The sequence below is a fragment of the Salmo trutta genome, chromosome 3 (assembly GCF_901001165.1).
Source record: "Salmo trutta chromosome 3, fSalTru1.1, whole genome shotgun sequence".
Classification (NCBI taxonomy): Eukaryota; Metazoa; Chordata; class Actinopteri; order Salmoniformes; family Salmonidae; genus Salmo; species Salmo trutta.
In genome coordinates this window covers 65,907,740-65,972,377 of record NC_042959.1, presented here as the reverse complement: position 1 = coordinate 65,972,377, position 64,638 = coordinate 65,907,740, and the positions used below count along the sequence as shown (strand labels likewise).

Below are 64,638 nucleotides of genomic sequence, written 5' to 3'. Positions count from 1 at the left end.
TCTGTAACTAACAGCTGTAACTGTTGATTTACAGTGTGTGTATTTGAATCTGTAACTAACAGCTGTAACTGTTAATATACAGTGTGTGTGTGTGTGTGTGTGTGTTGTGTGTGTGTGTGTGTGTGTGTGTGTGTGTGTGTGTGAATCTGTAACTAACTTCTGTAACTGTTAATATACAGTGTGTGTGTGTGTGTGTGTGTGTGTGAGAATCTGTAACTAACTGTTGTAACTGTTAATATACAGTGTGTGTGTGTGTGTGTGAATCTGTAACTAAGAGCTGTAACTTTTAATATACAGTGTGTGTGTGTGTGTGTGAATCTGTAACTAACAGCTGTAACTGTTAATATACAGTGTGTGTGTGTGTGTATTTGAATCTGTAACTAACAGCTGTAACCAGTAATATACAGTGTGTGTGTGTGTGTGAATCTGTAACTAACAGCTGTAACTGTTAATATACAGTGTGTGTGTGTGTGTATTTGAATCTGTAACTAACAGCTGTAACTGTTAATATACAGTGTGGTGTGTGTGTGTGTGAATCTGTAACTAACAGCTGTAACTGTTAATATACAGTGTGTGTGTGTGTGTGTGTGTGTGAATCTGTAACTAACTGCTGTAACTGTTAATATACAGTGTGTGTGTGTGTGTGTGGTGTGTGTGTGTGTGTGTGTGTGTGTGTGTGTGAATCTGTAACTAACAGCTGTAACTGTTATTATACAGTGTGTGTGTGAATCTGTAACTAACAGCTGTAACTGTTAATATACATTGTGTGTGTGTGTGTGTGTGTGTGTGAATCTGTAACTAACAGCTGCAACTGTTAATATACAGTGTGTGTGTGTGTGTGTGTGTGTGTGTGTGTGTGTGTGTGTGTGTGTGTGTGTGTGTGTGTGTGTGTGTGTTAGAGAGAGAGAGAATCTGTAACTAACTGCTGTAACTGTTAATATACAGTGTTTGTGTGTGTGTTTGTGTGAATCTCTAACTAACAGCTGTAACTGTTAATTTACAGTGTGTGTATTTGAATCTGTAACTAACAGCTGTAACTGTTAATATACAGTGTGTGTGTGTGTGTGTGTGTGTGTGTGTGTGTGTGTGTGTGTGTGTGTGTGTGTGTGTGTGTGTGTGTGTGAATCTGTAACTAACTTCTGTAACTGTTAATATACAGTGTGTGTGTGTGTGTGTGTGAGAATCTGTAACTAACTGTTGTAACTGTTAATATACAGTGTGTGTGTGTGTGTGAATCTGTAACTAACAGCTGTAACTTTTAATATACAGTGTGTGTGTGTGTGTGAATCTGTAACTAACAGCTGTAACTGTTAATATACAGTGTGTGTGTGTGTGTATTTGAATCTGTAACTAACAGCTGTAACCAGTAATATACAGTGTGTGTGTGTGTGTGAATCTGTAACTAACAGCTGTAACTGTTAATATACAGTGTGTGTGTGTGTGTGTATTTGAATCTGTAACTAACAGCTGTAACTGTTAATATACAGTGTGTGTGTGTGTGTGTGTGTGTGAGAATCTGTAACTAACAGCTGTAACTGTTAATATACAGTGTGTGTGTGTGTGTGTGTGTGTGTGAATCTGTAACTAACAGCTGTAACTGTTAATATACAGTGTGTGTGTGTGTGTGTGTGTGGTGTGTGTGTGTGTTGTGTGTGTGTGTGTGTGTGTGTGGTGTGTGTGTGTGTGTGTGTGAATCTGTAACTATCAGCTGTAACTGTTAATATACAGTGTGTGAGTGTATGAATAAGTCAACATATGCAGTATGCACTAATAATTCATATATGTAGTAGTGGTGCCACCATCAGATTTACTGCAGCTGTGAAAGTTCAAACACACACACACACACACACACACACACACACACACACACACACACTGAATCGGTGTGTTTACTGCTCAATGGGTTGAACACAAGGGCCTCCATTGGCAGTGCTAACTACCTGGATAAATATATCCCTTCATTTCACCCAGTGTGTCACTGTTCTATTTATATCCTCATTCAGTATACATGAGCTTGACTGGGTGAATGAGTTGGACATGTAAAACCTGTGTCATATTTCATAGTCTACTACCCTAATGAATGAAGGGGTGAATGAGTTGGACATATATGTTGCATGTCATGGTCAATTACCTGTATCTATTAGTGATGGGGGGAAATCAGTTACATATTGGGATATTATTTTTGACTATATATTGTATAGCATCGTTTTGACAATATTGCAATATTATTTTCCCATGACTGATCAAAACTCGCTTTCTCATGGTCTGTTGTCTGAGCAATATTTTTGGAACATCAAATCGCAATAAAACAACAATGTCGATGCGCAAAACATCGAATTGTGAGAATCACAATACATATCGTATCAGCACATAAGTATCGTGATAATATCGTATCGTGATAATATCGTATCGTGATAATATTGTAAAGTGAGGTCCCTGGTAATCCTCAGCCCTAGAATCTATGAATGAATGAATTATCAGACTGTTAACCCCGGGCAGGTTTGGGTCTGGGGCTGGGCTCTTTATAACCCCGTGCAGGTTTGGGTCTGGGGCTGGGCTCTTTATAACCCCGTGCAGGTTTGGGTCTGGGGCTGGGCTCTTTTTAACCCCGTGCAGGTTTGGGTCTGGGGCTGGGCTCTTTATAACCCCGTGCAGGTTTGGGTCTGGGGCTGGGCTCTTTTTAACCCTGTGCAGGTTTGGGTCTGGGGCTGGGCTCTTTTTAACCCCGTGCAGGTTTGGGTCTGGGGCTGGGCTCTTTTTAACCCTGTGCAGGTTTGGGTCTGCGGCTGGGCTCTTTATAACCCCGTGCAGGTTTGGGTCTGGGGCTGGGCTCTTTATAACCCCGTGCAGGTTTGGGTCTGGGGCTGGGCTCTTTATAACCTCGTGCAGGTTTGGGTCTGGGGCTGGGCTCTTTTTAACCCCGTGCAGGTTTGGGGCTGGGGCTGGGCTTTTTTTAACCCTGTGCAGGTTTGGGTCTGGGGCTGGGCTCTTTATAACCCCGTGCAGGTTTGGGTCTGGGGCTGGGCTCTTTATAACCCCGTGCAGGTTTGGGTCTGGGGCTGGGCTCTTTATAACCCCGTGCAGGTTTGGGTCTGGGGCTGGGCTCTTTATAACCCCGTGCAGGTTTGGGTCTGGGGCTGGGCTCTTTATAACCCCGTGCAGGTTTGGGTCTGGGGCTGGGCTCTTTTTAACCCCGTGCAGGTTTGGGTCTGGGGCTGGGCTCTTTATAACCCCGTGCAGGTTTGGGTCTGGGGCTGGGCTCTTTTTAACCCTTTGCAGGTTTGGGTCTGGGGCTGGGCTCTTTTTAACCCCGTGCAGGTTTGGGTCTGGGCTCTTTTTAACCCCGTGCAGGTTTGGGTGTGGGGCTGGGCTCTTTTTAACCCCGTGCAGGTTTAGGTCTGGGGCTGGGCTCTTTTTAACCCCGTGCAGGTTTGGGTCTGGGGCTGGGCTCTTTGTAACCCCGTGCAGGTTTGGGTCTGGGGCTGGGCTCTTTATAACCCCGTGCAGGTTTGGGTCTGGGGCTGGGCTCTTTTTAACTCCGTGCAGGTTTGGGTCTGGGTCTGGGCTCTTTATAACCCCGTGCAGGTTTGGGTCTGGGGCTGGGCTCTTTTTAACTCCGTGCAGGTTTGGGTCTGGGTCTGGGCTCTTTATAACCCCGTGCAGGTTTGGGTCTGGGGCTGGGCTCTTTTTAACCCCGTGCAGGTTTGGGTCTGGGGCTGGGCTCTTTATAACCCCGTGCAGGTTTGGGTCTGGGGCTGGGCTCTTTTTAACCCCGTGCAGGTTTGGGTCTGGGGCTGGGCTCTTTATAACCCCGTGCAGGTTTGGGTCTGGGGCTGGGCTCTTTTTAACCCTTTGCAGGTTTGGGTCTGGGGCTGGGCTCTTTTTAACCCCGTGCAGGTTTGGGTCTGGGCTCTTTTTAACCCCGTGCAGGTTTGGGTGTGGGGCTGGGCTCTTTTTAACCCCGTGCAGGTTTAGGTCTGGGGCTGGGCTCTTTTTAACCCCGTGCAGGTTTGGGTCTGGGGCTGGGCTCTTTGTAACCCCGTGCAGGTTTGGGTCTGGGGCTGGGCTCTTTATAACCCCGTGCAGGTTTGGGTCTGGGGCTGGGCTCTTTTTAACTCCGTGCAGGTTTGGGTCTGGGTCTGGGCTCTTTATAACCCCGTGCAGGTTTGGGTCTGGGGCTGGGCTCTTTTTAACTCCGTGCAGGTTTGGGTCTGGGTCTGGGCTCTTTATAACCCCGTGCAGGTTTGGGTCTGGGGCTGGGCTCTTTTTAACCCCGTGCAGGTTTGGGTCTGGGGCTGGGCTCTTTATAACCCCGTGCAGGTTTGGGTCTGGGGCTGCGCTGTTTATAACCCCGTGCAGGTTTGGGTCTGGGGCTGGGCTCCTGTAGGGTAGGTAAGGAGCTAATGTTGTTCTGGTATAGCCCCTCTGGTTACCTGAGGCTCAGTATTGAATAGAGATGGCTATAACAGCTTAAACTCTTTCTGACCTAGGCTTAAACAACACCTTAGTGGATTCTGAACTCAAACACACATCCAATTGCTTTGGGAAGGTGCTGTACAGTATCCAAATACGAATGTTCATCAGCATAAGGGAATAATCTGTGCACACAATATTTTCATCCAAATGTGTTTATTGTGATACACGACAGTATCTATACATCTGTGTACAGATTCCATGTCCTTAAAGGAAAACCACCCAAAACTATATTTCGGTATTTTTTTCATTTAGTCCATTGTTGATATAGGCAGTATGAATGAAAATGCATCATGCCGGCTGTATCTCTGGTTTTTAAAGTTATATATCTTGAAAACTTGATTTCTGACGTGCAAAACATTTTGGGACTATATCAACAATGGACTAATGAAACAAATACCAACATGTTGTTTTTGAGTGGAGTTTTCCTTTAATCGTGATTCTTCTGAATGAACTGAACTGCGGTGTATTACTCATCAACGCATCCATTCAGTATTGAAGTGTGATATGAGTCAGATATCGGTTTTCCTGTAGCATCGCTGTGTTGAGGATCCTCGACTTGTACCTGCACTCAAAGCCATGCCTAGTTAATCAGTCCACCATTGCAATGAATTCCCTAGAACTGTAGTTGTAATGTTGATGTTATTGTTCGATATTGATTGTTCAATATTTATCCTTCGATATGTGTACAGCATTTGTTATTATGATTGATGGTGCACTGTAATGTGTCCTGTAAAGTAATGTGTTGTTTTATGGTTGTTGTATCGTTGTATTTTATTTGTATGGGGTTTTCTGATGCTACCTAATTCAATGGGACTGGCCTGGTTAGGTAGAGAATTCATCATTGTGGTGTTTCTTCCAGGTTGTAGAAGCTCAGATGGTGGTGAGGTGATTTTCAGTCCTACGGAGAAAGACAAGGACACCACTTCATTCACCGCTATGGCCTGTGGGGAGGGGTGGACATCATAAAGGAGTAACGATGAAAACTCGAACTCACAAAGAATCGGTATGAAGTGTTTCAATGGCTTCCTTCATCTCAACCTTGTTCAGCTGTGTAGCTGAGTGTGCATGTGTGGGTCAGATTGCAGATGTGTTTATTGTTAATATGTGGTATTATATTGCACAGAGATGGATTGGGATGTTATATTTGACATCATTTAACATGAATAAGACTTTTGGAGTTAAGATATTCTGTGTGTATATTCTTGTGTATATTCTGTGTGTTTCTGTGTATATTTGGTGTGTATATTCTGTGTGTTTCTGTGTGTATATTCAGTGTGTTTCTGTGTGTATATTCGGTGTGTATATTCTGTGTGTATATTCTGTGTGGACATTGATGTCATAATTATTCCTCTCTCTGTTCTCTTCTCTCCTCCTCGTTCTTGCTGCCTTCTACCCTCCCAATTCCTCTTCTCCTCTCTCCTTTTCCTCCTCATGCTCTTACCTCCCCCACCCATTACTGATCCTCTCTCCTTTCTCCCTCATTCCTGCCCCCTCCATATTTCATCATCCTTCGTTCCCCCTTACCCTTCCCTGATCCCCTCTCCCCTCCTTTCTGCCCCCTCTATCCCTCACTTTTTTCTTTCCCCCTCTCCCCTCCTCCTCCTTGGTTTTGTCCTCTACTGTTCTCTTATTGTTTTGACACCCTTACCTCCCTCTACCCCCCTCGACCCCCCTTTACCTCTCTCTACCCCCCTTTACCCACCTCCACCCCCCTTTACCCCTCATGTTCCTCCTCTCACCTCTCCTCCTCCTTCTTGCCCCTTCCACCCCTGGCGGTTCAGATGCCAATGCGCAGTGGGCGGAGGCGGGGGGGAAGCAACGAGGAGAGGAGGGGTAGACGCCCGCATCCCAGCCCTTCTCGTGCAGAACGAAACGACAGGCAGACGGTGAGAGCCTATCATGTTTTATGTCTGTTCTTTCCCGTGTTCTCCCTAAGTAACTCTTGTTATGTTGACCCTGTCCGTCTCTAGTAATGGCAGTCTCTGTCTCCTTATGGCTTTGTTTGTCATGTAGTCTTTCCATCTATATTTGTCTATAGGAAAGTGTGTGTGTGTGTGTGTGTGTGTGTGTGTGTGTGTGTGTGTGTGTGTGTGTGTGTGTGTGTGTGTGTGTGTGTGTGTGTGTGTGTGTGTGTGTGTGTGTGTGTGTGTGTGTGTGTGAGAGAGAGAGAGAAGAGACTGATATTGATCTACATGTAAGCCTTAATGAAGCCATGTGTCTTGTGTACCTGTATGAGTCATCACCACCATGGTTGCCTTATACGTCCAATTGTAGTGCCAATCTGGTGTGTTTTATACTGCTTTACCTGCAGTGTCATCTCTCTGTGTGTTTGTCTTTCTTACTTTCAAAAATGATATACATACATATTCTGTATCGTAGCAAAGAGCTGCTGGCGAGGAATTGGCTGTCAGTCGCTTCAATCACAGATCGCAAGGCCATGATTCGTCAGAGAGTGAAGGGGAGGAACTTGTGCCTCCACCAAAGAGGCAGAAAGTCCAGGTTAGTGTAACGTGATGTTGAACTGCACCACTAGGTTGAATTAGGATGTTAAAATGTCAACATTTAATTAATATATACTTTCCTCATATTCACCTTATGTCATCAGGATTCTTCCTCTGCCACCAACCCACCGACTTCAACTCATTCAACTGACAGTACTCCCCCCACTATACCGCCCCCACCCTCGGCTCCCAGACAGTCACGTGACAGTGACAACGAGGATGGCCAATCCCAGGGCAGCAGGAGCTCAGTTGTAGGGAGCTTGGCCAATAGCCTGAGCAGTGGGCGGGACATCGACCAGGACAATCGATCTTCCTCCCCGAGTCTCTCTGCCTCCCCTCCAGCCAGTTTAGACTCTGACTCTGATGGTCCAGACTCACCAAAGCAAGGAGAGGGGGAACGGGAGAAAAGGAAAGAGGGAGGAGTGGGGAAGACAGGAGGAGAGGAAAGGAGAGCAGCCAGAGAGGGGAGAGGGGATGAGTCTTGCGGAGATGGAGAAAGGAAGGATGGAGGAATGGAGGACAGCCCTTCTCTGAAGCTGCCATCCTCCTCCATCTCTTCCTCTGTTCCTGTTCCCTCTCTCTGCGGAGCAGGGGATTCAGCCAATGACAGCAATAGTGGCAGGAAGTCCTATTTCTCACAGGACTCCAAGCTGGTGAGCAAGATGGAGTATGGACCGGCCAGCGCTGACACTGTGCACAGTGGCAATCGAATGAACTCCAAAGCTAAAGCGCAGTGTGTGACCAAGGCAACTGTCGCCGGGGGAGACTATCCCCACGGCAACCCCAACATTCCACACCCCCCTCCACCACCCCTTCCTCCTCCACCAGCGCTGAAACCCTTAGAACTAGGGGGGCAGAACCTACCCTCAGAAGTCAAGGTAGAGAGAGAGAAAATGGAGAAAGGTGAGAAACTGATGGACAACAAGACGGCTCCTCCCTCTCTGTTACCCCAAACCAGCCCCTTACCCCCCTCCCAGCCCCCGCCCCACCCCCACCACTACAGCCCCACCGGATGGCAGGGAGGCACGGCAACCAGTTGCCAGGGGAGCTGGGGCTACACCCGTTACTCTGGTAACCACCACGCTCACCAGCCGCAGCACCAACCCCCAGTGCAGCAGCAGCAACTGCCATCCGTCTACAACCCCCCTTCCTCCCGTCATTCATCCTCCTCCCACCCCCCTTACCTCCCCCACCCCCACAAGGAGTACCTCCCCAGGTACGCTTCCGGGGGAGGGGAAAGGGAGAGGGGGGCGGCCGGCGAGAGGGAGAGGGGGGGAGTGAGGGTGGAGTATGGGGGGAGAGAGATAGGTAGAGATTTCTCAGCTAGTAGTGGTGGTAGTAACAGCAGCACTTCTGGTGGGATGGGTGGTCCTAATGGGGTCCAAGGGAGGGAGTTTGGGGGTCAGAACCGGGAGTACCAAGGCCTGGGACCTCAGAGCTCTGGGAGAGACCCCCCCATGGGTCCTGGGGGAAGAGAATTTGGACCAGGGGGGTTCAGAGAAAGAGAGAGGGATAGAGAGAGGGACAGGGAGGGAGAGAGGGATGTAGGAGGAAGGGAGTTCCCTTTACAGAATCGTAATGAGAATCAGAACAGAGAGTTTGGACCCACCGGTGCTGGGGGAGGAAGGGGGCACCCCAGAGACAAAGAGGGGGGGCGGTGGGGTGAGTTTGGGGGCCAGATGAGAGAGGCGGGGGGCAATGTTAACCCCAATAATAACCCCCTCCCCCTAGGAAACCCCCCAAGCTCGACCAGTGGGTTACCTGCAGCCCCCATGCTAAACCGCGACCCCCCTTCCTCACCCCAAAACAACCCCAGCCACCCTACCCTACCCCCCCACCCACATCCTCAAAGCGCCTCCAAACGAGACTACCCCCCATCGATGGACCAGGGACAGACAAGGCACAATTCCCCCTCTGGACCAGAACACTTCCACAGAGAGTACCCTCCTGGGGCCAAGGACTATCCCCCTGGTGGCCCACCCTCCACCGGCCCAGCCCATGAGTACCCCAGCCCTCCCGGAATGACTCCAAACCTGGGCCGAGACTACCCAGGTGGACCTCAGATCCCCCACCTGCCCCACCCCCACTTTCCAGCCCAGCAGCCCAGAGACAGGGACCGAGAGAGGGACACCAACCAGCGAGAGTCGTCTCTCTACCAAAACCGTGGCGGTCCCCCCCAACCCCCGTCCCTTTCTCCCTCCTCTTCCTCCTCTACTCCTCATGGACACCCTCCGAATGCTCCTTACCCTCCTCCGCCACCTCCTCCCCCTCTCCCCACTCCCCAAACCTCCCTCGCTCAGCCCCAACCCCCCTCCGGCCTGGGACCCAATCACGTTCGTCCGGCAAATTACCCTTCCTCTAATCAGACTCCTGCAACACCCCTCTCTCCTTTGCTAAACCCCTCGACCAATCAGATGGGAGGGTTTCCTTCCTACCCTCCAGGCTCCTCCTCTGGGGCCAACATGTCACTTCCTGGTTCAGGTGTGTCACCTGGCTGTCGGCCCTCACCTTTTCACAGCACTTTGAACAGCCACGCCCCCTTCAGCGGCCCCTACCACCCCAATGGGAACAGTGGGAACAACCTGGTCCCGACTAACAGCAATAGTAACAGTAGCAGTGGCAGCAGCCATACCAACTCTCTCTCTCAGTCCCTCTCACCTCAAAACGCCTCAAAAGGACCCCCACCTCTTAGTAACCCCGGCAACAACAATGGCACTTCGGCCCCTGGCTGTAGCTCCTCGCTTCCTAGAGATGGGCATTCTGATTCGTCCACAGGTCCACCTCCCCCACCTGTCATCAAGGAGGAACCAATAGAGGAGAGGGAGGAGAGTGAAAGCCCACCTCCTGTTTTGAGAAGTCCCTCCCCTGAGCCCAAGCCGGTGGACATTCCGATCCACGCCAGCCAATCAGCACGGTGAGATGGGATAGGCGTCATAGCAACAGAAGGGCTCCATCATATGTCACTCTAACAACAAGTCCTAACAACTGATTTATGTGGTTTTATCTCTGTTTTTGTCACTGGCACTTATCATAATATGTCAGCTATTATTTCTAGATAAAGGGGCTGAGAAATGTATTCCTGTCACAGAAGATGTTTTGTAGATAGGCCTAAAGTATATCAAAGACAACAACACCTATCACAGAAGATGTTTTGTAGATAGGCCTAAAGTATATCAAAGACAACAACACCTATCACAGAAGATGTTTTGTAGATCGGTAAAGGGGGATACCTAGTCACCTGTACAATTGAAATGTGTCTTCTGCATTTAACCCAACCTCGTTGAATCAGAGAGGTGCAGGGGTCTGCCATAATCAACATCCACGCCTTGAGCGTCCGGGGAACAGTGGGTTAACTGCATTGTTCAGGGGCAGAACAACAGATTTTTACCTTGTCAGCTTGGGGATTCTATCCCACAACCTTTTGGTTACTAGCCCAACACTCTAACCACTAGGCTACCTGCCGCCAGTATATCAAAGACAACAACACCTATCACAGAAGACATTGCCAGATAATAAAGATAGTATCATCATATGGGAACAAAATCCGATGCATAAATTGGTTATATTTTGCTGATGTGGTTCTAGGTTCCACAGGGTTCTAGATCGGGGCAGTGGAAACTCCTGCGCCCGCAGCGACGTTCTCTTCGTCCCCCTGGACGGCTCCAAACTGTGGAAGAAGAGGAACGAGGTGATCGAGAGAGCCCGGAGAGAGGTGGAGCAGAGGGCCAGAGACCTGAGGGAGAAGGAGCGGGAACGAGAGAGGGAGAGAGAGAGGGAGCGGGACCTGGAGAGGCATCTACAAGTGAGTATAATGAGGCAGTGAGGGGGAGGTGATGAGCGAGGGAGAGGGAGGCGATGAGGGAGGGAGTGGGACACAATGCTCAATTTCCTTCTCCTTTTTGTCTCTTTAAATGCTCCCTCTCTCCCTGCAGCAACAGAAGGACAATAACAATGCAAATATACAACGCCAGGGATCCTCTCTCTTCTTCCCCTCCTCCTCCTCCATCCTCCTCGACCCTAACTCCTCTTCTAACCCTGGGTCTCACCCTCAACCTCACCCCCAGCAGCACCACTCCCACCCACACCCCCACGCTCACCTCCACCCCTCCCACCTCCACCCCTCCCTCTCTCAACACATCCCACACTCCCTCCTCATGCAATCAATGGGGGGTTCAACGGTGGTTGGCCCACAGGGGGCTCTGGGGATTGGGTTAGGAGGGCCGTACCTGGGCCCTGACACCCCCGCACTGCGGACCCTGAGCGAGTATGCCCGGCCCCACGCCATGTCCCCCCTCGGGGCTAGTCGCCAACACCAACACCCGCATGTCCACCATCATGGCCACCCTCATGGCCACCCCCATGTCCACCCCTCCTTCTTCCTCCCCCAGTTCCAGAACCATGCTCTGGCCCACCCACATCACATGCCTGCTGATGCAGCCACAGCGGCAGCCATCTTGGGTTTCCTCTATGGGGGCAGTATGGAGGGAGGGCCAGGGGGGCATGGAGGAGGACATGGGGGGATGGGGGGTGCAGGGTTAGGGGGGATGGGGTTTCCCCATGCAGTGGCAGCCCACCGTGAGCGCATGAAGCCGGGGTTTGAGTTTAAGAGTGAGGACAGGGTGTACCAGCCGGGCTCCTTGGGAGATCCTACGGCTCTCGCCCTCGCCCACTCCCACTCGCATGCCCACGCACACGCTCATGCACATGCTCACTCCCTACTGCTGGGGGGAGGGGGTGGAGGTGAGGTGTCCATTTACGGCACCCCCCCTCCCCAGGCTCCTCCACCCCCACCACCGCCCCTCCAGAACCCAGCGTTAGCCCCAGTGAGTCGCCTCCCTAACCCTCCTCCCGCCCCTCAGTCCCTCTCCAACCCTCCCCCCTTCTCCCTGCTTCCTCCCTCGCTCCCCTCTCACCCTGCACCTGCACCAGCCCCTCCACCCCCGGCCCCCGCAGCTGCACCTCTGCCCGCTCCTCCTCCACCCTCCTCCAACCCTGTTTCATCCCTCCATCACCCCGCACCGCACTCCTTTCCCAGCTCCCTCCCCCCATCTCACCCCCCACCTGCCCCCGCCCCGGTGACCGCCCCTCCTGAGACCTACCCCCCTGCCACTCGCTCCCCCACCACCTCTGAGAGAGAAAGGAGTGGAGAGAGGGAGAGAGAAAGAGAGCGAGACAGAGCGGGGCTGCCAGCCGGTGGAGAGAGGGGACGAGAGAGGGAGCGAGAGAGAGAAAGAGAAAGAGGGGGAAGCAATGGAAGTGGAGGAAGTGGTGGAAGTGGCGGAGGAGGAACAGGAGGAGGAGAGATTCCAGGGCGTCTTCAGATGTTGAACGTCACGCCTCATCATCACCAGCACTCACACATCCACTCCCACCTGCACCTGCACCAGCAAGACACAGGTACCCACTGCTGCTAACACTACCACAGTTGTGATCTTGTACTATGATCTACACACTACTATTTAGTGCTCTTTTGAGCTGGGCCTGAGAAAGCTCATCCTGTCTGTTACAGATGTTGATGTTAACGTGGTTGTTGATGCTGTGATTCTTATTAAATATCTCCTTGTGTTTCCTGTTACATCATTGGCCCCTAGCGGCGGGCGGGGTGCACCCCCTGATGGACCCGTTGGCGTCGGGGTCTCCCCTGGCCCGCCTGCCCTACCCAGGGGCAACGCTGGGCACCCCCATCCTGGCACACCCCCTCACTGAAAGCGAGGTGCTACGACAACAGCTCTTCGGTGAGGAAAGGCTTGTTTTTTCAGTCGGTTTGTTTATTTTTCTGTCTGCCTGCCTGTCTGTCTGTCTGTGTTCTATCATGAATATGATACCTAACTATCTTCCTGTCACTGTCTACCTCACCTGTCTCAACCTTCTCCACTCCTCCTCTCACCTGTCTCTCCACTCCTCCTCTCACCTGTCTCTCCACTCCTCCTCTCACCTGTCTCTCCTCTTCTCCACTTCTCCTCTCACCTGTCTCTCCACTCCTCCTCTCACCTGTCTCTCCTCTTCTCCACTTCTCCTCTCACCTGTCTCTTCTCCACTCCTCCTCTCACCTGTCTATCTCCTTCTCCACTCCTTATCTCACCTGTCTCTCCTCTTCTCCTCTCCTCCTCTCACCTGTCTCTCCTCTTCTCCTCTCCTCCGTCTCTCCTCTTCTCCTCTCCTCCTTTCACCTGTCTCTCTCTTCTCCACTGCTCCTCTCACCTGTCTCTCCACTCCTCCTCTCACCTGTCTCTCCCTTCTCCTCTCACCTGTCTATCTCCTTCTCCACTCATCCTCTCACCTGTCTCTCCTCTTCTCCACTCCTCTCACCTGTCTCTTCTCTTCTCCTCCTCTCATCTGTCTCTCCCCTTCTGCACTCCTCTCACCTGTCTCTCCTCTTCTCCTCCTCTCACCTGTCTCTCCCCTTCTCCACTCCTCACCTGTCTCTCCCTTCTCCACTCCTCCTCTCACCTGTCTCTCCTCTTCTCTACTCCTCCTCTCACCTGTCTCTCCTCTTCTCTACTCCTCCTCTCACCTGTCTTTCCTCTTCTCTACTCCTCCTCTCACCTGTCTCTCCTCTTCTCCACTCCTCACCTGTCTCTCCCTTCTCCACTCCTCCTCTCACCTGTCTCTCCTCTTCTCCACTCCTCCTCTCACCTGTCTCTCCTCTTCTCCACTCCTCACCTGTCTCTCCCTTCTCTACTCCTCCTCTCACCTGTCTCTCCTCTTCTCCACTCCTCACCTGTCTCTCCCTTCTCCACTCCTCCTCTCACCTGTCTCTCCTCTTCTCCACTCCTCCTCTCACCTGTCTCTCCTCTTCTCCACTCCTCACCTGTCTCTCCTCTTCTCTACTCCTCCTCTCACCTGTCTCTCCCTTCTCCACTCCTCCTCTCACCTGTCTCTCCTCTTCTCCACTTCTCCTCTCACCTGTCTCTCCTCTTCTCCACTTCTCCTCTCACCTGTCTCTCCTCTTCTCCACTTCTCCTCTCACCTGTCTCTCCTCTTCTCCACTCCTCCTCTCACCTGTCTCTCATCTTCTCTACTCCTCCTCTCACCTGTCTCTCCTCTTCTCCACTCCTCCTCTCACCTGTCTTTCCTCTTCTCCACTCCTCCTCTCACCTGTCACTCCTCTTCTCCACTCCTCCTCTCACCTGTCTCTCCTCTTCTCCACTCCTCCTCTCACCTGTCTCTCCTCTTCTCCACTTCTCCTCTCACCTGTCTCTCCTCTTCTCCACTCCTCCTCTCACCTGTCTCTCCTCTTCTCTACTCCTCCTCTCACCTGTCTCTCCTCTTCTCTACTCCTCCTCTCACCTGTCTCTCCACTCCTCCTCTCACCTGTCTCTCCTCTTCTCCACTTCTCCTCTCACCTGTCTCTCCTCTTCTCCACTTCTCCTCTCACCTGTCTCTCCTCTTCTCTACTCCTCCTCTCACCTGTCTCTCCTCTTCTCTACTCCTCCTCTCACCGGTCTCTCCCCTTCTCCACTCCTCCTCTCACCTGTCTCTCCTCTTCTCCACTCCTCCTCTCACCTGTCTCTCCTCTTCTCCACTTCTCCTCTCACCGGTCTCTCCTCTTCTCCACTTCTCCTCTCACCTGTCTCTCCTCTTCTCCACTTCTCCTCTCACCTGTCTCTCCTCTTCTCTACTCCTCCTCTCACCTGTCTCTCCTCTTCTCTACTCCTCCTCTCACCGGTCTCTCCCCTTCTCCACTCCTCCTCTCACCTGTCTCTCCTCTTCTCCACTTCTCCTCTACCGGTCTCTCCTCTTCTCTACTCCTCCTCTCACCGGTCTCTCCTCTTCTCCACTTCTCCTCTCACCTGTCTCTCCTCTTCTCCACTTCTCCTCTACCGGTCTCTCCTCTTCTCTACTCCTCCTCTCACCGGTCTCTCCTCTTCTCCACTTCTCCTCTCACCTGTCTCTCCTCTTCTCCACTTCTCCTCTCACCTGTCTCTCCTCTTCTCCACTTCTCCTCTCACCTGTTTCTCCTCTTCTCCCTTTCCTCTCACCTGTCTCTCCTCTTCTCCACTTCTCCTCTCACCTGTCTCTCCTCTTCTCCACTTCTCCTCTCACCTGTCTCTCCTCTTCTCCCTTTCCTCTCACCTGTCTCTCCTCTTCTCCACTTCTCCTCTCACCTGTCTCTCCTCTTCTCCACTTCTCCTCTCACCTGTCTCTCCTCTTCTCCCTTTCCTCTCACCTGTCTCTCCTCTTCTCCACTTCTCCTCTCACCTGTCTCTCCTCTTCTCCACTCCTCCTCTCACCTGTCTCTCCTCTTCTCCACTTCTCCTCTCACCGGTCTCTCCCCTTCTCCACTTCTCCTCTCACCTGTCTCTCCTCTTCTCCACTTCTCCTCTACCGGTCTCTCCTCTTCTCTACTCCTCCTCTCACCGGTCTCTCCTCTTCTCCACTTCTCCTCTCACCTGTCTCTCCTCTTCTCCACTTCTCCTCTCACCTGTCTCTCCTCTTCTCCACTCCTCCTCTCACCTGTCTCTCCTCTTCTCCACTTCTCCTCTTACCGGTCTCTCCTCTTCTCCACTTCTCCTCTCACCTGTTTCTCCTCTTCTCCCTTTCCTCTCACCTGTCTCTCCTCTTCTCCACTTCTCCTCTCACCTGTCTCTCCTCTTCTCCACTTCTCCTCTCACCTGTTTCTCCTCTTCTCCCTTTCCTCTCACCTGTCTCTCCTCTTCTCCACTTCTCCTCTCACCTGTCTCTCCTCTTCTCCACTTCTCCTCTCACCTGTCTCTCCTCTTCTCCACTTCTCCTCTCACCTGTTTCTCCTCTTCTCCCTTTCCTCTCACCTGTCTCTCCTCTTCTCCACTTCTCCTCTCACCTGTCTCTCCTCTTCTCCACTTCTCCTCTCACCTGTCTCTCCTCTCTCCACTTCTCCTCTCACCTGTTTCTCCTCTTCTCCCTTTCCTCTCACCTGTCTCTCCTCTTCTCCACTTCTCCTCTCACCTGTCTCTCCTCTTCTCCACTTCTCCTCTCACCTGTCTCTCCTCTTCTCCACTTCTCCTCTCACCTGTCTCTCCTCTTCTCCACTTCTCCTCTCACCTGTTTCTCCTCTTCTCCCTTTCCTCTCACCGGTCTCTCCTCTTCTCCACTTCTCCTCTCACCTGTCTCTCCTCTTCTCCCTTTCCTCTTCCCTTTTCCTTCCCCCTCCAGGCGCTCCGTTCCGTGAGCTGCCCCAGCCCTCCTCTCTGACAGGTTCCATGTCAGCGGCCCACCAGCTCCAGGCCATGCAGCAGGCCCAGAGCGCAGAGCTGCAGATCCAGAGACTGGCCCTGGAACAGCAGTGGATCCACCACCACCACTCCCTCACCCAGGACGAGTACTACAGGTAGCCTACTAATGGGACCAGGGGAGTTGGGTGGGGTGTGGGGAGACTGTGTCAGCTGGAGGTGTGTGTGTGTGTGTGTGTGTGTGTGTGTGTGTGTGTGTGTGTGTGTGTGTGTGTGTGTGTGTGTGTGTGTGTGTGTGTGTGTGTGTGTGTGTGTGTGTGTGTGTGTGTGTGTGTGTGTGTGCATCATCCCTGACCCTGTCTCTCTTCTCTCTTCCTCAGCCACTTAAAGAAGGAAAGCGACAAGACCCTGTAAGGGAGGAAAAGAGAGGGGGAACAAGCCCACGGATGACAATCCCAAAGGAGGAAGAAAGGAGAGAAATATCTGCAAAGGAAGAAGAAAACAACAAAACAGAAGCACTAAAACAATGAAGGAAGCATCATACTGTAGGAACCTGAAGAGAAATGAACGGATTGAGAAACCAGATGAAAGAAGGGAGAGAGAAGTGAAAACGTTGCTCACAGTCTGTGTTGTCTGTACTATACCATAGCCCCAGACTCTGTGACAGTCTGTGTTGTCTGTACTATACCATAGCCCCAGACTCTGGGCGCATCACAGCGTATGTTGTTCGACTCCAGTCAGTTTTGTATTGTGCCCTGTACAGTATACTAGGTGGGAGCAGCAATATAATACAGTACAGTCTGGTGTAAATAACCTTATGCCAGGAAGAATGTGTACATGAGGCTCTCTTTTATGTCATTGCATGTAGCTAGGCGCTTATTGTGAACTGGTTGAACTCCTGGTTCTATTTTTAGTAATCGCCCTCTCTTTCCTAACGGATGGGTGGTGTGTGAGTATGCATGAGATCAGCGATTAAGAAGTGTCATATTATGTTAACGATTAATAGTATTGTTATTATTATTCATGTCTGTTTGTTGATAATTCTATATACATATTATTTGTATTGTTATTTTATTACATTTTCATGGTATGGCGGTTTCTTTAGTTTTTTATTGTGAAACGAGATGCAAATGAAGGAAAAAGATAAACTGCATAATTTTTGGGGAGAAAATATATGGGTCTCTGATGTGGTTGTGTACAGTATGTTCTCTCCTCTCTCTCTCTACACAGACACGTGCATTTCTGTCTTGGTTTTTATATAAAACACACATAAAGCATACAGTGACAGTCAAAAGTTTGGACACACCTACTCATTCAAGGGTTTTTCTTTATTTGTACTATTTTCTACATTGTAGAATAATAGTGAAGACATCAAAACTATGAAATAACACATGGAATCATGTAGTAACCAAAAAAGTGTTAAACAAATCAAATATATATTTTATATTTGAGATTCTTCAAAGTAGCCACTCTTTGCCTTGATGACACACTCATGACATTCTCTCAACCAGCTTTATGAGGTAGTCAACTGGAATGCATTTCAATTAACAGATGTGCCTTATTAAAAGTTCATTTGTTTGAGCCAATAAGTTGTGTTGTGACAAGGTAGGGGTGGTATACAGAACATAGTCCTATTTGGTAAAAGAACAAGTCCATATTATGGCAATAACAGCTCAAATAAGCAAAGAGAAATGACGATCCATCATTACTTTAAGACATGAAGGTCAGTCAATACGGAAAATTTCAAGAACTTTGAAAGTTTCTTCAAGTTCAGTTGTAAAAACCATCAAGTGCTATGATGAAACTGGCTCTCCTGAGGACCATCACAGGGAAGGAAGATCCAGAGATATCTGCTGCAGAGGATAAGTTCATTAGAGTTAACTGCATCTCAGATTGCAGCCCAAATAAATGCTTCACAGAGTTCAAGTAAAAGACGCATCACAACATCAACTGTTCAGAGGAGACTGAATGAATCAGGCCTTCATGGTCGAATTGCTGCCAAGAAATCACTACTAAAGGACACCAATAAGAAGAAGAGAATTGCTTGGGCCAAGAAACACAAGCAATTGACATTAGACCAATGGAAATCTGTCCTTTGGTCTGATGAGTCCATATTTGAGATTTTTGGTTCCAACCGATGTGTCTTTGTGAGACGCAGAGTAGGTGAATGGATGATCTCATGTGTGGTTTCCACCATGAAGCATGGAGGAGGAGGTGTGATGGTGCTTTTCTGGTGACACTGTCTGTGATTTATTTACAATTCAAGGCACACTTAACCAGCATGGCTACCACAGCATTCTGCAGCGATACACCATCCCATCTGGTTTGCGCTTAGTGGGACTATCATTTGTTTTTCAACAGGATAATGACCCAAAACACACCTCCAGGCTGTGTAAGAGCTATTTGACCAAGGAGAGTGACGGAGTACAGCATCAGATGACCTGGCTTCCACAATCACCCGAACTCAACCCAATTAAGATGGTTTGGGATGAGTTGGACCGCAGAGTGAAGGAAAAGCAGCCAACAAGTGCTCAGCATATGTGGTTAACTCCTTCAAGACTGTTGGCAAAGCATTCCAGATGAAGCTGGTTGAGAGAATGCCAAGAGTGTGCAAAGCTGTCATCAAGGCAAAGGGTGGCTGCTTTGTAGAAATCTAAAATATATTTTGATTTGTTTAACAGTTTTTTTGTTACTACGTGATTCCATGTGTTATTTCATAGTTTTTGTGTCTTCACTATTATTCTACAATGTAGAAAATATAAAAAATAAAGAAAAACCCTTGAATGAGTAGGTGTCCAAACTTTTGACTGGTACTGTATATCGAATTCCTTTCTTCTCCCTCACCGAACTGTCTCACTCCCTTTCTCTCCCTTCTCCTCTCTCCCTCCCTCTCCATTCCCCCTCTCTCCCTCCCTCTTGCTCTCTCCTTGCCCTCTCTCCCTCTCCTCTCTCCTTCCCCCTTCCCCTCTCATCTCTCATCTCTCCCTCGCCCCCTCTCCTCTCTCTCTCTCTCCCCTCTCCTCTCCCTATTTCCTCTCTCCTTCCCCTCTCTCTCCCTCCCTCTCTTCTTCCCCCCTCTCTCCTTCCCCTCCCTCTCTCTGCTTGAGTGCAGCTAATAGGAAAAATATGTATGGGATGAGTGTGAGACAAGAACGTTGTGTTGCACCAGTGAGCACCAGCCCTGTACAGCCAACATTCCAGACCACACTGTAAAAGAAAGAAGGAAACTGATAGGAGGAGCTGGAAGCATGTGATTTACCGATGCTGTTAGAAGCTCAGGGCTGACTGTGTTCTAGGCTAAATGTGACAAATGCCTCTGTGCTGTTTAGAATAAATGCTCCTATAGTTTGTATTAATAATGTTTCAACCACAAAGAGGCAACTTCATCCTCTTCATACAGTACATGTGATGGTGTGACTTAAGATTCCCTCTTTATACCAAGTGAAGTTAAAACCATACAGTATTTCATGGTAATTGCATATGCAGCTGGACCGTACTATGTTAGCATGCTACAGTCTGACTATTCACATAAAACTGTTTTACTTTGATCTCTATTTACAGATAGGAACTGACAGGGTGGGTCTTTGCCTTATATTCTGTTTATAGTGCTGTATAGTCAGCCATGCTACCATTCAGAAAAGCTACTGTACTCTGTATTAACCATAGGAATAACATGCATTCAACAAGAGTTCATTAGTAGTAAAGAAGTAAACAGAGGTATATTAGTGTCACACAGTGTTTAACTGGCAAGTGCTATTAGCCTTCTCCTGCCCTCATGTTGAGCTGAGATATTCCATGGTAAGTTGGTTGTGTGGCGTTTAAAGTCACCTTAGATAAGTATGTCGGCAGCATTCCGTATTGTAGCATCTACAGGACGATCCTGACATTCCATTCTGATGACATCAGGGAGATATTCTTAGAGCCATCCTTCACCAGGGCGTGTGAGAAGGACAATGTCAAAGACATAGAAATAGGTTGCATAGAATAAATAGATGTCATTTTACATGGCCTGTCCATCATTGCAGCTTGGGTAACACACAGAAGTTCTGCCAAACAAATTGTTACAGTGTAATTACCATTTTATCATGTAATTTCTAAGTAAATGGACATTTCTGTGCCAGGCTTACCTCGGCTTTCAATCAGGCAAGACTTTTTGTCAATGGTGCTGTCTGTTCTACCGGTAAGTGAACTACTTCTGTGATCACAGAGCCATGGACTGACTGACAGGCTGCCTTGATTATATACTAATTGGAGTCACAGGCGTTTCAATGTTTCTTGTTTTTGCCAATCTGGTGAAGTATTCTCAGTGTCAGTCAAAGGGGGAGGGCTCAGGCTGCACGACACTGAAATCTAATAACTACTCCCTTAGTCGTATGAAAACACACATATAAACCCTCACTCATTAACTCACTCATCCACTCACAAGCTGAGAAATATGCTGTCATGTTGCTCCATGTGATTAAGAACAGACTCACTTGCACGTGCGCACACACAAAAACACACACACAGAGAACTTTGTGTCTGAGAGAACCCTGAAGGCGACCAGCACTACCTCCCAGACTCGCGACAGACACACATACCAGCGAAAGACAGACAAACCAGTGAGCTGTGTTGACAGAGAAACCGCCTCACAGATACCAGTGTTTGCATCACGTTGACATTGAGCTGTGCCGGCAGTGTGGAGAAACCTCAGCTGGACCGGAGTCAGACAAAACACACACAGAGGTCATCTCTGAACAGTCCACCACCTAAAGGACATCCAGCCAACTTGACACAACTGTTGGACACATTGGAGTCAACATGGGCCAGCACCCCTGTGAAACGCTTTGACACCTTGTAGAGTCCATGCCTGACGAATTGAGGCTGTTCTGAGCGCAAAAGGGGGTGCAACTCAATATTGTACACTCAGTGTATATTCAGTGTGTTGGAACAGTTAAGACATAGTCCTGTGTCTTGGTGAGCATTTAGAATTCACATAGAAGGCCAGGATCACGCAACACTGCCAGAGAAGATAGACAATAGCAGGTAAAGACAATAGCAGGTAAAGACGCTTTAATAAACATTTTATCAACATTTATTTTTATGACAGTTGGAATGTCTGCAAAGGTGAAATCTTCTAGAATACATTTGGGGGTTTTCTGCAGCTGTATAAAAAGGTAGAGAACTGGGTCACAGATCTACTGTATGTGGCAAGTTAATGTGTTGACTGACCTGTGTCTTCTTTGCACATAAAAGGGTTATAAGTGAATTGAAATACAATATCAAATCCATTACCTTTACAAAAATATAAAAAGCAAACCAAACAAAAATAACCATTGTTTTCAAACCATTCACTCGGCATATAGGAGGTCACTGAAAGTAAAATTCCATCTCATCACTACAGATTTAGGCCAACAATTCATTTTTCAGCGCTAGCAGCTTGGGCTTCAGCTTTCCATCGTCGAGGTTCAGGAAGACTTTCTGCATGAACTCAGAGGTGCTGCCCAGGGCTTTGGGGTAGTTCAGATGGAGGGAGTAGAGTAACCCAAAAACAACCCCGAGAGCGTCTGGCCAGGAGCGGGAGTTAGTCATGACAATCTTATCCTCAAGGACAACGGATACATGGGCCGGTCTGATGGGTATACCACCCACCACCTCATGGTGCTGGCCCACCACTGAGAGAATGGAAACTCGGGTTTACCACCCACCACCTCATGGTGCTGGCCCACCACTGAGAGAATGGAAACTCCATCCAGAATACGAGGGTTGCTGAGTTCTCCCACCTTAATGACAGAAGAAAAAACTAAGTTTAAAAAACACAATATGAAAGTATGCATTGATAATGGTACAGGCTGTAAAACCAGGTGAGTACCTCACAGATTCTGAAGACATCAGAACTATCCTCTCGTAACAACAAAGGGAGACCAGACAGGACTGCAGAACGGGCCACGGTGATGCTCTTTTCTCCCTGTGAAGTGAACTAAAGAGAGCACATTTCTCAATGTCATTTAAATAATCCAGCAAGTTGATCTCGTCAACCCCAACATAGGAGTAATCTAATCTGGTTCCAGTCACAGCTAATAGTTGAAGCACATGTCCATATAGGGCATGGGTGGCCAATCTTATGCACAAAAAGCAGGTGTGGCTGCAGGCTTTTGTTCCAACCAAGCAGTAAACAAAGTATTGGTTGAAGATTAGTTGATCAAGTTGAATCAGGTGCGTCACTGCTTGGTTGAAACAAGAGTCTGCAGCCACACCAATATTGTCCATCCCTGATCAACTGAATCCCACTGACCTGCTCGTTGTACACTCTCAGGATGCTTGAGAAATTCCTACATGGGTGGTGGACTTCCCCTCCTTCTCCCTGAACAGGGTCAGCAGGCGGGGTGTGTGGTGGTCCAAGGCAGTGTAGAACGTCTGCTGCAGGCTCTGGTTGGTGATTCTCTGAAACTCAGCATGTAACTAAAGCAAAAGACAAAGCACACAGAACATCCCAATTTATGGCAGTCAGGCAAGTTGAGTCTGCCCTGAGAATTTTGTTACTGATAACCATGATTTGTGAGTACAACCAGAAGCCCATGCGACATATATCAAAAAGGTCTGAACTGCAATGGAAATGTAGATTGTTATGAGCACATGAATGGACAAAGAAAACGTTTCTTAGTCTGCTTAACCTGGACTTCGAGGAAGAGTGCTGGCCAGCGTGTTCTGAGATGCTCTACCGAGGGACTGGATTTAACTATTTCTTTGCGTCGGAGAGCAAATGTCTTCTGCGTGTGTTGATTGATAAGTGGCAGGTCTCGGTTTTCTTTCATCATCTCGTGGACCATCTCCAGCCTCTGTTTCTCTGTCACTTGGGTATGCTATTAAATTGAAGATTGTCCAAGCCATCCTACCAAGAATGTTGTGTTTTTGATCCCTTGTTATTTTCAGCACCGTTTCATGTCTCAGATATGCACAATTGCCCTCTCTCAGAGCAAACTCAACCTCCATCGATAAAGTGGGTATGACAAATACTTCAGGCCACCTGCCTAACCGCTCTGGTGGGGCATCCTGCAACTCGCTGGCTGAGACTCTGGTTAAACCGAGGTCTGTATCACGTCGTATTCGCAAAACTTTCACAGTAGCCCTAGGAGAAGGCAAGTCTTCAATGGTCTCTAAGTTGTAGAGCTCATTGTTGAAATCAGGGTCTTCATAAAGAAGACTGAAATCAAACTTCCGATGCAGCTTCTCCTTGAGCGTTGACATCAGCTCATTCGGTGAGTCAGGTTGAGAGGGCAGAATCACTTTCTCTATTCTGTTGTCGTTGAGGATAACTTTCAGTTTGATGGCTTCATTTACAAACCCTTCTGTCTCCATTTGGAATTTGAAATCTGAAGAAAAGAAAGGACACAGCGTCACCAGGGCTTAAAGCCACAGACTGAACTATTTCCATATAATTTCCACTAATAAAATGCCCCTTGATTTCGAAGAGTATTACCTAAAATACAGCTAACAACAACCGCACGACTGTGTTATAATAAATTGTTTGCTGAAAGGGATAGCTATACGCCCACTGACCAACGCTATGGCTTGGTGATATGTGTTGAGAGCTTGTCAGTGAACCCACCTTCAGAAGTGGATACTTGGTCTGGATCTTCTTTGGAATCAGACTCCAGCCTTTGAATGTGTTTTTCAACCTCACTGATCCAGTGTGAATCCTCTTCCTCTTTACACTGTGCTGCTCAGGGGCAACCTGCACCAAAGTGATCGTAGCTTCAGCCTGCTGATGGCAGTCTGACTCTGGAGGGAAGGAGAAACAGTTGCACATGTAGATCTGTTAAAGTTGGAATCCGTTTTGGTAAAACGGCCACATCCGTTTGCGATATTACAACAACAAAGATGTCACTTCAAACAACAAAGAATGTTTTATTCCCTCAGACAGCATTGCCTGCGTGATAGAACAGCAGTGTATGTAACTACTACTATTTTCGTCTATTACTTTGCTCAGCCTGGTCTCAGACTAGACGTAACATTGTAAAAGTAAATCCTGGATGTTCAAATGAGTATCATATGTTAAGTTTGGTATGGTTAAATAAGACAGAAGGTTACTTAAGGCAAAAACGAAAGGGGGGTGGTTGGTCAGGGTGGATGGATGGGCGTATAATGGAAAAGTCTAGTAACCCAAAGGTAGCGTGTTCTAATCTCATCACGGACAACTTTAGCATTTTAGCAACTTTTCAACTACTTACTACTTTTTTGCTACTTAGCTAACCCCTCCCCTAACCTTAACCATTTAACCTAACTCTTAACCCTAACCCCTATCCTATCTAACGTTAGCCAGCTAGATAAAATTACCGTTAGCCACCTAGCTAACTTTAGCCAAAACAAATTGGAATTCGTAACCTTTTGCAAATTCATAACATATTGTACATTTAGCAAATTCATAACATCACACGAATTGTAAATGAGTAACATACACAAAATGGATGATGGACATCCACAAATTAATACATACCATAGGAAACGTAACAAATACTAAATGGAACGTTTCGGAATTACGTACAGAATAATATGAAATGTTGAGACCAGGTTGCGTTGCTGGATGCTCGTCTCCTCCTTTTCAAAAACAAAACCGGAATAAATGCAGTGGCGCTGCTTCACACTTTGAGGATCTCAGCTCTAAGGCCAGTTCCCGGACTTTACTATAAATGTAGGTTTTGTAACCGGCACTTTCAATGAAGATTCGCCATTGACAAACATTTTGGATCTGAGTAGAAAGCTTGCTAACGTTATTAGATAGACACCCGTGTAGCTACCCCTCCCATTTTGTATGTGGTTAGACGCTACAAACAATTGACTGTATTAAGCTACATATCTCCTTTATGCAACATCAACAGTCCACGAAGACGCTCTTCTCCTCTTCGTACGGAAAACGTCTACCTGGTACTCTGCTATCGTTTTTTCTAAGAACCCAAATATCTCGTCAGCAGCCGCTGTTAATTTCTGGTTGAGAAATTCTCTCAACAACTATCTTTTAGACAGTTTTTATTGTTTATTATCTTCCATGCAAAATTAGCATGCACTTCTGCAGAAGATAAACACAGAAGCGCATGCCCCTCTGTGTAGGGCATCACAAATGATTGACTATCGCCCTCTGCTGGAGTGTAATGCAACAGTCTTCTTCTATGATATCATGGCGGTCTGCGAAAACAAACGTTTAAAGTGCATGTCGCCACCTACTGTGCTGGAGAATGCGATCAATCATGGTCTGCCTAATTCTTTACTACCAAACAATAAATCCCTACTAACTTCTACCCCCCCCCAAAAAACTGCCACACCACCACAACCCATTAAACTTGATCTATATCATGCTGAAACAATCCACCCTTAAGACTATTCAGCATGTCTACAACCATTTCAACAGTAACATCTGTTACTCCCAATAACAACTTTTGCCGCATCCACAATAACTTTCAACTTGGCATTTCTGCTTTCCACAACCTGAGTCGTGTTGATAACATTACCAATGAAAGCTAAGTTTATTCACTATCAAAGTGTCCTTTGACACAGCACATTCATAAGCACAAGATTTCTGAACAGGTCTCGAAACCATGCCAGGCCCAGCAGAAGCACCAGCCCGACATTAGGTCCACTTAGTAAAGTAAGCTCCGTCATGGAAGCTCCACCATGGAAGCTACATCATTCCACACTGTACTGCACTTCCACTAATCACACTGTACTGCACTTCCACTAACCACTAATCTGTCTTACAGCTTCTGCATACGAGGCTGTAACCTGGGATGCGCCCCCCCCCCCCTCCCCACACACAATTACCTTCACATTGTTCTCACATTCACTGTAATCATGTTCCCCACATATTTTCTGTCCTTTACACTGAGCAGCTACATGTCCCATTCTTCTGCATTTAAAACACAGCATTGGGGATGGGACAAATTCTCTGACATTGAAACTGATGAATCCTTTCTGTACTTGTCTAGGTAAAACCTTCTCAAACATCAGCAGCACTGATAAGCCTCAATCACTCTGCTTCCTGTCACATTTCTGTAATATCATCTATGGACATAGATATTGGGACTGCAGTGATGATTCCCCTCAACCTAGTATTGGCGCCAGGGACATTACTTCTAATATTCTTCCCATTAAAACCTCTTTGGGCTAGGGGGCAGTATTTTGATGTCCGGATGAAAAGCGTGCCCAAAGTAAACTGCCTGTTACTCTTGCCCAGAAGCTAGGATATGCATATAATTGGTAGATTTGGATAGAAAACACTCTAAAGTTTCTAAAACTGTTAAAATTATGTCTGTGAGTATAAAAGAGCTGATATGGCAGGCGAAACCCCGAGGACAAACCATCCCCCCCAAAAAATAAATTCAGCCTACCACTGTTTCTAATGGCTTATTATGAGGCTTAATCCTCCCATGTTGCAGTTCCTAGGGCTTCCAACAGTCTTTAGAAAGAGTTTCAGGCTTGTTTTGGGAAAATGAGCTAGAATTTGTAGTTTTTCTAGGTGGCTCCCATTTTGGCTGTAATGTTTTCATGCGCGTGGATGAGAACGCGTTCTTTGTTGTTTATCTCCGGTAAAGACAATAACGATTCTCCGTATTAAATTGTATCGTTTATTTACGTAGGTTTGATTATAAACGTTGTTTGACTTGTTTGGATAAGTTTATTGGTAACGTTTGGGATTCATTTTGTATGCATTTTGAAGGAGGGAAACCGGTGGATTACTGAATGAAGCGTGCCAGCTAAACTGAGTTTCTATGCATATAAAGGACTTTATCGAACGAAAGGACCATTTGTGATGTTCCTGGGACCTTTTGTAGTGCCAACAGAAGAAGATCTTCAAAGGTAAGGCATTTATTATATTGCTATTTCTGACTTGCTGGTTGAAATGTTTTTCATGTTTTTCATGCTTTTGTATGCAGGGCGCTGTCCTCAGATAATCGCATGGTGTGCTTTCGCCGTAAAGCCTTTTTGAAATCTGACACAGCGGCTTGATTAACAAGAAGTTAAGCTTTATTTTGATGTATAACACTTGTATTTTCATGAATGTTAAATATTTATATTTCTGTAATTTGAATTTCGTGCTCTGCAATTTCCCCGGATGTTGTCGAGGTGTGCCGCTAGCGGGACGCCTAGCCATAACAGGCTTTCCATCAGGCTACCACAAAATATGAACAATCTACCATTTCCTATGAACTGGGCTAATCTGACTTCACCCATCTCTTTCTGTATTGCATTGGTTAGTTGGATAGGGTGTAAATGAGGCCCTGTGGTCTCATCAAACACAATCACCACTTTCCACTCCCACACATTATTACTCTTGCTTCTTACCTTTGCCCTCTTTATGCTTCTTTACTAGACCATCCACTACTTTCAGTGTCAACTCTATGCTTCCTATGTCTTTCCACTACCGACCATTCCTTGATCGGCATCCTCCCACTCCAGACCATCAGAACTGACACCCATTCTGTTCGCATTCCAGCACAGCTGTTGCTTCTCCAAAATGTTCTCCATTTCGTCCACACTACTTGCCTCCATTTTGGCTGTCAGACTTCCAAACTTCTCATGCATCAACAACTCATTCACCCAGTTGACTCCACACAGTTCTCCAGGCACGGAGTCATTCAAACAAACCTCAAATCTTGTGCATCACAACACAACCTCCAAGCGAGCGCGTCCTCCTCTTGCTGACCGAACTCCTCTTTGGACGTCCCTACCCCATGGAAATCTTCTTGGGACGTCCCTACCCCATGGAAATCTTCTTGGGACGTCCCTACCCCATGGAAATCTTCTTGGGACGTCCCTACCCCATGGAAATCTTCTTGGGACGTCCCTACCCCATGGAAATCTTCTTGGGACGTCCCTACCCCATGGAAATCTTCTTGGGACGTCCCTACCCCATGGAAGTTCTTCGTTTCGTGCAACAGGGTCTGTGTCCCCACCAGTATAACTCACTAAATGATTAGTGTGTAGATGCAGCCATTTGATAGACAGCTCAGAGATATTTCCACTGCCTTTACAGAGAATTAAAAGTGCTTTTATTTAAAGATTGGAGCCTGTGTCTTTTTCCTAACACTTGTATTGATTTTATCAAATAATGGTTGCTGTTCCCAACATGATCCCGCAATGCTGCCAGAGAAGAGAGAAGCTAAAAAAAAGACACTTCAATGAACACATTATCAGCCATTTATTCTGTAGTACTTAATGGATGTCTGGGAATGTACAATATCTGGGTTGGTTGAAAGAAGAAGCTCTCATTTCAGGTGGTATATTTAGTTACCATTGAACATAGCGTAACTGTATCATACCAATTCTCTATACATGTAAATACACATGAAATAGATTTTTTTCCCCTTGGTGCATTTTGGCATTAGGCTCAGAGGTAAGTATGACATTTGGTGTATGGAAGATCTTGCCACATTAAACACAAGGGAACAAACATTCTGAATACTAGGCTGTTTGCAACATCAGGGCAGATGTGACATATTACCATATATGAACAAGACATATTACTCTCAAGACCAATGCAAGGTTTATATACAGACAGAGAACAGTGGATCACATCATGTCCTCTGTGTCATCCTATAACTAATGAGCAGGGACTCCTGTTGCTCAGAAACCCACTAACTGCTCTCTGTAAGAACGTGATATTAATCAGAGAGCAGTGTCCTGAGGAGGGCTATCTCCTGATTCTCCTCTCACATGTCTCTGTCTGCTGTCTGATTCTCTCCCCCCACACAGGGAACAGTCATGTGTTCTCCTTGTAAACCCTCTTCATGTGGCTCCATATGGTCTGAATCCATTGTGGCATTGGCCACATTCATGACACCTATATGTTTGTGAGCTGTCTGATGCTTCTTTAACATACTTGATGTGGTAAAGCATTTTCTACACACAGGACACATGTATGGCTTCTCCCCTGTGTGAGTCCTCATATGCACTATCAGAGATGTATTCTGGCTGAAACATTTGCCACAATCTTGGCATTGATGTGGTTTCTCCCCTGTGTGGCTCCTCATATGTAAGTTTAGGTGTCCTCGCTGAGTAAATCCTTTGCCACAATCATGACAGTGAAACGGCTTCTCCCCTGTATGACTCCTCAAATGCCTTTTCAGGAAAGTATCCCAAGCAAAATATTTACCACAAATATGACAACACTTTGCTCCGATGTGAGTTTGTAGGTGATCTATCATACTTTCTGTGGACTGACAGAATTTTCCACACACACCACAAACATGTTCTTTATCCTGTGTGTGCGTTTGCACGTGATTTAATAAAGAAGCCATGGATTCAAATTGATTTCCACATACCTTACAACTAGGAGCAGCATCCCAGCTTACACTGGGTCTTGAGTGTGATTTTAGATGGTTCAATTTCCTGTCCTTAACACTATGAGAACGTTGTCCTTTTACTGTCTTTGTTCTCTTTGATTTGAGTGGCTTTAACGTTAGACCTGACAGAGGTCCTCCACTCTCCATCCTGTCAATATGTCCTCTGTTTTCACTCTGAGCTGCAGAACACTCTCTATCTACTGCAGAAAAGGGCTGAGACTCTCTGGTTGGTTCTGATACACCATAGTCTTCTACATAAGGTTCTGTTTTGATCTGTTCAGTTGAGGTGCTGGGTAGAGAGTATCTCTCTTCATGTGAGAACTGAGTTGGGTCCTGATAATAGTCACTTGATACACAGCCGTAAGAATTGATAAACTCGTTGAAATTATTCTCATCCTCCTGACTGGTCCTTGGTTCATTCTGTTCATCTTTCATCCGTGTGGGTTCTGGGTCCTTCTGCCCCAGACTGGGGCTCCACTCCTGCTGCTCATCAGACACGGTGACCGTGAGCTGCTGGAGGTCTGGAGATAATGGGAGGAAAAACTCAAAAGCTGACTTGAGGCGTAGCTAGACTTACGATAATTATATTTTTACAGACCTTGGTTTTGTAAATACTCTACAAAATGTATTAAATTGAAAGCTAATCGTAATTCATATGAAATGAACGTTATTAAAACAAACACACACCTGCTCGTCTATGTAACTTGATCTGTGGCTTAGAACGAATATCCAGCATGCTCCGTAGACGCCTGTTCTCCTCCTTTGTGTGAGAAACCTCTTCCTGGTACTCTGCTATCGTTTCTTCAACGACACCAAATATCTCTTCAGCTGCCGCTATTAATTTCTGGTTGAGAAACACTCTCAAGTACTCCATTTTAGACATTTTTTGAGAAGAAACGCTATCTAGCTAGCCAGGTTAGCCAGCTAGCTACCAACGTAAACAAAGTCAACAAGACAAAGAGCGCTGTCAGTCTTTGTGCGTGCACGGTATAATACATTTGTACTGTCGCCCCCTACTGGAGCGGCAGGCACAGGTCGTCGCGATCCTGCAGGTGGCGCCAGCGGTGCTGCTTTTGAGAAGAGGGCTGATTACAGTTTTTCTCAGTCGCTTTGGTGCATTTTTCACATCATTCCTAGCATGTGCAAAATAATAAGTGCATTTCTCAGAACAATTTGTACAAACTGCAATATACAATAGATGTGTTTCTAAAGCTAGTCAGTCACTAAAAATCCTTAGTACATCTCTCAAAAGTAAATATTCATGCCAATGATCATGTCAGTGTCATCAGATTGATAAGTCATTGAGTCATTGTTCACGAACAAGGTCGTCAAAATGTTTAGGCATGTTGTCAATGGAACTGTGTACTTTGACAGTATTATCTGATGTAAACTTAGGCTACAGTTTGGATGACAGTTACTGTATTGAAAATGCACAAGGCTGCACTTCTATGGCGTATATCAATTTCAACAGTACTATTTACATATTACTGTATGTGGGTTATTGATTGAAAGAGACTGGACAACCCAAGGCGCACAAAGGAAAAACAACTAAATTAGAAAGAAACACAGGAAACCACCCCTAAGGCACAACTTTGCCCGCAGCACTGTTCTTGTGCTGTCTCTACACATCCAGACGTTCCTGTCTGTCGGCCCACATATTCTCATCCACATCACACCGGATATTTTCCCTTCCAATGCAACGTGGAAAGAATCTTTTGGAATGCCTTATCCATCCTCTGCAGGCGTCTACTGTGATGTCCTCACATACTGCATCCATTGCAGCCAGCAGGGTCATCTGTGTGTGTGGCTAACGATCGTACACCTTCCACCTCCATGCTGAAAAGAACTCCTCAATTGGGTTAAGGAATGGTGAATAAGGTGGGAGGAATTCTATGAGCATCCTCGGGTGGGTCACAAACCATTGCCTTATGATGTTTGATCGATGGAAACTCACATTATCACAAATGACCACATACTTTGGCAAATCCTCTCTAAACAGACCCCTCTCATCATCAGGGATGAGAGCCCTGTAGAGAGTCTCTAAAAAGTTGAGTAGATGCTGGGTGTTGTATGGCCCTATAAGGGGGATATGGGTTAGGACACCATGCTCCGAAATAGCAGCACACATGGTGATATTTCATCCCCGTTGGCCTGGCAAATCCACAGTAGCTCTGTGACCGATGATATTCCCACCCCGCCTTCTGCATCTGGTCAGATTGAAGCCAGCCTCATCGACGTATACAAAGTTGTGAGAGGGTTCACTATATTCCAACTCCATTATACGCAATATCCCAGAACACACAGTTGAATTTGTTTTGGTAAGGAAGAGTGACATAAAATGTACATATATTGCATGTTCCTTCCACAGCAATGGAAATGTGTGCAGTTTATGCTTACTGTACTATGTATCACTATAAAATGTTGCTGTAAAGTAGTTACATAGATATATGTTTTACCTGTACATACTGGTACCGTAGCTCCTTAACTCTGTCCTCATTCCTTTGGAATGGTACACGGTACAGCTGTTTCATACTCATCTGGTTTCTATGCAGCACCCTGTCGATGGTTGAGATGCTAACCGTATGGATGTTTTCAAAGACATCGTTGTCTTCTATAATGGTCCTTTGTATTTCCCTGAGTCTCATGGCATTGTTTGCTTGGACCATGGTGCAAATAGCCTCCTCCTGTTTGAGGTAATCTTGCAGTCCTATGTGGGGAAAAATGCAGTGATGCATCGCACACTTTCACATAGACAAAAACACATTTTACTGTAAAACATACAGGTGGGTGCATGCAAGGTGCAGTATGTATCTGTATAGAGCATTGGCGAAAATCTGATCTCAACTTAGGAGGGGACAATTACATGAAATTTTCTCAAGAGCAATTCCTGAGGGGGACACCAAAAGTAGTGCTGTAACACATAGCCTACATTGTAATATGGTAAATGTATATTGAGGAACCAAAGAAATAAGGTGTTTGCCTCTTACCTTTTTCTGCTATTATATCTACTATATCATTTCCATGAACTCCTTTATGAGCTGGAATCCAACAGAACTGAATTTCAACACCATTTCTTTGTAAGCCCAACAGCAGCAGCATTATTTCTACCCATAAATCCTCATGTTCTGACTTTCAAATCAAAATCAAATTTTATTTGTCACCAACACACGTTTAGCACGTTATTGTGGATGTAGCGAAATGCTTTCCAGATCTTAAACTACACAAAACAGATGCAGAGTCCGAACATATTGCTGTTCTTCCTGGTTGCACCTCTATCCATTGCAATCCAACAATTATCACAACCATTTCTGTTGAATCTACAGATAAATCATTTGTTAGCCTCTTGCATAGATTAACATCAAACTCAGGAATAAATGCACCTGCTCCTGTCTTCCCATTCATGGGATCCTTTGAACCATCTGTATGCACTGCAAGACAATAATAAAACTGATTAGTAATATATTGATCCACTATTGTTGCTACATGATCTTGTTCACACCACGGGTTCTTTGATCGGTCTTGTATAAAACCACAGTGACACATTTCCTATTGCCACAGCTGGCCCTATAACAAGATCCCCGAGTCCATCTTTCCAAACCCCTTTTCCAAATCTCTAGGTCAAAATCTCTCTTGATGTCTTTCGTATTACCAGCAGTCTTCCAATACTGTCAGTGTAGGATGATCTACCGTACTACCCTTCAGTCTTGCCCAGTACGCTTAACTCTGATGGTGGCATTTCCCCAGTATCTACTTGGTAAGCCTCAACCGGTGTAGTTTTAAATGCACCATCGCACATCCTGAGTGCCCTAGATTGCCTATCTGCCCTCTCTGACATTCACTGTCAACTGTGTTACCTTATATAGACAGGTGTGTTTCTTTCTAAATCATGTCTGAACAATTGAATGGGCCACAGGGGGACTCCAATCATGTTGTAGCAACAGTTCAAGGATGATCAAAGGAAATTGGATGCACCTGAGCTAAGGGGTGTGCATACGCCAATGAGATATTTCTGTAATTCATTTTCAATACATTTCTAAAAACATGTTTTCACTTCGTTATTATGGGGTATTGTGTGTAGATGGGTGAGAAAAAATGAATCAATTTTGTATACAGGCTGTAACACAACAAAATGTGGAATAAGTCCAGGGGTTTGAATACGTTCTGAAGGCACTGTATTTCATAGAAATAAAGCCAGTCGATTCAGAGAACTACATGTTTTAATGCACCACTTGTATTGTCTGAAAGACCCTCCCTACACAGGAAACTACTGCCATGTTGTCAGGAGGATTTTCATCAGGTTGTCATTATGTTTTGTCCCTCTTGTGAATATTCTCGTACCTTCTAGGGGACTTCATCCATTTGAAGCATTTAGCAGCAATCAAATCCAAACAAATTTATTTTGTGACACGCTTTGTAGGCAACAGGTGTAGACTAACAGTGAAACATAATTGCACTGTCTTACAGTCAGTGGATTCAAAACAGGTAAAACAACCACATATTAACAGTCACTGCGAGTAAAAACTTTCCTCAATAAAGCGGCTGAGTGAAACATGTATCACAAACAAGGTCCACTGTCAGTATTTTCTACACTAAACTATTCTGTGCATTGTCATTATGCCTTGTCAAACTTCCAGTCTATGCAAAGCCTCTGCCAGCCATGGTAGTGACGCCTTCTCTTCCATGTGAAATCTCATGCCAGGTTGACTGGGTGCTAGTGCTGAAATGCATGTCACAAAGATGGCAATGATATGGTTTTTCCCATGTGGATCTTCATGTGTTGTTTCCAGTGATAATTCTGCTTTAAACCTTGGCCACAATACTGCCCGTATATGGTTTCACCCCTGTATGAGTCCTCATGTGGACTGTCAGATCAGGGTTTCTTATGAAACATTTCCCACAAACAGGGCAGCAATGTGGTTTCTCCCCAGAGTGGCTCTTCATATGCACAGCCAGGTTTCCACTCTGACTGAATCCTTTGCCACAATGATGACAGCGAAAGGGCTTCTCCCCTGTATGACTCCTCAAATGCCTTTTCAGGAAAGCATCCCAAGCAAAATATTTACCACAAACATGACAACACTTTGCTCCGATGTGAGTTTGTAGGTGATTTATCATACTTTCTGTGGACTGACAGAATTTTCCACACACACCACAAACATGTTCTTTATCCTGTGTGTGCGTTTGCACGTGATTTAATAAAGAAGCCATGGAGTCAAATTGCTTTCCACATACCTTACAACTAGGAGCAGCATCCCAGCTTACACTGGGTCTCGAGTGTGATTTTAGATGGTTCAATTTCCTGTCCTTAACACTATGAGAACGTTGTCCTTTTACTGTCTTTGTTCTCTTTGATTTGAGTGGCTTTAACGTTAGACCTGACAGAGGTCCTCCACTCTCCATCCTGTCAATATGTCCTCTGTTTTCACTCTGACCTGCAGAACACTCTCTATCTACTGCAGAAAAGGGCTGAGACTCTCTGGTTGGTTCTGATACACCATAGTCTTCTACATAAGGTTCTGTTTTGATCTGTTCAGTTGAGGTGCTGGGTAGAGAGTATCTCTCTTCATGTGAGAACTGAGTTGGGTCTTGATAATAGTCACTTGATACACAGCCGTAAGAATTGATAAACTCGTTGAAATTATTCTCATCCTCCTGACTGGTCCTTGGTTCATTCTGTTCATCTTTCATCCGTGTGGGTTCTGGGTCCTTCTGCCCCAGACTGGGGCTCCATTCCTGCTGCTCAGGGGAAACCACCTCATCAGACACAGTGACAGTGAGCTGCTGGAGATCTGGAGAGGAGAGAGGGATGAAATAGAAAATTCAAGAGCTGACTTGACGTACCCAGCTAACAACAAAATGTTCCCACAACTTTATTTGAATATTTCCTTAAGCGTCTCATTCGGTCATGAACTAACGTTTTCTTAGGAATGTTCCCGGGATGTGCAAGGCATGTTTCCAAGAGACCATTCCATTAATGTCAAATAGAACATACCCAGAACATGGTTACATGTTCTCAGAACATAATATATTAATGGTCTAGACATGTTTCATGAGAATGTTGCAAGAACATTCATGTCTCCAGTTTTCTGCTAGTTAGGAGAATATTCCATCAATGTCCCACCAAACATACACAGAACATGGTTGTCATGTTCTCAGAACATGAGATATTGTTCGAGACATGTTTAATAGGAATGTTGCAAAAACATTTGTGTCCACAATATAAAATGTTTTACACATCACGACTTGTTACTGTTGCCAAGTCAATTAAGGCCCTGATTGGGGAACCACTGATCCATTCACAACTCTTTGTCTGTTGGCAAGGTTAGGGATACTCATACACAGAGTGCTTTTAAAATACTGTGTTTTCATCTTCCATATTTGACATACATAATTACATTGTGCATGTTCAATGAATCAGTAATTATTATTCAACATGTCCACAACTGGGATTTGAACTCTCAAGCCCTTCATTCATGGTAGTCCAATCTTCCTGCTACACCATCATGTCTGTGTAAAGTAGGCTGTCAATTAATCCGATTAGTCTCTTATTTTTTATTTTTTTATTCCAGCAATTTAAGGGCTTTCTCTATAGTTGCCTAATATTGATGGGTCATATTAACCTGTTTTAATGATACTTCTGAATCACTATGATCAATAAAATATTTTCTTGGGTGTACTTTTAACAGAGATTTACTTCAAACACTGGTGTGTTGTAACTGTTGCCAAATAATGACTAACATATTGCTAAGAATGTGAGAGTAGGTCGACTCTCCTGCGGGTCTCAAACCAAGGCCACTAGCACCAATGACGAACAACCTAATGACTGTCCCAATGAGAGTTATTTCTAGGGCAGGGCTCTCCAACCCTGTTCCTGGAGAGCTACCCTCCTGTAGGTTTTCATTCCAACCCCAGTTGTAACTAACCTGATTCAGTTTATCCACAAGCTAATTAGGATAATCCGGTCTGCTAGATTAGGGTTGGAGTGAAAACCTACACGATGGTAGCTCTCTAGGAACAGAGTTGGATAGCCCTGCTCTGGCATGAGCTCATTGGGAAAGGGGGATACCTAGTCAGTTGTACAACTGAATGCCTTCAACTGAAATGTGTCTTCCACATTTAACCCAACTCCTCTGAATCAGAGAGGTGTGGGGGGGCTGCCTTAATTGACATCCACGTCTTTGGCGCCCAGGGAACAGTGGGTTATGTGCATTGTTCAGGGGCAGAAAGACAGATTTTTACCTTGTCAGCTCAGGGATCCAGCAACCTTTTTGTTATTAGCCCAACACTCACCAATAGTTAGGCCCTGTCAAGAAGAAACCCTCCTCCCTAGACACCGGAGTAGACCTGAAACTACTTGATATGTGTAAGCAATAGGGTGAATGAACTTTGAAGTAACTCTCAGTTCTGTTAAAAGTACACTCAAGACAAACGTATTGATCCTAGTGATTGAGGAGTATCATTAAAACAGGTTAATATGCCGCACAAACATTAGATAATATAGAAAGCCCTTCAATTGTTGAAATAAGTCAATCAAATCAATGATGAAAGAATGGTCCAATTAACTGATAACTGACACAGACATGGTGGCGTAGCAGGAAGATCTGATTGCCATGAACCAATAGGTTGTGAGTTCAAATCCCAGGTGAGGACATGTTGCATAATAATTACTGTATAAATCAACATGCACAATGTAATCATGTATATCAAATGTGGTAGTTGAAAACAGTGTGTTAAAAGCACTGTGAGTGTGTGAGTAACCCTAACTTTGCCAACAGACAAAGAGCTGTGAGTGGATTACCAATCAGGGTCTTAATGGGCTTGGTAACAAGGTGTAATGGTTTTTGGGGGGAGAACGTTTCTTTCGGGATAAATCAGGCGACATACTGACAACTGATACACAGAAATGTTATTGCAATGTTCCCATGAAATGTGTCTGGAACATGAATATCTTACATTCTGAGAACTTGGCAACCATGTCCTGTGTATAATTCGTGGGACGTTGCTGGAACATTTTCCTAACCCTCAGAAAACCGGACATAAATGTTTTTGCAACGTCCCATAAAGCGCGTCTAGAGCATTAATGTTATATATTCTGATAACATTGTAACCACGTTCTTGATAAGATCTGTGTGACATTAAAAGGAATGTTCCACCTTCAACACCAAAACATGCTAAACGGGTTCTCAGAATGTTTTTGCTAACAAAGATTGAATGTTTCCTTAACTAAAGGAAAACTGGACATTCATTCAAACATGGGACGATTACGGGTAACATAAAAAATGTTTTAAAACTCAGCTCTAGAATTGTTAGCCGGGTAGTTAGTTGGGTTTAAGATTGAGTTACCTTCTTACAGATATTGGAACTATTACATTGATAGCTTATCGTGTCTCATATTAAATGAATGTTGAAAATACAAACAAACCTTGTCTATGTAACTTGATATCTGGCTTAGTACGGATATCGAGCGTGAGCCGTAGACGACTGTTCTCTTCCCTTGTGCGAGAAACCTCTTCCTGGTACTCTGCTATCGTTTCTTGAACGACGCCAAATATCTCCTCAGCTGCCGCTATCAATCTCTGGTTTAGAAACATTCTCAATAACTCTATTTTAGACATTTGTAGAGAAGGAACGTTGGCTAGATATCTACCAAGTCGAAAATATAAAGAGCGCTGAGGCGAAGCGAGAGGTTTCACTCTCCCCTAACTCTGTCCAAAACAAGCCCAATGCGTTTACACGGGTTTATTTTTTTACCCAAGGTCGTCGCCTACCATCCCATTGTTATGGCGGAGACATGAGCATCTCGTCATTATATAGTCTTTGTGCGTGCACGACATAATACATTTTGCACTGTCGTCCCCTGCTGGAGCGGTAGGCGCAGGTCGTGAAGCTCCTGCAGTTTGCACCAGTCTATTCTGCCTTTGAGAAGAGGACACTGATTACTGTGCAAAATGAATGAATCTCTCGTCATTGATCAGATTGAATAAGTATATCCCAATTTATTGTTGGAGTTCCTCCAGTGTCTTTACATTTATATTCTAATCCAGCAAATAGACCTAAATGTAATAGACTGCAGAGCTACAGCACTACTGGTGCAAATCTGAAGTTTAGATCAATCATTGCCTCCCTAGATCACAAAAGTACACAAAAAATAGAATACACCATAATGCTATCACTAATCCAACATTCTCATGTCTGCAATTAATTAAATAAAGAAGAGGGACATATTTCATAGAAATAAAGAATGACAGTAGATTTCGGGAATGAGATGTTTTAATGCACTTCTTGTATTGTCTGAAAGACACTCCCTACACAGGACGACTGTCATGTTGTCCTGAGGTTTTTTGTCGGGTTGTCATTATGTTTTCTCCCTCTTGTGAATGTTCTTCTCGTATCTTCTAGGGGAGTTCATCCATTTTAAGCATTTAGCAGCAATCATTTCCTTATGTATGATTTTCATAAAACAATTATATGGTTTCTCTCCTGTGTCAATTGGACTTCTTGCATTTACATTTTGCTAATTTAGTTGACAGTCAGTGGATTCAAAACAGGTAAAACAACCACATATTAACAGTCACTGCGAGTAAAAACTTTCCTCAATAAAGCGGCTGAGTGAAACATGTATCACAAACAAGGTCCACTGTCAGTATTTTCTACACTAAACTATTCTGTGCATTGTCATTATGCCTTGTCAAACTTCCAGTCTATGCAAAGCCTCTGCCAGCCATGGCAGTGACGCCTTCTCTTCCATGTGAAATCTCATGCCAGGTTGACTGGGTGCTAGTGCTGAAATACATGTCACAAAGATGGCAATGATATGGTTTTTCCCATGTGGATCTTCATGTGTAGTTTCCGGTGATAATTTTGCTTGAAGCATTGGCCACAATATTGGCACTTATATGGTTTCACCCCTGTATGAGTCCTCATGTGGACTGTCAGATCAGGGTTTCTTATGAAACATTTTCCGCATACACGACAGCAAAACGGCCTCTCCCCTGTGTGAATCTTCATGTGTGTGTTCATATAAGATTTACTGCTGAAACATTTCCCACAAACAGGGCAGCAATGTGGTTTCTCCCCAGAGTGGCTCTTCATATGCACAGCCAGGTTTCCACTCTGACTGAATCCTTTGCCACAAAACTGGCAGCGGTACGGTCTCTCCCCTGTGTGAATCCTCTTGTGCGCTGTGAGATCTGGATTTTTTCTGAAACACTTGCCACAATCAGGACAGCGAAACGATTTCTCCCCTGGGTGAACCTTCATATGATCATTCAGCTCAGCACTCCCAGGGAAAAATGTACCACAAACATGACAAACTCTAGCTCCAACGTGGGTTTCTAGATGATCTAACATACTTTCTGTGGACTCTAAGTGTATTCCACAAACACCACATAGACATTCTTTGTCCTGTGCATGCTTTCTTGCATGATTCACTAAAGAAGCTAAGTAGGAGAAATACATTCCACAACATTTACAGTGGATATAGGCACTTTGTTTTCTTACTGTCTGTGATCTCTTTGATGGTGATCTCTTTGATTTAAGTGGCTTTGAACCTGACAGAGGTCTACTCTCTACCCCTTTGACACATTTCATGTTTTTACTCTGAGCTGCAGAAGACTCTAGATTTTCTGCAAATATGGGCTGAGACTCACGGGATGGTTCTGATACTCCATTGTCTTCTGCATCAAGTTCTGATTTGACCTGTATCATGTCCAGTTCAGTGGAGGTGCTGTGTAGAGAGTAGTTCCTCTGTGCAGTTGAGGTGCTGGGAAGACAGTACGTCTCTTCGTAGTCTTCACTTTGGGTTTCATAAAGAAGTGAGGACTGAGTCAGCGAGGACTGAGTCAGGTCCTGGTGGTTGTAGTCATTTTTCAAAGATGACTGTAGTTCCTCCGGTTCCTCTTTTATCTGTATGTAATGTGGGTCTTCCTGCCCCAGACTGGGGCTCCACTCCTGCTCACAGTGTTGCTGCTCAGGGAGAACCTCCTTTTCAGATACAGGGTGAGTGGGCTGTTGGATGTCTGGAGGGAAGGATAGAGAATTAAATAAAACATCTAAAATGTTGACATGAATTGTATTCTAGTTAGACTGCTAGCTAGGTATTTAGATACTAGCATAGCTAGCTAGCTACATTGTCATTGGTCGATAAATCATGACATTGATCAGTTGACATATGCAAAGACCGTTTAAAATATAACAGCTAGCATCCTCAGTCACACACCTATTCTGTGTAATAGTATATCTGGTTTAATAACGATATCCAGCATGCTACGCAGACGGCTGTTCTCTTCCTGGTACACTGCTATCGTTTCTTCAACGACGCCAAATATCTCCTCAGCTGCCATTGTCAATCTCTGGTTGAGAAACATTCTCAATAACTCTATTTTAGACATTTTTAGAGGAGAAAAGTTGTGTCAGCTTGCTAGCGGACAATTACAGGAACATTTACAACAACATAGCGTTAACAAAGGAGGGCGTTCCTTTGAGCACGGCGGCAAACACATTTTGTACTATCGCCACCTGCTGGAACGGAATGCGACTTCGGTGCTTCAAATTGTCCTTGTTCTCGTCTAAAAAGCTTATTTGGGAAGGGAACGGGAAACAGTCAATCAGTTGCACGTGGTCAATTTCACGCCATATGTATTGAATTCAAAATAAAAGAAATCGTGAACATGAAAAATAAAGTTGAGAATGTAAACATTATATTTTCGAGGACGGGTGAAATAATGGATAGAATTGTAAACAAAAATCAGACATCAAAAGCAAAACCCAAAAACGTGTAAGCAAATAATTTTAAAGCGAGAGCAAAACTCTATGACAAATGATAATATATATATATATATATATATATATATATTTGAAAACAAATGCGAAAATCGTTTTCTGTGAAACTTTCCCAGCAACCAATTATATTGAATTAATTTTGCCTACGCTCTTGCCTGCATGTACTACCTTTTGGTTACGCTACTCGTATCTTTGCTTTCGATGTCTGTTTCTTTGATTTCACTGCCAGTCTTTTCGATTGCGAGTTTTGGCATTACTTTCCGTGAAGGGAGGGGTTTAGAGGAGGCTTAAACAATGAGTTTCCATTGGTCCGCTAGTTTTGGAGTGACGGTTCGTCTTAACCCAATAAATAACATGATAGACATACTTTTTTTTCCTATTGCCTACTTAAGTAGACGGTCTGACGTCACCTCGTTTTAGGGTTTTAGCTAACGTACTTCAAAATTGTCAGTCGCGGGTCAATAATGTACGGATATTAGAAGCATGTCTATCTAATACGTTTAATGACAAACCATCTAACTACTTCGGTAAACATATGAATTACCTGTTGCACAACGTTCGGCGCAAGTGTTGGTAACTGGTTCGCCGTGGACCTGTGCCGAACGTTGTGTAACAGGTAAGTCTGTCTATCATGTTATTTATTGGGTTAAGACGAACCGTCACTCCAAAACTAGCGGACCAATGGAAACTCATTGTTTATAAGCCTCCTCTAAACCCCGCCCTTCACGGAAAGTAATGCCAAAACTCGCAATCGAAAAGACTGGCAGTGAAATCAAAGAAACAGACATCGAAAGCAAAGATACGAGTAGCGTAACCAAAAGGTAGTACATGCAGGCAAGAGCGTAGGCAAAATGTATTCAATAGGATTGGTTGCTGGGAAAGTTTAACCGAAAACGATTTTTGCATTCGTTTTCAAATATATATTTTTTTTATCATCTGTCATAGAGTTTTGCTCTCGCATTAAAATGATTTGTTTACAAGTTTGGGGGTTTTGCGTTTGATGTCTTTGTTTACAATTCTATACATTTTGCTTTCAATTGTTTGGTTTTTTGATTTCAACATCCATTATTTCACCCGTCCTCGAACATATCATGTTTACATTCTCAACTTAATTTTTCATGTTAACGATTTATTTTATTTTGAACTCAATACATATGGCGTGAAACTGACCCTATACAGTGGCACATCTGAATGCATTGAACCGAAATGTGTCTTCCCCATTTAACCCAACTTCTGAATCAGAGAGGCTGCCTTAATCGACATCTACGTCATCGGCACTTACGAAAAAAGATTGCAGTCAGAGTGCAGTACTGCGTCCAAAATAACAGCTTTTTTTTACTGCAGAAATGTTGCAGTGTAATTGCAGTTAGAGTGCTGTATAACTACAGTTCAGTTATTCTGCATCCAAAATACCACAGCAAACTGCAGTTTCTGCACTTTCAAAACAGCAATCATTTTTTTTGTAAGGGGGAGCAGTTGTTGGGAGTTAATTGCCTTGCTCAAGGGCAGAACAGCAGATTTTTCCACCTTGCCGGCTTGAGGATTCGAACCAACAACCTTTTGGGTACTGGACCAACCCGCTTAACAGCTAGGCTACCTTGATTTTTCAATCAATGACCTGTATAATGATTCTTATTTGAATAGATCAGTGTTGTCCCTGGATAATGCATTATTCATTTAAAAAAAATGTACACCCTTATTCTCCCCAATTTCATGATATCCAATTGCGATCCAATTACGATTTTGTCTCATCGCTGTAACTCCCCAACAGGCCCGGGAGAGGCGAAGGTCGAGTCATGCATCCTCCGAAACATGACCTGCCAAACTGTGCTTTTTAACACCCACCCGCTTAACCCGGAAGCCACCCGCACCAATGTGTCGGAGGAAACACTGTTCAACTGACGACCGAAGTCAGCCTACAGGGGCCCGGCCCGCCACAAGGAGTTGCTAGAGCGGGATGAGCCAAGTAAAGCCCCCCCGGCCAAACCCTCTCCCAACCTGGACGACACTGAGGCAATTGTGTGCCACCCTATGGTATTCCCGATCGAACCCGGGTCTGTAGTGACGCCTCAAGCCCCTGGACACTGCTTGTATCAATCCTAACCATCTCAGGTCTATGATCACAGGAGGACACAATAGGCATATTCTTCATAACATCCTTATGGGCCTTGGCCACTCCAGAGCCATGTATTTAGAATATCTAAATACATGGCTCTGGCCACACTATAACCTTAAAGGCAGCATATACTAAGACAATCTGCTATACACTAATTGTTAACACACACACTTTGTGTCCATCTCACCAGATTACACAGCTTCTCTCAGTTGCACCTGACTGAAGGCATAATTTCAGCTTCTGAGGGACAACTACGACACCGTCCTCACAGCCAAGAACCAGCTCTGAAGACAAAATTATGCTTTGACTTCAACTCAAGCTGAGCTACAGAAAATGAACAGCTATGTGGCTGTGGTTAAGGACCAACTGGAGAGAGACTACATGTAACTTGTCGCAACCAAGGACCAGTCAGAGAGGCAACACAGATATCTTGCTGCTTCTCATAACCAATTAGAAAGAGAGTATGAAGGCCTACTGACATCCAACAACCAATTGCAAAAAAACTACATAGACCTCACATGAACCAGAGAACAGTCACAGAGAGAACAACCTGAACATCAGTGCAGCTTAATGCCTCGATCACACCGACAGCTTCATTGCATTTTGGTACACCAGAAGTACATTCATTTCCAATGGAATGCTGCATTTGCCTTCCAGCATTGCAGAGGCAGTTGCAGTGCGTTCTGTGTGGTGCATACGTTGGATTTATCAAACTGTATGCCTAGACTGCTCGACAGAAATGGTAGCAGAAGGTAAATGTTGAACTTTTGTTGCAAACATATATAGATGATGCTGCGTACCATTGTGCGCAAAGACGCTGTTGGTGTGATCAAGACGTTATGACCAGTTGAGCTGAGAGCATGTGAGGGTTACAGAGACTAGAAACCAACTTCAGTTAGATCTCATAAGTCTCTTTGAAATGGAGGGGATTTTGAACAGAGACTTTGTTGTCACGGCGAGGGATAGGAATTCCCTTCAGAAGATGCCTACAGAGCTGGTCAACTTCCTGCCTGTGGACCGACACTGTCCACTCAGAGACCAGATCACCCAAGGTCAGCAGTGTCTTGATATATCTGTCCTTCTACATCTATATGCACTATATACTGCGTGTTTGTGTGTGTGTGTGTGTGCAATGTGCATGAATATGTTATTGTGTGTGTTTGTGAAATGTGCATGTATATGTTCTTGTGTGTGTATGCGTGTTTCTGTATGTTTGTGCATGTGTGTGTGCAATGTGCATGAATGTGTTCTTATGTGTGTGTGTGCGTGTGTGTTTGTGTACATTCGCCTCACACACCTTGTCTTAAGAGCTGGAAGATTTTGTCCTCCAGGTGTTACTTCTTCTCCACTGAGAGGAGGAGCTGGAGCAGCGGTCGGGTCGACTGTGTTCAACAGGGCGGAGATCTGGTGGTCATTGACAGTCCAGAGGAACAGGTGAGAGACATTGTATTGGAGATGCGCAGAGGTGGGTTAGATCTATGGTGCAAGGTGGTTGGGCCCCAAGACAATCTTTACTCTGGTAATAATACAGGACATAATATACAAAGATTATGGCCATTGGATGTATAGAAAATCAATGTATCTCTGTGGACTCCCCCAGGTAGAAAGAGCCCAGTGCTGTGAATGTGAGGGGAGACAGTGTGTGCCTCCACCCTCAGAGAGACCAACCCTTCTCGGAGCTGGAGAAGAGACCTGCAGCATCATGTCCGGATGGATCTGTGAGAGCCCCGCGCTCATATAGTCAGCATTGCGATATAGACACACACATACACAGAGCACATTTGCATGTAGCCTTAAAATCCTCCAATAAAATAGCATTAATACATGATCGGCGTGATTTCTTGTGGCAATAGCATAGCGGTGCTGGTCATAGTACAAGCTGAAAACAACATGTACATGAGAGGATATTTATTAGATATTCCGGGAAAAATGATCTGATAGGTCACTAATACTGTTTTGAATCTGCAATACGGCCTCATTCACGTTGTTCATGTATAAAATGAGTAGGCCTGACTACAGCATCATCTTCGTCTCCTCGCCAACACGTCCTAAAAAAGTAAGTGCAGTGATTGGTTACTGCTTGTTGTTCTACTGCCAGCTCTGCGTGCGAGACGAGGCGTATTCATTAGTTGATTCAGTTGCAAAACGTTTTGTCTGTTGATAAACGTTTTGCAACAAAAACGAGAGTTTCTATTGGACACATTTAGGCAGGTCCCTCCCCACTTCGTTCCGTTTCTGTTTCATTTTTTCTGTTTGCTTCAGTTTGGTTCCTAGAGTAAACTGTTTCCGTTTTGCAACAGACAAAACGTTTTAGAACCGAATCTGACTAATGAATACACCCCAGCTGTGTTGACAACACCGACCATCGTCGAACAACGAAGGTGAGTTTCACAAAATAATACATTATTTAGCTTTTTGCAACGATTAACAATATTATATTGACAATGAATTACCGCCTTTTTATATTTGAACGTCTTGATTCATCTTCATGGTATAGTCAGCTGTTGTTGTTGCTAGCTAGCGATAATTTCGTAGCTAACGTTAGCTAGCTAGCTAGCTACCCAAATGGTTCCTCCAGCTGGAACTAATTATGTTGATGTTTCCATCTAGCTTGCTATCAAATCGAGACAAATGTAGCAATGTATGAGGGACCATCTCTATTTTGGACCGTTTTGAAGGGCTGTCAATCTAAATGTAAAGGGCATTTTTCTTTCTCCCAGCAGTGGATCGTCTGTTACATAACGTCATTTGTTGCACTGTCAACACAGTTTGTACTTGCAAGGTATGGTGGCTCGGCGAGATCTCGAGCTCTCCAACGTAGCCACAACGAAAACGAAGTAGCTTTGTATTTCACATCTCCACATCGCTTATTATTAGACAGCTGCTTGCGTTTTAAAGCCTGTAACAGTGCATGCCAATATCTTATGGTCCATTCGCGTTGTGGCTGCTGGCTGGCTTGTTATTTGATACCTGCTAAACCTAGCCAGTCCTGTTGTTTAGTTTGACATTTTGAGTCGTTACTTCATTGCTACCCACATTGTCTAATTCACTTTATTCTTATCACATAGAAACGTCTGGCCAAGGTGCATTGGGAAAGGATAGCTAGCTAGCTTGTTAACAATGGCAACCATGCGTCGTCCAAGGTACTCTCTCCGAGACTCTCTGTACTGGGATGAGACTGAGTGCCTGACATACTATGGGATGCTCTCTCTACACGAGATGTTTGAAGTTGTCGGTTCTCAACTGACAGAGACAGACGTTGAGGTGCTGTCATTCCTCTTGGATGAGACCTATCCGGCTGGAGGGCACCCCTTGGACCCAGCTGGCTGGACCAGCGAGCCCGGTGAGGAGGACCCTGAGGCCAGTAAAGGAGTCTCCCCCAGCCCAGTGCTCCTGGAGGCCTGGCGGCGGTTACAGCCCAAGGGTCCTGCCTTGGCCTGCCCTACCGCTGCCCGCCACAAGCCCAAGAGTGGGCTAGAACTGCTGCTGGAGCTGGAGAGACGTGGGTACCTCAGTGAGGGTAACCTGGAGCCCCTGTTGCAGCTGCTGCGAGTCCTGACGCGACACGACCTCCTGCCTTTGGTGTCCCGCAAGAAAAGGAGGACAGGTAAGGGACTGTAACAGAGTGCTGTTCATAACTGGAAGCCAACACACAGTAATAGAGATAATGTTGTCATAATCACCTGTTGGCCTACTTCTCCCAGCTGTGTGTTATCTGCCTGTCTGTCTGCACTCTGCTGTGTCAGTGTCTGACTTTAATCTGCCTCTCAGTATCACCAGAACGTTTCAGAGTGGACTACGGAACAGAGGACAGAAGACAGGTTTGCACATCTGGACTGACTGACCCCTGTGCACAGACAGAATCACATGACGAACACGCCACACAGCAATGGAGGGGGGGTAAGCTACACTCCGGCACAATCTGTGCATGCCTGAACTTGTCTCTAAGAAGTGTCAGTAACTGTTTCTGAAATTGTCTGGATTTGCACCAGTTAAGCATTGCTGGATTTGTGTCTGTCCAATAGGTGTTGACTCTGCCAGGCCAACGCCCGCCCCCCTACGGAAGAAGAGGGGTAAAGGCCGCCGCTGGACCAGCAAGCCCACCGCCCACAGGAGAAGAGTGGGCATCCCCGAAACGCCTCCCCCACCTATACCTGAGAAAGTGACCTGCGGTAAGACCAGCCTCCGTGCCATTCTCTTTCTCTCTAGTTTCCCTTCCATCTCTCTTTCTCTATTTTCTTTCCATCTCTATCTTTAACCCACTTGCTCATTCACCATACTCTCTCTTGGTTCATCTCTTGCCATTATACATGTGTCTGAGTCTCTCTCTCTCTGGCTTACATCCATTTTCTATTTCACTTCTAATGAGAAGCTGTAAGCACCATCACCCCAACAGCCCTTAATAACAGTGATGATACTAAAAATCAGCCGAGCTTCTGCCATATCAGAATGTCCCAGTCACCACCTTGTCTCACCAGTAAGTTGGAACTTAAAAATGTCCATATCAAGCAACCTTAAATCCAGCCAGTGCCGTGTTCATGCCCTCACATAAGATAAAAACTTCAGTTTGCTCCCTCTGCTCAGCTTATACCTTGACCATAAGCTGACCGTCCCACCCTTGCTGGTTTGAGAATGGTTTGCATGGGCCTTCTGGGAGATCAATACTACCCTGCAGGCATGTTGGACTGAGTGGGCTGTGCTGTAACAATACTGTGAGAGCAGAGCATGTGTGAATGAGTGACCGCTCATCAGTAAATACAACCTATACTACCTGGCTGTGTTTGACCTGGCTTAACCCCTCAACCTGGTCATCATATGCTCTCTGTGGTGGTAAAACTGTCTCACACTCAAACATTATCACCAGGGTTTCAGACAGCGTTTTACACACTCCCAGGGTCTTTGATTGCGTGCTCCCTGCCACACTAACATCCTCACAATGGAGGAATTCTGTAGACGTCCACACAAGGATAGTCTGCTTGCACGGCCAAGCAGAAAACAACAACCTGAAACTGAATGAAATGAAATCTATCTGGTCTGTTGTTTCGTGATGACCGTAGCACAGAGGGGAATTGGGTTGGCTCGCCTACAACTCCCATCTATCAAATATACTAGGCCTATGTCAGCGAATATCTTCACCATTACCCACTAGTGTCTCAAACTAAATAAGCATCCAGCCTTAATACTTGCCTTTTACCTATCCTGGCCATTCAGATAAAGGGGAGGAAACAATGGAAGGAAGCCTCTTTAGGCTATTGAGATGCACCCTGAGAGGAATTCACACACCCAATGCACAGCCGTGTGAGTCAGCGTTTCTGTCTGAGCTCCACACAGCACAGCAGGTTTAGTGTAGTAGTGGGACATGGCATTTCAATGTGGCATTTAACCTTAAACTCACAAGCGTGTTACGTTTCAATGGGACATTTCGGGAAATCAACCCACAAGCTCATTAAACAGAGCAATTTACTCTGTTCTGTGCAGACCAAAATAATGTTAAGCTGCCTTGCTCTTTTGTGACAATACTTGTGGGAAAAAATGTATGCTTTAGACCTACATACCATAGCTGCCACACATGGTTGGAATGCTGCCTCGTAATAACTAGCCTGTGGTCCAGACTGAGGCCCAGGGGAAGGACAGTTTAGAGTTTAGAGGACAGTAAACCACCTGTCTTTCACTTTATACGTCCGCTATACGCTTGTCAGCCGAGCTTGTCTTTCTTCATATAGCATAACTACTAGCCTGGTCCCAGATCTGCTTGTGCGATCATGCCACTCCTTGTCACTCATTTTGCATGACAAGGAGTGGAATGATATCTCAAACAGACTGGTATCCAGGCTACATAACTACTGCTGGTGTTCCAAAAAGAGAGATTCCTACCCTTTCTCCATTTTTCTTTCCCTTCTCTCACTTTTCATCTCCCCCACATATCTCTCCCTCTCTCTCTCTTACCCAGTTTTTTTCAGCTCCTGTTCTTAAGAACCCTGCCTGGTAGGTCTCCTGTCTCTTATGTTGGTAGTACTGTCTGTCTTCTCCTATCCCTAACATAAAGTCTAGAGAAAGTCCCGCTGAATTTCTGAATGTGTACTGAACATATAAGTTGAATTGATAGCCTCACACTTGCTGACATCTTCCCAGACCAGGGCCCGGTTTCTCAAAAGCATCTTAAAGCTAAGTTTGTTAGAACCTTCGTAGGAGCATTATTACATCTCAGAGCTGTTTCCCAAAACCATCGTTATTAACGTCACACTTGTAATCTAACGCCTGTCTCAGAACACTCATAGAACAGCTAAGTGGGTCTTTAGATGCTTTGTTTTTGCCTTCCCGCGTCACTTTATACACAGAAGAGCTCCGCTAAACTTAGAATCACATGGCTTATTTGCCTCTGTGACCATGATAACTTCAGAAAAAAAGTTGACAACAAATACAAGTTGGCAATGTCTTTGCAATTGATACAAACAAGCAGCGTATAAAAAGATGTTTGAAATTAAAACAGATGTGTACATTAAAATATATATACAGTAGGCTAAATGGCTATTTCAATCATTTATTGAGTTCCATTTTGCTACTGTACTTGTAGGCTACAGTCTGTAATTTGTCTGTAATTATTTTATCCTGTGTAGCCTAATGCGTGGAACAATGTGCCATTTCGTGATTTAGTGCATTATTACAGGGTAAGGATTAGAATCAGCCTCCTAAATATTGGAAGCCATAGGTGATAAGCTTCTAGGAGCTGATCTGTCTTCAGTATTGTGGAATAATTCGGATGTTAAGGTAAGATTTGAGTGGAGAAAGCTGATCTGAGAGCAGCGTTGCCTTTCTTTCAATACTATCAGTATCGACACAAGCCTCAACGACTCGCTTAGCGACCGTTCTCTCTGCATGGGGTTTTGGGAAACACATGTTACATCTTTGGCCGTTATAGGAAAGATGCATCGTTAAAACACTCGTAAGCCTAAGTTCAGTCGCTATCGTGAAACCGGGCCCAGGTCAATAGGCCCTTAGCTCTTCCAGTTCTGTTGCTGTACCTAGTCTACCTGACAGCCAACTAACCCCTCGTACTGTGGCTATCCCAGACACAGCCACTCCCACAGCCTGACACTTACTGATGAGTGATACTGCTTATTTATCAACATGATCTGATTTTAACAACTTTTCGCAATCCATGAAGTCTCTTCTTCAGGGAGACAAATATGTTTATGATTTTACACTGGCTTCGTAGTGCTCAAACATAACACTGCAACCCTTTCAAATGTGCCGTTTTGTCCCCGTCGATCAGAACAGCCTTCTCTAAATCAACTGCACTAAGTGCCCTGTGATCAAACCCAAAACAATCTACTGAAGGATACCTGCCCCTTGCCCTCTGCAGTAGCCTAGCCCTCACAGTCCCAGCCATGTACCATACACAGTGTTGTTGCTTTGCCTCTGAACATGCTGCTGTCTTGACTCCGCATTTGATCCCCACCAGGTTGACTCAGGATTGTGACTCAGATCGAGTAACCTAGAGAGCGGACCTAGAGAGCGGAGAGAAAGGCTGGACAAAAAAAAAAGTCTGGTCTGGCCTTTCACTCTGTCCGTATGATCTGCAGTGTGTGCTCACCTCAGTCGCTTGCTCTCTCGTCAGTCTGGCCCGATGCCCAAGGTAAAGAGGCCCTCCCCCTCAGAACGAGGGGGGGCTGCCACTATGCTCTGTGTTCAATGCCTGTGTATTATTCTAGCTATCCTGTTCCTCCTTACCCCATTCAGAAAAAAACAGTATGCTCTCCACAAAGTGTTCTGGAATGTTCCATGATTTTTTTTGTGTCTATTACTCTAAAGAGGGGTGTTGGCCTCAGTGTTTCACAGAACTGACCAAAGTGTCCTCGAAAATATGCGTAGAATATTCCAGAGGTTTCTTAGTCACCGTAATGCAACCTTGAACCTGACCCCTCTTCTGAATACCATGCTCTGACTCTCCAAATGACTCAAAGCTCAAACTGACCTGAATTTTTTTTCTTCTTAAAGGGGTAGTTCACTTCAAAGCCAAAGTTTGACAGATGTTTTCCTCAAAAGTGATAACTGAGTGCATATTCCACACTGTCTAGTCTAGTGTATATCCCACTACATGCATAATGAAAACATCTGATTAACTTTAGTTTTGGGGTGAACTACTCTTCTAAAGCAGCCATCAAAATGGAGCCTTTTAACTGAGTCCCAATGGTTCTTGTGGCATCAACTTCAGTAGATACCTCTGGTCAGTGATCACAAATACCTTTCTCAGAATTCAAACAATCCAACTGATTCTGGTTTACTAAAACAAAAAGAGACTAAACCCATTCTGGAATCTCAATTAAAAATGTCAAACTGGTCTCAGAGATCCATTGATCTCAGTCCTCTTGTCAGTCTGAACTCGAATTATATCCTTATATGAACATAAAATGGCCGCCGACAGCTTCTCTGGAACCTTTGCTCGAGCAGTTCTGAGGAAAATGACCCAACGGTGTTGTCTTAAGGGCTGTGTAACCGCATGCTGTATCTCATCTCTGACCCCTGAATGAGCTCCCAGTGTGGGGAGCAGAGATAGATGGGGCAGTCCAGTCCAATGCTGCCTCACAGCATTCAGACCAAACCCATTATTACCTCTATCTTACCAGTCAGTTTGTTTTCACATAATCAGTTCCTTTTCTCAGTTCAAGCGTTTAAGTTACAGTATTTCAGTTATTTGTGGTTACAATTTCTTATGCCAAACTGTAACCTACGATTAGAAGCGACGTAAAACTGTCCACGTAAGCCGTAATGTTATACAGGGGATTTGGAGGCATCAAAAACAATTCAAACTCCAAGTGATTGCCTTTGAACCAGTGTTAAGCTTGCCTGCTTGATCTTGAGAAACAACCAAATTGACAGATATCCAATCCAACTGTGCTTGTCTCTTTCTCTCTCTTTCTCTCCTTTCTCTATGTTCGCAGTTCAAAACAGACCGACTCGTGTGTCAGGAAAAAACATCCTCTCACACACACTGAGAGGGAGAGAACGAACACTAAACGCTCAAACCACACAAACCAAAAAAAGAAAGAGAGAGCTTTGGTCAAAGGGGAATAGAGAGAGGTCTATCTACCTGTCTCTCTCTACCCCGACCTCTCTCCCTCCCTCTCTTGGTCTGTCGTTCAGCAGAAAAACGGATCGATAGAGTTGAAGCTCTTCGCACCAAGTGACTCCTCGTAAATGGGTACTTTTCTGTGGGGTGAATGGAGAATCTAACCAACTCCTTGTTTTAAAGGGAGAAAATGAAAGTTGTCCCTCCTAATGTTCTGTCTAAATGGATCTATCTGTCTCTGATGAAGCGTAAAGTACTCTGTAACCTTAACAAAATCACTATGTTCTCATTGTTTTTAAGGGCCTTCCTTTCCTGGTGCTCTCAGAAAGTCCATTTTTCACAAGTAGGTAGGAAGGAGCAGTCTAGAAGTATGAGGACATTGTGTAGTAGGTGTTGATGTCACAGTCCCCACACAGTATGTGATCCATGTCACTAGACTTGTACATTGATTGCAAAAGTGCACAATTGTTAGTTTTACTCAGTTTATTATTTATCTGACATGTTTTACCATATCGACAATTGACAGGGGTATTATGCAGTCCTGGTAACTTTCAGATGTTATTAGTTTGAAGCTGACTTTCAGTGTCAGTTTCCTCTCAGAGCAGTACTGTGCCCTATCAGCTGCACATCCTGTTTTAGCTGATTTGACACCTTGCTGGCAGGGAGAGATAAATGTATCCCCTAGAGCAGGGTTTCCCAAACTGGGTCCTGGGGCCCCCCCCCTGGGTGCACATTTAGGTTTCTGCCCTAGCACTACACAGCTGATTCAAATAATCAACTAATCATCAAGCTTTGATTATTTGTATCAGCTGTATAGTGCTAGGTCAAAAACCAAAATGTGCCCCCTTTAGGGTCCCCTGGATCGAGTTTGGAAACACTGCCTTAGGGACAAACCATGTATTTTCTGATGCGAAATGCCCCCAAATTTACAATTTAGACGAGAGGTATCTGTATTTCCTGAAATGGTCCATGATTTTACATTCAGAAACATCTCCCCAGAGTAACAATGTGGAGATGTTGGTGAGACATTGGAGTAGTGATGAGGGAAGGCAATCCTTCAACTATTTTTCACAACATGTCAGATTATGTGGCTGTGTGCATTTAGTCTTATTTTCGGGACTGTATGCGTCTTACTGTTCTCTATCATTGACAAATGTCCTACGAGCTGCTGTATCAATAGAGACAGAAATGTTCCTTGTACCATAACTTTGCCTCCTGGAAGAAAGAAAAAAATTCCAAACACCTTCTGTATCCGATTTCTTTGTGTGCAAACTAACAGTTGAACTTCATGAAATATGATCATGATTATCATATTTGGCCTGATGGGATATAAGACATATTTTAGCGATCTACAAATCTACTTGCAGTTGATGTTAAGATACATTCTTGTTACACTGTGTTGTACATTAGAGCATGTTTTCAATGTTGGCAGTAAATGTAGGAGATCTGTCTAACCTGAGGATGTCTTTTTTTTCTTTTACCTTTATTTAACTAGGCAAATCAGTTAAGAACAAATTCTTATTTTCAATGACGGCCCAGGAACAGTGGGTTAACTGCCTTGTTCAGGGGCAGAAGACAGATTTTTACCTTGTCAGCTCGGGGATTTAATCTGGCAACCTTTGGGTTACTAGTCCAACACTCTAACCACTAGGCTACCTGCCGTCTAACCTCCCCGATGGTCCAAGTAGTACGTGTTTGTATCGCCTCATTACAACCTTATAAAGAAAAGAAAGAAGGAACCAGTGTTTGGTTTTCTCTCTTACAAATGTTAAGAAATTCATAATCAATTCAACATTTGCATTTCTAATGTTGGCATTTTCCAAAGCTGCCCCCTCCAGAGGCTGTCCCCCATGGCTCTGAACAATAATGTGGATGGAGACAAAGTACTCAAATGAATCACATATTCTAAGGCACAGTCATGTCCCTGGTTCATTTGGTACAACATTCCAGTTTAAATTGTCTGGTTCTATTTCTTGTGTCCTCGTTAGAGGAAGCAACTATTTGTCAGTTTCTCCTTTACCCAAACCTGTCTCAGTGTCTTCAGAGACCAAGGTATGGGTAGGTACCCAGTTCCCTGTGTATGGTACCACACATAGCTTTCACTCATATTCACATCCACAGGTGTTTTGAGATCGAAGACTGTGGTATAATTTTCAATGTGAGTTTTTGGACCTCTGGTCCCCCCATCCTTTCCTTTCTGTCCTTTCCGTTCCATATTCCTTCTCGCTCTCTTTTTAAATCCAGTTCTACTCTTTATCGTTCCTCCATTTTCTGTTACATGAAGTTGGGGAGGGCAAGGTGGGTGGGGTAAATCCAGATACACAGTTTGACAAACTATCCTCCATGTTGGCAACAAACATTCTTTCACAAGAATATTCTAATTTTAATATTTTTTTTCTTGGAAAGTTTGGTGCTAACATGTTGCCGTGAAACTAATGTATCTCAAACAAAGTTTGCCAATCTATGCACATCTCTGGTGGGGTGGGGTAGTGTGGGACTGGGAAGGTTTGGATTTTTTGTTGCAGCAAAGTCGGAAGGCCGCTGGTTCTGCTGGGCGCTTGGTGAATAATGGCAGTAGAGGAGGATGAGACAGAGGTCTGCTTGCCTTTGCTCAGTACAGTATGTATCTCCTGACCCTTCTCACTGTGCTGTTGCTGCATGACCGCTAATTCTCCTGTTTCTGAAACAGAACAAAAACACTGAAAGGTTGCTATCCATCCCAAGGGCTGTTTACAGTGTTAGAGTGACCTAACAAAATCCTACAACCCTCACAACAAGTAGCATTTTATTTATGCCTGTTTTGTGCCACCTATAACTCATTAATACTGTAAGTACAGTGTAACAAGCTTTGTAATTACATAGTTATAGATTACATAGTTATAGCTCTAGCTTTCAGTGTGTAGATTACAGTGCCTGGCTGAAATCTCCTGGGTGAATAATTTTACATTTACATTTACGTCATTTAGCAGACGCTCTTATCCAGAGCGACTTACAAATAATGATGGGGGTGGACTATTAGAACTGCACAGTGTGGTGTGGTAGTGGGCTTCCCTGATGAATATGCTTGTTATCCGTCCTCTGATTTTACTCTAGTACTACAACAACAGCTCTTGGTAGTGAGCGTTGTGAAAAATAGATCTGGTTAGTCATACAGTAAATCCTCAGTGATGCTCTTCTTGACCTGACCAGGTCATATTTGTTCCCACTGTCAGGTTAGTGATGGTAGACGGCCTGGTTGGTATTACATTCACCTCTGTGCTCCACAGCTGTCTTCAGTTCTGCCTTGCCTCACCTGTATCCCTCTTAAAGACAGACTTTTGTTATCAACTGTAGTTAATGATACAGCAGTGTCCTACACCAGTAAGTATTTCTATGTGGTATCCTACACTAATCACTAGTTTAATGTCAGATACAGTCCTGTTGAATGTAGTATGCTCTCCTTAAATATTCTTTACTTTGGCACTTGTCTATCAACCCTCCCATAGCCTGTTCTTAACAATTTTTCGGATAATATTCTGTGATTATGGCTTTATTTGTAAAGTTTTCTTATCATTTTCTTTTGTATTTTTGTCCCTCTCTCTCTTCCCTTTGTTCTGACTCAATGATCCCACCCTCCTCCTCCTATTTGTTTTTCACTCTCATGTGTACATGATATATCTCACCCCGCTCAATCTCCTGCTTCTACCATTTCCCTCTGTCCCTTTTTGATTGTTTCACCTCTTTGCACCCTAAAATCACCTATCCTTTCCCTCCTCTACATCTACCCCTCCTCTTCTCTCCTCCCCTACACCTTCCCCTCCACCACCCTCCCTCTTTTACCCATTCCTCTGTGCTCTCTCTCTCTCTCTCTCTCTCTCTGTGTCCCCTTTCCTCCCTTCACTCTTCCCCTACCTCCCTCCCTCCATCTCCTCTCCTCACCCTCCCCCCTCCCTGCAGACATTCGTCTGCGTGTGCGAGCAGAATACTGGGAGCATGAGTCGGCTCTGCGCGGCGGCGTCTCCTCGGACAAGCAGCAGCCCCTGGAGCGGCAGTTTGAGCTGTTCAGCCGTGCCACCTCCGTGCTGCGCGCCCGTGACCTGGGCTCCATCATCTGCGACATCAAGTTCTCTGAGCTGGACAACCTGGAGGCCTTCTGGGGGGACTATCTGAGTGGAGCGCTGCTAGAGGCCCTGAAGGGGGTGTTCATCACAGACTCTCTGCGGAGGGCGGCGGGGAGAGAGGGGGTTCGGCTGCTGATCAGTGTGGACCAGGATGACTATGAGGAGGGTCGCAGACTGCTGCTGGACGCACAGGAACAACAGGCCGGCTGCTGGGGACAAGACAGGTGAGCATCACTGCTCTCTCCATTCTGGTTCTGTTATACTGTGTTAGTAAGCTGGTTTCTTAAAGTACTTATCTGTTGTGTGGTATGTACTGGGGCCATGCTGACCGCTACAGGGGGTGGGGGTCATAGATGTGGACTTGACTGGTGGTCATGAATTGGAATGGCTATGTAATGCCACCAATAACCACTAGATGGCAAACTGCCCACAGGCATCAGAGCCATATACACTTCCTGGTCTCACTAGTCTCACGTTGTCATACTTCCTAGACCCAACCTGAGAAAGCTTGTTATGGACGTTCGGCTCTGACAGACAGACAGGCAGCTGTGCGAGGTTGTGTTAATCATTTTCGGCTCACGACAGTTCACACAACAGTTCTAGAATCCTCAGAGACAATGAATAATAGTTGTAATTCTAACCACCGTCCTCCACTATGTTCCCTCTGCAGGTCATGAGCCCAAGGATAGAGGAATGAAAAGGAGAATAAAATATGAAAAGGAACATTTTTATTTTTTATTTCCTTTTTAAGTCTCTCGTGCTGAGAACAGAGGATACAGCCACTCCTAGGTCAGGGGAATAGTCCCCAGGGAAAACAGCCAAACTTGAAGTGAAGGCAAACTGGACTAAAAGACTTGACACACTGTTCTGTTTGGAATTGATAACACAAGTTGCGCTGAGCCTAGATGCCCTCAGGGCACTGAGGAAGAGACTGCCTTTGTTACACATACATACATACATACATACATACATACATACATACATACATACATACATACATACATACATACATACATACACAGAGACAAACGAAACTTCCACTGTATCTAACATACACACTCTGTAAAATCATCCACATGAACCATCAGCGCTGACTGTGAGACTCATTGAAGCCAAGAGACATTTCTTGCTAACAGTGACAGCACAGATACCAACTAGACTGTGTGCTAATGTTGAACATCTCTGGTTATGTTTGAGGAGCGTGTGAGATGCCCTGCAAGGCAAACTTCACCCATCTAAATATTAGTTTGAGTTTCCATTGAAATGTATGATTTTGAAAAGATGAGCGAGACTGCAGCTCTCAGACACCGAGGGAGAGATGATGGGGAAATGACTAAAGCATGAGATTATGTTTAGACCTTTTTGGGATAGAATTAGAAATAGATGGCGAAGGGAAGACTACCTGAGGACAGTGTAGTGGACAAATCGCTGGTCCTTCGAGAATTCATCCACACACACACACCATGATCACAAGCCACTGGTAGTCCCATCACTGTGTGCCATGCTAACCCAGGGCCTGATAGCTGTGGTCAGTGGCCATCTCATCTCAGATGCCAGGAGATGATAGGAGTGATTACCTCTCAACCTCAGCCAACCATGGAGAACTCATCACATCCCCACAAGTTGTTGAACAGCAGCTGGGATAACACGACTAGGCTGTGCTCACCCCGGCAGGACAGTGCTTCAGTCAATAAAACTGATGTAGAGGAGATCAAAATCAGAAGGATACATCCTAGTTCCACTCAGCCCTGCCTTGTAGGCCCCACTAGAGTGGCTCACAGAGCGCTGTCTGTCTCTAGTCTAGTCACCCTGGTGGAACTAATGCCTGAACTCTGAGTGGGATCAATAACCCACTCTGTCTCGCCACCACCACCATGGGAGGAGAAGGAGGAAGGGGAAGGAGAGGAGAAGGAGGAAGGGGAAGGAGAGGAGAGGTAGAAGGGGAAAGAGGAAGAGGGAGAAAGATCCCCACCTCCATCCCGTCTTTCAGCTCCTGGACCTCCTGGACAGCCGCCTCATCCTCTGGAGGATAAGTCTCCTGATACAACCAGGCTGCCTGGTCTGCTACTGTCTGGTTGACACGGCCCTGTGTGTCTGGTTCACACGGCCCTGTGTGTCTGGTTCACACGGCCCTGTGTGCCTGGTTCACACGGCCCTGTGTGCCTGGTTCACACGGCCCTGTGTGCCTGGTTCACACGGCCCTGTGTGCCTGGTTCACACGGCCCTATGGGACCAGGGATGGAGGACTAAGGAGGCACTCAGGAAAACCTTAGTATTGTTTTGGTATATGTATTCGTTAGTGTAGCTTTGTATTGTTCATAAGAGAAAATAACAAAAATACTGTGTGTTCTAGTTCATTAACTTAGGGTGAACTTTTGTTTAAGTAGCTGGATATTTTTATTTAGGCACTGCAAAGGTGCTGTATATTAGTTTAATATATCAGTGGAAAGTTGGAATTATTTCAAATAAAAATAAATGGTTTATCAAAGGTTTCTTGTCTATGATGTAACCGTGCCTTCAGAACATATTCACGCCCCTTGACCTTTTCCATATGTTGTTGTTACAGCCTGAATTTTAAATGTATTAAATTGAGATGTCACTGGCCTACACACAATACCCCATAATGTCCACGTGGGATAATGTTTTTACAAATGTATTAAAAATGAAAAGCTGAAATGTCTTGTCCATAAGTATTCAACCTCTTTATTATGGCAGACCTAAATAGGTTAAGGAGTAAAATAATTAAAAAGAATAATGCAATAAGTGTTTAACATGACTTTTGAATGACGACCTCATCTCTGCATCACACGCATACATTTATCTGTAAGGTCCCTCAGTGCAGCAGAGATTCAACCACAAAGACCAGGGAGATTTTCCAATTGGTAGATGGGTAAAAAAAAAAAGCTGACATTGAATATCACTTTGAGCATGATTAAGTTATTAATTACACTTTGGACGGTGTATCAATACACCCAGTCACTACAAAGATGTGTGTCCTTCCTAACTCAGGTGCCAGAGAGGAAGGAAACTGCTCAGGGCTTTTATCATGAGGCCAATGGTGACTTTAAAACAGTTGCTGAGTTTAATGGCTGTGATAGGAGAACTGAGGATGGACCAACAACATTGTAGTTACTCCACAATACTAACATTAATTACAGAGTGTAAAGAAGGAAGCCTGTACAGTACACAAATATTCCAAAACATGCATCCTGTTTGCAATAAGGCACTAAAGTAAAAGTGCAACGAAATTAACTTTGTCATGAATACAAAGTGTTATGTTTGGGGAAAATTCAACACATCACGGAGTACCACTTATCATATTTTCAAGCATGGTGGTGGCTGCATCATGTTATGGGTATCCTTGTCATTAGGAAGGACTAGCAAGTTTTTTGTTATAAAAATAAACTGAATAGAGCGAAGCACATGCAAAATGATAGAGGAAAACCTGGTTCGGTCTGCTTTCCAACAGACACTGGGAGACAAATTCACCTTTCAGCAGGACAATAAGTTTAAACACAAGGCCAAATATACACTGAAGTTGCTTACCAAGACGACATTGAATGATCTTGAGCGGCCTAGTTAGTTTTAACTTAAATCAGCTTGAAAATTTATGGCAAGACTTAAATGGTTGTCTAGCAATGATCAACAATCAACCTGACAGAGCTTGAATAATTTCTTAAGGAATAATGTGCAAATATTGTACAATCCACATGTGCAAAGCTGAACCAGGGTCTGTAGTGATGCCTCTAGCACTGAGATGCAGTGCCTTAGACCACTGAACCAGGGACTGTAGTGACGCCTCTAGCACTGAGATGCAGTGCCTCAGACCACTGAACCAGGGTCTGTAGTGACGCCTCTAGCACTGAGATGCAGTGCCTCAGACCACTGAACCAGGGACTGTAGTGACGCCTCTAGCACTGAGATGCAGTGCCTCAGACCACTGAACCAGGGACTGTAGTGACGCCTCTAGCACTGAGATGCAGTGCCTCAGACCACTGAACCAGGGTCTGTAGTGACGCCTCTAGCACTGAGATGCAGTGCCTCAGACCACTGAACCAGGGTCTGTAGTGACGCCTCTAGCACTGAGATGCAGTGCCTCAGACCACTGAACCAGGGTCTGTAGTGACGCCTCTAGCACTGAGATGCAGTGCCTCAGACCACTGAACCAGGGTCTGTAGTGACGCCTCTAGCACTGAGATGCAGTGCCCTAGACCACTGAACCACTTGGGAGCCCATGAGATTTGTTTTTAATTTCCAATAAATTCACTAAAATGTCTTAACATTTTCACTTTGTCATTATGTGGTATTGGGTGTAGATGGGTGAGAAAAATTGATTTGATGCATTTTGAATTCAGGCTGTAACAACAAAATGTGGAATAAGTCAAGGGGTGTGAATACTTTCTTAAGGCACTGTGCATGGTTGGTTTTGGGTTTATCTGTCTTTGTAAGTCGCATTGAAAGATACTGTTTGGACCACTGTTATTTGTAAGAACAAGAACTGTAAAGTAATGTACAAAGTGCACACATGTGAAAGAGGCATATTTGTTTTTTAACAATGCATTTAATGTCAACTTAAACAACATGAGGAAAGGGGCTTTTAAGAAAATGTAGCAAACTTTTAAACTTCCTTTTTTTGCAAAAACACCCACAAAGGAAATATTTCTTATTTAATGTATGTATGCCTGAATTCTACTAAAACAATATGAACCAGGAACTGAAAGTGGATTTTTTTTACCACAAACCACTAACATCTCATGCTGAGGCTCCAGACCCACATATTTGACAACTTTTAACAAAACATACTGAAGATGACTCCCTCGTTCCACTTGTGAGTCTTGTGCCAGGCCCTGAAGCAGTTTCTGCCTGGTATGAGACAGAGGGCCACCTGGCAGGCCTCACACTGCCAGATGGTCTTCCTCCGCTCTTTCTCCTGTTTACACCACACACAGGCCTTCCTGCCCTGGGTGGCCCTCTGCGACCGACAGACAGACAAGGGGTTGTTCAGCGGGACAGGGCAGCACATCACCCTCTTCTTCATCTTCCTCTCAGGGGGGGTGGAAACGGCCGCACCACTGCACCTGGCCCTCTTCCCGTTCTTCTTCCTCTCAGGGGATGTGGAAAAGGCTTCACCGCTAGATGGGGATGTGGCTACACCTGACTTCAAGGTAGGGCTTGTCGCTACCTTAGATCTCAAGGTAAATGTAGTTACACCTATCTCACAGGTAGGGGGTGTGGCTGAAGGTGGCCTACGTCTAGTCTTCACTGGGTTAGTGGTCCAGGGGCTGGGAGGACATCTGGATCTCTTCACCTGCTGAGTGGCAGGTGGGCCAAGGATTATTTTCTTCTTCTTTGACTTCCTGGTGTCTGGAAGTTCAGAGAGAGGGGCTGGCTCCAACTTCCTGAGGTAGAACATGATAGAACAGACAAAAATGAAACAGAAATCTTAGAACAGAAAACAATGTGGACAATAGAATCTGAAAATAAGAAATTGGGATTCAACTGACTACATAATAGTGTGACTATAATAGTGACCTGGTCCTCTTCAGTCTCTTTGTGGCAAGTGGACCTGGGATCTCCAATTCCTTTGACTTCATGCTCTCTGGTGGCTCAGAGAGAAGGCCCGGGGCTGGCTCCAACTTTCTGAGGTAGAATTGACACAAAAGAAAATCTTAGAATAGAAAACAATATTGACAATGTGGAATTAGAAATTGGGATTCAACTAACTAATGGCGTGAATATACATATAGTATGAAATAACTATGACTAAAGTGTAACCTGACCTGGTCCTCTTCAGTCGCTTTGTGGCAGGTGGGTTGAAGATTCCCGCCTTCTGCTGTGGCTCGATGGTCTCTGAGAGAGGGACTGGGTCTGGCTCAGAGAGAGGGACTGGGTCTGGCTCAGAGAGAGGGACTGGGTCTGGCTCAGAGAGAGGGACTGGGTCTGGCTCAGAGAGAGGGACTGGGTCTGGCTCAGACTTCCTGAAGGAGGTGGTCAAATGTGTAGTCACACTCACAAATCATGAATTGTTCATTTAATTTAATTGTGTGACTCCATTACTCACAGGGTTGGGAAAAGGCACCTTCTCTTTGGGGTGATATTGGGGCTAAAACAATGGAAATGGGTTTAGATGCATGTCAGGTGTGTTAATACGATTTTTTATAACAAAAAACGAGAACTGAGCATTTAGAATGTTTGATACTTGCATACTGGTATCAGTTGGGCCATTGTGAAACTTCTCTGCATCCTGTGTGACAGGTGGTCTGGGGAAAGTCTTCTTCTTTGACATCCTGGTCTCTGGTGGTTCTCTGGTGGAGTCAGACACAGGGACCGGAGCTGCATCCTCCTCCCTGAGAGAGGAAATGTATTACAAAAACTGAGTTAAAGGTAGACTCAGCAATATGACGTAGATGCAGAAAGTAAACAGCATAGTAGGTCAATTTCCACAACAACTAAGCGTTGAAGCGCAAGGCTCAACTTCTTCTGCTGTTTTGGTCCACTGGCTACCACGCTGGAACAGTGTGAAGCAAACCTGTGCACATGCGCATATACTGTGTGTGACTGTGTGCGTGTGAAGCCAAGTGCTCTGTTGGTCAGCTACTGCATAGCAACCTAGCGGTGCCAAAACCCCTGGTCTGCCTTAGAAAGCCTATATAAAGTATGATAGCTAGAATGGCCAAACTATTTTTTTTAAACAGCTGGTTTGGCCACTAAAATGTGTTTATTGTGATCAAGTTCGATCCCACAGTGAATTATTTTAAAGTTCACTACAAATCGATTTATTAAATTAAATACGGATCCATTTTGACTACTAGTCCTCACAGGACAACATTTTAAAAAATACTTTTTTTTAACCTTTAATTTAACTAGGCAAGTCAGTTAAGAACAAATTCTTATTTACAATGACGGCCTTCACCGGCCAACTGTGCGCCACCCTATGGGACTCCCAATATGGCTGGTTGTGATACAGCATCGATTCGAACCAGGGTGTCTGTAGCGATGCCCCTAGCACTGACATGCAGTGCCTTGACCGCTGCACCACTCGGGAGCCCAACACAGACCAGACCAATGGACTGACACAGACCAATCACAGGCCAGCAGGCTACCAAGAGGTGTGCGCCCTCATGCAAGCTCTTTGCACATGTCTCTAAGGCAGGATGAAAATGACTGCATCGAACATTATCCTTTGCTAATTTTGGCCACTTTCTCGATTATCCTTAGCAATGTTGGTGCCATTCAGCCCCATTAGGCAGGTCATGACTAGAAGGGATCCAGCTTTTGACAAATTAACATCAGATTTTACTTCGTAGCATGTTAGGAGAACTTACACAGCAGGTTAGGATAATTAACAGCAGGTTAGGATAATTAGGTTAAGGTAAGGTTAGGAAACGGGTTAGAGTTATCTAAAATCCCAAAAGATTCAACTTTTGATGCTAATTTGACAAAAGCCGGATACCATCTAGCCATGACCCATTCAGCAATATGGGGCGTTTCAAATTCAAATATTTCCGGCTTCATGAGCCATCGGGATTTTTCCATAGGGATACGAGGATGACATCGGTGCTATCGCTATCTAATGGTTTTAATGTCTATGGGGAGGAAAGTCTTGCATCTGGCTCATCTCAATATCTGTGGTGCTGCTTGTGGAAACGTTATTTCGCTGAATCTACCTTTGATATAGAAAACAGTACAGGCACATGTAGCCTATTAATTCACACTTACTCACAGGTCAAGAGGTGGGAAAATCCAAAGACACCTTTTCAGTCGTCTGGTGACTTTTGGACTAAAACAAAGTAAATAGATTTAGATGCATGTCTAGAGTATACAGTTGAAGTCAGAAGTTTACATACACCTTAGCCAAATACATTTAAACTCGGTTTTTCACAATTCCTGACATTTAATCCTAGTAAAAATTCCCTGTTTTATGTCAGATAGGATCACCACTTTATTTTAATAATGTGAAATGTCAGAATGATAGTAGAGAGAAAGATTTATTTCAGCTTTTATTTCTTTCATCACATTGCCAGTGGGTCAGAAGTTTACATACACTCAATTAGTATTTGGTAGCATTGCCTTTAAATTGTTTAACTTAGTTCAAACATTTTGTGTAGCCTTCCACAAGTTTCCCA

General features: G+C 45.1%; 5 protein-coding genes and 2 long non-coding RNA genes across 12 annotated transcripts in view; 3 read left to right on the top strand and 4 right to left on the bottom strand.

The window, feature by feature from the left end:
- The first annotated feature begins 5,192 nt into the window (after window positions 1-5,192).
- Window positions 5,193-17,302, top strand: atn1 (atrophin 1). Its single transcript, XM_029719264.1, has 10 exons — window positions 5,193-5,479; window positions 6,258-6,362; window positions 6,856-6,975; window positions 7,082-8,193; window positions 8,572-9,891; window positions 10,563-10,779; window positions 10,910-12,374; window positions 12,569-12,712; window positions 16,113-16,287; window positions 16,510-17,302. The coding sequence occupies exons 1-10, from the start codon at window positions 5,453-5,455 to the stop codon at window positions 16,541-16,543; spliced, it is 4,719 nt and encodes a 1,572-aa protein (XP_029575124.1). The 5' UTR covers window positions 5,193-5,452; the 3' UTR covers window positions 16,544-17,302.
- Window positions 17,303-21,166: 3,864 nt separating this feature from the next.
- On the bottom strand, window positions 21,167-23,886 carry LOC115184333 (uncharacterized). Its single transcript, XR_003874304.1, has 5 exons — window positions 23,718-23,886; window positions 22,783-23,481; window positions 22,404-22,570; window positions 21,981-22,088; window positions 21,167-21,891 (listed from the first exon to the last, which is right to left on the bottom strand). It is a non-coding gene; the product is annotated as an uncharacterized LOC115184333 (long non-coding RNA).
- A 4,396-nt stretch (window positions 23,887-28,282) lies between these two features.
- LOC115184274 (zinc finger protein 37-like) lies at window positions 28,283-30,535 on the bottom strand. The gene is made up of 2 exons (XM_029745319.1): window positions 30,133-30,535; window positions 28,283-29,966 (listed from the first exon to the last, which is right to left on the bottom strand). The coding sequence occupies exons 1-2, from the start codon at window positions 30,326-30,328 to the stop codon at window positions 28,813-28,815; spliced, it is 1,350 nt and encodes a 449-aa protein (XP_029601179.1). The 5' UTR covers window positions 30,329-30,535; the 3' UTR covers window positions 28,283-28,812.
- Window positions 30,536-33,644: 3,109 nt separating this feature from the next.
- LOC115184256 (gastrula zinc finger protein XlCGF48.2) lies at window positions 33,645-41,144 on the bottom strand. Of its 3 annotated transcripts, XM_029745301.1 has the most exons (3): window positions 40,664-41,144; window positions 39,570-40,463; window positions 33,645-34,418 (listed from the first exon to the last, which is right to left on the bottom strand). In XM_029745301.1, the coding sequence occupies exons 1-3, from the start codon at window positions 40,833-40,835 to the stop codon at window positions 34,246-34,248; spliced, it is 1,239 nt and encodes a 412-aa protein (XP_029601161.1). In that variant the 5' UTR covers window positions 40,836-41,144; the 3' UTR covers window positions 33,645-34,245. The 3 variants fall into 3 exon arrangements, with proteins under 3 accessions (XP_029601161.1, XP_029601172.1, XP_029601154.1); XM_029745312.1 differs by lacking the exons at window positions 39,570-40,463; window positions 40,664-41,144 and adding an exon at window positions 37,868-38,204 and having other exon boundaries at window positions 33,645-35,234; XM_029745294.1 differs by lacking the exon at window positions 33,645-34,418 and having other exon boundaries at window positions 38,417-40,463; window positions 40,664-41,128.
- LOC115184322 (uncharacterized) lies at window positions 40,364-45,168 on the top strand. Its single transcript, XR_003874293.1, has 4 exons — window positions 40,364-40,443; window positions 43,533-44,394; window positions 44,674-44,776; window positions 44,943-45,168. It is a non-coding gene; the product is annotated as an uncharacterized LOC115184322 (long non-coding RNA).
- Window positions 45,169-45,224: 56 nt separating this feature from the next.
- Window positions 45,225-59,269, top strand: LOC115184286 (DNA-binding death effector domain-containing protein 2). Of its 4 annotated transcripts, none has more exons than XM_029745332.1 (7): window positions 45,225-45,723; window positions 46,066-46,124; window positions 46,411-46,949; window positions 47,114-47,242; window positions 47,368-47,514; window positions 56,349-56,736; window positions 57,183-59,269. In XM_029745332.1, exons 3-7 carry the CDS (start codon window positions 46,463-46,465, stop codon window positions 57,187-57,189), a joined length of 1,158 nt encoding a protein of 385 aa, XP_029601192.1. In that variant the 5' UTR covers window positions 45,225-45,723; window positions 46,066-46,124; window positions 46,411-46,462; the 3' UTR covers window positions 57,190-59,269. The 4 variants fall into 4 exon arrangements, with proteins under 4 accessions (XP_029601192.1, XP_029601187.1, XP_029601183.1 ...); XM_029745327.1 differs by having other exon boundaries at window positions 46,063-46,124; XM_029745323.1 differs by lacking the exon at window positions 46,066-46,124.
- A 2,032-nt stretch (window positions 59,270-61,301) lies between these two features.
- The window catches only part of LOC115165831 (vegetative cell wall protein gp1-like), a 5,189-nt gene continuing 1,852 nt past the window's right edge, over window positions 61,302-64,638 (bottom strand). Inside the window, exons 2-7 of the mRNA XM_029719249.1 lie at window positions 64,236-64,292; window positions 62,716-62,859; window positions 62,574-62,615; window positions 62,293-62,490; window positions 62,045-62,152; window positions 61,302-61,911 (exon numbers count right to left, since the gene is read on the bottom strand). Of these exons, the coding sequence (XP_029575109.1) occupies window positions 61,302-61,911; window positions 62,045-62,152; window positions 62,293-62,490; window positions 62,574-62,615; window positions 62,716-62,859; window positions 64,236-64,292 (1,159 nt within the window). The remainder of the gene's footprint in view (window positions 61,912-62,044; window positions 62,153-62,292; window positions 62,491-62,573; window positions 62,616-62,715; window positions 62,860-64,235; window positions 64,293-64,638) is intronic.

Coding starts and splice junctions, on each gene's coding strand:
- LOC115184256 (XM_029745294.1), bottom strand. CDS start 40,835: ATGTCTAAAATAGAGTTATTGAGAATGTTTCTCAACCAGAGATTGACA. Junction 40,464..40,663: donor TATACTATTACACAGAATAG/GTGTGTGACTGA, acceptor CCTTCCCTCCAG/ACATCCAACAGCCCACTCAC.
- LOC115184286 (XM_029745323.1), top strand. CDS start 46,463: ATGGCAACCATGCGTCGTCCAAGGTACTCTCTCCGAGACTCTCTGTAC. Junction 47,243..47,367: donor CACACAGCAATGGAGGGGGG/GTAAGCTACACT, acceptor TCTGTCCAATAG/GTGTTGACTCTGCCAGGCCA. Junction 47,515..56,348: donor ACCTGAGAAAGTGACCTGCG/GTAAGACCAGCC, acceptor CCCTCCCTGCAG/ACATTCGTCTGCGTGTGCGA.
- LOC115184274 (XM_029745319.1), bottom strand. CDS start 30,328: ATGTCTAAAATGGAGTACTTGAGAGTGTTTCTCAACCAGAAATTAATA. Junction 29,967..30,132: donor CAAGTTACATAGACGAGCAG/GTGTGTGTTTGT, acceptor CATTATCTCCAG/ACCTCCAGCAGCTCACGGTC.
- atn1 (XM_029719264.1), top strand. CDS start 5,453: ATGAAAACTCGAACTCACAAAGAATCG. Junction 6,976..7,081: donor CAAAGAGGCAGAAAGTCCAG/GTTAGTGTAACG, acceptor TTATGTCATCAG/GATTCTTCCTCTGCCACCAA. Junction 16,288..16,509: donor ACCCAGGACGAGTACTACAG/GTAGCCTACTAA, acceptor TCTCTTCCTCAG/CCACTTAAAGAAGGAAAGCG.